General features: G+C 34.0%; 3 protein-coding genes across 5 annotated transcripts; 2 read left to right on the top strand and 1 right to left on the bottom strand.

Moving 5' to 3' along the window:
* Positions 1 to 5,901: 5,901 nt before the first annotated feature.
* nsfl1c (NSFL1 (p97) cofactor (p47)) lies at positions 5,902 to 16,634 on the top strand. 3 transcript variants are annotated; one of them, NM_001007446.1, is given in 10 exon segments: positions 5,902 to 6,018; positions 6,187 to 6,434; positions 6,946 to 7,043; positions 7,146 to 7,220; positions 9,690 to 9,855; positions 9,979 to 10,074; positions 10,157 to 10,269; positions 10,901 to 11,038; positions 12,094 to 12,261; positions 15,720 to 16,360. In NM_001007446.1, coding segments are annotated over 9 exon segments (1,119 nt in total). In that variant the 5' UTR covers positions 5,902 to 6,018; positions 6,187 to 6,332; the 3' UTR covers positions 15,883 to 16,360.
* A 270-nt stretch (positions 16,635 to 16,904) lies between these two features.
* emp3b (epithelial membrane protein 3b (MAM blood group)) lies at positions 16,905 to 32,421 on the bottom strand. The gene is given in 5 exon segments (NM_001025508.1): positions 16,905 to 17,455; positions 27,063 to 27,203; positions 27,321 to 27,423; positions 27,543 to 27,635; positions 32,216 to 32,421. Coding segments are annotated over 4 exon segments (498 nt in total). The 5' UTR covers positions 27,621 to 27,635; positions 32,216 to 32,421; the 3' UTR covers positions 16,905 to 17,279.
* A 1,099-nt stretch (positions 32,422 to 33,520) lies between these two features.
* Positions 33,521 to 52,430, top strand: trpc4apb (transient receptor potential cation channel, subfamily C, member 4 associated protein b). The gene is given in 20 exon segments (NM_001310093.3): positions 33,521 to 33,658; positions 37,277 to 37,405; positions 39,451 to 39,567; positions 40,627 to 40,684; positions 40,817 to 40,872; positions 40,977 to 41,105; positions 42,308 to 42,509; positions 42,606 to 42,791; positions 44,327 to 44,469; positions 45,152 to 45,280; positions 45,363 to 45,421; positions 45,500 to 45,601; positions 45,714 to 45,797; positions 46,640 to 46,730; positions 48,043 to 48,183; positions 48,282 to 48,393; positions 48,480 to 48,552; positions 48,555 to 48,594; positions 50,643 to 50,849; positions 50,940 to 52,430. Coding segments are annotated over 20 exon segments (2,382 nt in total). The 5' UTR covers positions 33,521 to 33,535; the 3' UTR covers positions 51,141 to 52,430.
* Positions 52,431 to 54,077: the final 1,647 nt, after the last annotated feature.

The following is a 54,077-nucleotide window of genomic DNA, read 5'->3' as shown; positions in this document are numbered from 1 at the left end:
TATGTATATTTCATTGTGTTAAAGCTACAAAATATATTAAACATTAATGTATGAATGTTTTGTCCATAATAATATTTGTTTGTTTGTTTGTGTTTGTTTGTTTGTTTATCCATAAATCATCAGTCTTATTGCCTATATAAATGTCTTTCCCACCTCCTCCCCTCTCCCACATTCCCCATCCACATCCACTGCTCCTGCTTGTATATGTTAACATTTATTTACATTGCATTGAATATATATTTGGTGACACGGTGGCTCAGTGGTTATCACTGTCACCTCACGGCAAGAAGGTCACTGGTTCGAGTACCGGCTGGCTCTGTTGGCATTTCTGTGTGGAGATTGCCTGTTCTCCTCATGTTCGTGTGGTTTTGCTCTGGGTGCTCTGGTTTCCCTCACAGTCCAAATGCATGTGGTACAGGTGAATTGAATAAACTAAAACTGGCCTTAGTGTATATGTGTGAATGAGTGTGTATGGATGTTTCCCAGTACTGAGTTGCAGCCGGAAGGCCATCTGCTGTGTAAAACCTTTGCTGGATAAGTTGGCGGTTCATTCCATTGTGGCGAGCCCTGATGAATAAAGTGACTGAGCTGAAAGAAAATGAATGAATGAATCTATATTTTACATGCGCTCAGCTATCTGAGCTTCAGTCTACTAAAATCACACCCAGTTAGGAAACTGCTGTTATTTTGATATGTCCTTCCTCGCTGTGGCCCTGAGATACTGTCCTCCTGCAGCTGAGGGTCGCAGGCCTCTACTCTTTGCATTGTGTGTTGTGAATTATATCCCTGCCCTTTAACACAACAGCGGCGGCGGAGACACATGTGTGAGTTTCCCCATGATAAGGCTGCTTCTTCCTCTTTCTCTGGTTGAACGCACACACTTTATCACCGTCCTCAACGGTTAAAGGTGTAGCTGCCATTTACTACATTTGTGTTCAGGCTCCTGAGAATTGAAAATCAGGTTTATCTGGTACATCTATAATTTGAGCGTTCTTTGATTCCTCATTGTATGATGAACAGTGACATCACATGTATTATATTTTCTCACATTTGATCAATCAATATATCAAAATAGATATTATATTGAAAATATACAGAATATTGTAAATGTACTGAAATATTGCATTTTATGCCTTCATTCATTTTCTTTTGGCTTAGTCCCTTTTATTGATCTGGGGTCGCCACAGCGGAATGAACCGCCAACTTATCTAGCAAATGTTTTACGCAGCGAATGCCCTTTCAGCCGCAACCCATAACTGGGAAAAATATTGCTTTTCAAATACTGAAAAACATGTTAAGTGTGTGCTAACCTTTCATTTGTAATTCACTTTGGAGGAAAACGTCTTCTGAATTTATAATATTGATAGCAATTTCATTCAATCATTCATTTTCCTTTGCCCTATTCCTTTTATTCATCAAGGGTTGCCACACTGTAATGAACCGCCAACTTATCCAGCGTATGTTTTACACAGCGTATGTTCTTCCAGCTGCAACCCATTACAGGGAAACATCCATAGACTCTTATTCACACACATACACTATACGGCCAAATTAGTTCAGACTATAGCGCATGTTTTTGGACTGTGGGGAAAGCCGGAGCACCTGGAGAAAACCCATGACAACATGGGAAGATAATGCAAACTCCACACAGAAATGCCAACTGACCCAACAGGGGCTCGAAGTAGTGAACTTCTTGCTGTGAGGCGGTAGTGCTAACCACTGAGCTACCGTGTTGCCCATGATAGCAACTTCCATTTGTTAATGCATAATAGAAATATACTAATAATGCTAATTCATGATAGAAATGTGCCAAACATGTTAGAAACATGCTAGCATTGTGTATTTATGCTTTTCATTGTGCATTGTGAATTTATACTTCTGCACTGTAATAAATATGTTGCTTACCTACATTTTTAAGTTGAACCAATTTATAACCAGGTCATTTTCACTTGCATTAAATAAACTGATTTAAAACATCAACTTAAAATTTGTCAACCTTAAAAAATGAGTTGAAACCTGATTAACTTACTAAATTAAGTTATGTAAAACATAAGTTGTCATGACTTTTTAATCTCACTTTTTACAGTTTGCTAAAAATGTTAGAAACATGCATTTGTTTTGTTTTATATTTTACATACTTTTTTTAAATTTTAGGTGAAGTTTAAGTCATTTTTGTTTAAATATTTTTCTAATATTTTAGCAGCTTAAATACAGTTGAAGTTAGAATTATTAGCCGCCCCTGTTTATTCCCCCCCATTTTCTGTTTTACGGAGATAAGTTTTTTTCATCACATTTCTAATCATAATAGTTTTAATAACTCATTTCTAATTACTGATTTATTTTATCTTTGCCATGATGACAGTAAATAATATTTTATTAGATATTTTTCAAGACACTTTTATACAGCTTAAAGTGACATTTAAAGGTTTAACTAGGTTAATTATGTTAACTAGGCAGGTTAGAGTAATTAGGCAATTTATTGTATAACGATGGTTTGTTCTGTAGACATATATATATATATATATATATAGCTTAAAAGGGGCAAAATATTTTGACCTTAAAATGTTTTTAAAAAATTAAAAACTGATTTTATTCTAGACAAAATAAAACACAAAAGACTTTCTTCAGAAGAAATAATATTATCAGACATACTGTGAAAATTTCCTTGCTCTGTTAAACATCATTTTAGAAACATTTAAAAAAAGAAAAAAATCCAAGAGGGGCTAATACTCCTGACTTCAATAAAGTTAAAGAAAAATAAAATTAATATTTCTGTTGCAACTACAATGAGAATACATTCTTGCTGCCTTCAATCTTTTAGTTAAATCAACTGTTTTCAATCTTCAATCTTCAACTTCTTTTTAACTTACATCAATCAAACTGACTAAAACATTAAACTAAACGTTGTATAACATAAAAATAGTTAAAATAGGTATTAACATAAGTTAAATTTACAAAAACATTTGTTGTCATAACCTTTTATTAAATAGTAATCAGTGTGTAGCTGAAATAAAGGAACTTCATGTTTCTTTAAATATATTTATTTTTAGTTGCCATTTATAAACTGTAAAAAATCTGACAATAAATCAAGAAAACAAATTATTTTTACTTGCTTTAAGTTATTTTAATATGTTAATCAGGTTTCAAATAAATTGTATATTATTAAGTTATACAAAGTTTAATCAAATATTTATAGTCAGTTTAACTGACGTAAGAAACGTTAATTTCAGATGACTAGAAATGTTAATTTGATTGAACTAAAAAAATTGAAGGCAGCAGTTTTGCTACTTGAAGTGTACTTGCTTTTAGTTTCTTCATTTTTCCTGCACTGTAAAAAAAATCCTGGATGCCTTAATTAATTTGCCTTGATTAATTTTTAAGCTGAATCAAATTAATCTTATGAATTCATTGAACTTACATTATGTTAAACTGACTTTAAACAGCTAGAATAACTTATAAAATTAAGTCAGAACATTTTCTTCATTCATTTTCTTGTCGGCTTAGTCCCTTTATTAATCCGAGGTCGCCACAGCGGAATGAACCGCCAACTTATCCAGCAAGTTTTAACACAGCGGATGCCTTCCAGCTGCAACCCATCTCTGGGAAACATCCACACCCACATTTACACACACATGTTTTTGGACTGTGGGGGAAACTGGAGCACCTGGTGGAAACCCATGCAACGGCAGGAAGGCAGGAAGAACATGCAAACTCCACACAGAAACACCAACTGAGCCAAGGTTCGAACCAGCGACCCAGCGACCTTCTTGCTGTGAGGCAACAGCACTACCTGCTGCGCCACTGCCTTGCCTAAGTCAGAACATGATTAACTTTAATGAGTAACTTAATGAACTAAAAACATGCTGTCAGGACTAAGTGATTATATATATTTTTACAGTGTGGTGTTCATGAAAGACAGTTTTAATAAATATATAAAATATATGAGCATTAATTCCACATATATAAAAATGTTATGTAATATATTGCATAATGCCTTTCTTTATATTGATGTTTCTGTGGCACAGGATACATACAACATCCAGTCTCAAGATCCAAGCAGCTTCAGAAAGAGGAGGCACATTTCTGAAGAGCAATAATGCATATAAAAATAGAAAATGTGTTCAATTGCCTTTAGGCCCTGCAAGATGATTAAAAACCAGCTCCTACATTTGAGGGCATATTGCTGTCTTGCAGCAGCTGCGGTGAGTTGATAGCAAAGGAAAGCTTGGGGCTGAATGATGACAGCGATGCTCTGGTGTTTAGTCAGAACCTGATTATCTGTGAAGATCAAACCAGCTTTAAAACAAACTACAAAGCAACTGCAGAAACAATATGTGCTGAATTACATCCTCCCAAAACTCATTTAGCACATACTTCGCCTCTGTTTAGGGACCTTTGAATCAGCAGTGGCTAATACATGAATATAGAGGGAAATATCCAATCCAGGTCACACAATAAATAAGTCATTGTCTGCTGGTGTGTAAAAGCTTCCCTGTGTGAAATCATTGCATGTATAAATCAACCTAGTTTTTTACTTTGGAAAATAAATCTTCGGGAAAATGTAATCAATTATTTTTAGTAAGTATCAGTTACTGCACAGAAAAAAAAGTTAAATTTTTAACATTTTGAAAAAAAATACTCTTATACAAATATAATATTTTAATAATATTATATTACTTTTAGCATTTATTTTATTAAGTATGGAGTATTGGTTAAAGCTTGTTTAAATTATTTATTTATTTATTTATTGTAATTTATTGTTACTTCTGTAATTGTACCTAACATCTCATTCTGAAGCATTTATGTTAGGTATAATTACAGACATGATGTGTAAATTAATTTTTAATTAATTAATTAATTAAAATTCAACCATATGCTTTAAACAATACTTCATACTTCATTATAATAATTATATATATATATATATATATATATATATATATATATATATATATATATATATATATATATATATATATATATATATATATATATATATATATATATATGTGTGTGTGTGTGTGTGTGTGTGTGTGTGTGTGTGTGTGTGTGTGTGTGTGTGTGTGTGTGTGTGTGTATAATGTACTAACAACTTTTTCAATACCATATGACGGGTACATGATGTGAACCTGAAAATGTACGACATATTAATGTTGACCAGCAAAAAGGTCTGTGTTGCCATCTGCTGGTTAATAAATATATTACAAAGGTTTTCTGTCATAGTAAATACTACAATAACATACTGAATTTTAATATTAATTATGTTCCCTATATTTGCTAATAATTACTAATATCTGCAATAATACAATCAAAAAGAATGCTAACTTATAAGCTACTTAATAAATATACACTGCTAGTCAGAAGTTTGGAAAACTATTTTGTTAAAAAAGTCTCTTCTGCTCTGAAGCTTAATTTATTCATTCATTCATTTATTTTCTTAGTCGCTTTATTAATCCGGGGTCGCCACAGCAGAACGAACCGCCAACTTATCCAGCACATGTTTTACGCAGCGAAAATGCCCTTCCTGCCGCAACCCATCTCTGGGAATCAAGCTTAATTTATTTCATTATAATTATTTTATTACGAATTAAATTTGAATTTAAACAACTATTCTTTTACTATGTGAAAATACTTTAAATGTCATTTATATCTGTTCATTATAGTGCGTTTTTATCCTTCAAGTTTGTATGTTTTTGCTCTTTTGATTAATATTATAAATCTTTAAAATTAAACAATAGCTGTTTTCAACTATAAAATCAATCTGTAAAAGTTTGAATTGAGAACAGAAAATCGTCTAAAACAAATGCCCAAAATATGGCCCGCGAGCTAAAATTAGCCCATTGTAACGTTTGATGCAGCCCAGTGCATCACATTTGAGAATAGAATGAGTAGCTGTGATGGAGATGCTTGGGGTGAACATGTCTTTAACGGAGATCATCATTTCTAATTTGGCGTAAACTTTTTTGTTAGTTTGTTTGTTTGTTGTTTGTTTGTGAGCAATTCCAGGCAAAAACTAGAGTAAGTCTATTCTGATATAAATGAGATGTTTTTGTTTTTACTGAAATAAGTTCATTTTAAAATGTAAAATAAACGATGCTGTTTTAGTTAATATACACCAATGTTTTCTTCTTATTTTTAAATATTATTAAATAAATTAACTATATTTATTTACCTTTGGCCCACTAGCCTCAGTGAAGTTTGGTTTTTGACCCTTCATAAGAAAAAGTTTGGGCACCTTGGTCTAAATCTAAAATATTGCGCTCCAAAACAGCGGAACCAGCTTTCGCTTGCCCCGTGTTTTGTCGGATCCTTCCTCGGCGTGACACATCAAAATGGCGGAGCGGGAAGAAGCGGTGAGGGGATTCGTCGCTGTTACTGATGTTGATGAAGAGAGGGCCCGGTTCTTCCTCGAGTCCGCCGGCTGGGACCTGCAGGTCAGCAGCATACCGGACACTTTATCAATGAAGGATTGTGCTGTAAATCAAAAGCTCTGCGGGCGAGAATTCAGGAGACTTTAAGCCTGCACCGAGAGCCAGTCAGAGGTGTAACCGGCTAACAAAATGTGCAAGTCACTCCTGATTAAAATCATCAGGACTTTCTTAAACTGCTTTATCTAGTTGATCACAAATGCTGAAATTCACGCTTTGGGATTTGCCACTCAGTATTTCTCTAATGCTTAGATATTTAAACATTCCCGGAGTGTTTTACATAGAAATTAAGCTATAACTTAGCAGCTTTGGCCTTGTCGGTAAATACCCATGTTTACATTCGTGGTTTAATTTAGTCTCGCCCTGAAACATCCTAAAATGTGTTATTTCTTAGTCATTCATAATATTAGTCTGAAACATCTAATTAGTTAATGTATATAATGGATGTTTTTTCTGTTCTGTTTGCGTGTCAGTGTGTGAATGAAGTGACAGCTCTTTTTTTTTGGTCCGTTTTTAGCTTGCTCTTGCTAATTTCTTTGAAGATGGAGGAGAAGATGATATTGCCACTCTTCCTCAGCCAGAGTCTGGATCTGTCACTCGACCCACAGGACCCAGGTTACACAGCTATACCCATAAACTATTTGGACCTCGATGATATGCTGTAGGGTTCATGTCGTAAGAGTGAGCTGTGTTTAACGGTGTCTCATTTGATTTCAGCGAACACAGAGTGACATCCTTCAGAGATCTGATGCATGAGGATGATGATGACAGTGGTGATGAGGAAGGCCAGAGGTATCTTTTTTTTCACACTTAATGACAGCTAAAGTCATCGACCATGAACTCAACTTTCTAATGATCTTTGTCTGGGAAACAATAAGATTGACAATACTGATTTCACTAACAACTATTGATCCATGCAGTTAACAGTTACAGTATTTGTCACTGAACACTTATCTGAACATTATCTGTCTGTTTTGATCAATTAAAAAGTATTATGTGGTTTATTGTTGATACATCATATCATTTTGAACATCCATTTGAAGATGCCATGGATTGACAGTCTCTATATACCTCAGTGTAGTGTAAAAATAAGAGTTTAGTAAATGTTAACAACATACCATGCAATTCAAACACCATTGTTTCCTTGTTCTCATGTAAATATTGTGAGTTAAATCCCAGTCTAAAACAGGCCGATCAGAACAAAACACTGACTCTGGCGATCCACATGAGGTCATTAATATGTCAGACTGTTTGATTGGTTACAATGTTCCATGGTGAGATTACAACAGTGATAAATGTTTTTGTTACTTACAGATGGATAGACATAGATAGGAATAACACTCTTGTCGGACAAAACCAAGGCTTTAATCTGATTTTTTTGTTGTTGACCTGCTTGCATCATTTTTTAAAAGTGACTTGTATCTGATTGTGTACATTTACACTGCACATGGCAAAGGCGGAATGACCAGGAAAAAAAAGAGCGGGCGCTGACTGACAGCTGATAATAAAAGAGTGCCATTTTCTCCATTCCTGTATTTAATCTGTTTGCAGGGTTTATTTTTTTAAATACTTTTTGACAAGTTGTTTTACTATTGTTTATGACAAAAAAAATCTTGTTTGACCATCTTATTTTAATCTAGGCAGTTTTAAACCAGTAGGCATTTTAAGGTAATGTCCATGGCGTGATGTATGCAACAGTTTTATGTTAGTTTATATTGCGGCTGTTGTGCTCTCTCTCTCGCTAACATGCTTAAATAATTGTGCCACATGACAATATCACTTTTTAAGTCCTCGTGTATGAGATTTAAGGTTTGCAACTCTGCTGAAGTCTGTTTTAAATGAAAGTGTCAGGCTTGAAGTCATTCGCTATGGTTTTTAATGATGCGCGGCTTGCATTGACAGGTAAAAATCCAATCTAGTGTAAGCACTGCAGACATGAGGACACGGATACGATTCATATCATATACATATGAACAAGGCCTGAATCTGATTTAAGCAAATCGAAATACATGTGATTTTTTTTCCTGCTTACACAAAATTGGGCCATATCCAATCTGTGCCACATGGTAGAAGAAAAGTCGTAATTGAGTCACTTGAACTATGCAGTGTGAATGCAGCCAGTGTCTGATGCTTTTGTCAGTGTACTATAAATTGGCCTTTGTTGTTATTTTGGACTAATATTTTGGACTAATTGAATTTTGTTTTGTAAGTATTTAAATGTTTTACCCAAAAATATGGATGTTTTATTCAAAACACTGGATTATGTAACAGAATTAAAGCATATTTTAGGTTTTTCATTTTAAATTGCTGTTTTAACTTTTTGCTATCCATTTAAATGGTCCTATGGATTTTAAACACTGTGTTTTCTTAAATCGATTCTGAGCTTAATTTTTTACTTCAGATGGGGCTCTAGCGACGTTTTTAACCATATATACAAATCCTATTGAGGGAGAATGCTTTTGCATTCAGCCGAGTCATTTAAGTTGGCTTTTGTGTCACAAGATTAAACTAAACGCAGCTCACTGTGAACACTTGTAGTTTGCTTAAACGTCTGCTAAATGTTTGAATAATATGGCTTTTTACTGTGTCCTCTGCTGTTAAGAACTTATCTGTTCGACATCAGTAGTGCATTTTTGTCCTTTAATCGTGTATGTTTTTGCCTTTTTGTTTAATATTATAAAACGTTAAAATCAAACAATAACTGTTTTTAACTGTTAAATCGATTCGAAGAATCAGAAAATCACAAAAAATTGTCTAAAACAGAGATGCCCAAAGTTGGCCCATTGTAACCTTTGATTTGGCCCACCATGCCATCTGAGAAGGGAATGAGATGGATGGAGAGGGTTTGGGCGAATGTCTTAAAAAAGATCATCATTTCTAATTTTATTTTATTGCTGAGCTACAAAAAAGCAAACTGAAGTGAAATGTTTCAATTAAATGTTGTAAATAAGTCTTTTACCTCAGAATCGATGATCAAGAAAGAACAGTGATGCTTTTTGTAAATCTCAGAATTGATTTCTCTACAGCTGCTGTATGGCTAAGCTAAAATTAGAAATGTTGTTGTTTTTAAATAGACTTATTGTGTCACTTTACAAGACCCTTCTGTCACTGATTTTCTTAAAGAGGATGTTTTCCTAAAGTTACAATTGAATTTTAAAAGTCCAAAAAACGACTGCTGCTTGTTTTTTTTTCTCTCTTGTAATGTATTTTTAAACAAAGATCTCCTTTTTGTGGAGTAAAATCAGACTTCTCATCCTGCAGGTTTTTTGCCGGTGGCTCAGAACGCAGTGGCCAGCAGATTGTGGGTCCTCCCAAAAAGAAGAACTCAAATGAGCTGATTGAGGACTTGTTTAAAGGGGCTAAGGAGCATGGTGCAGTTCCTGTTGACAAAGCTGGCAAAGGACTTGGAGAATCCAGCAAGTCCAAGGTCCGTCCTCTGGATGAGCACTTCTGTAAATTAAATAATAGCATGCTTATCATGGTGTGCTCATGTCTAATGTGCTTTTGGTTTGATTTACTCATGTTTTCTCTAAATATGCTCATGTTATAGCCGTTTGGTGGTGGCGGTTATCGATTGGGTGCAGCACCAGAAGAGGAGTCGACTTATGTGGCAGGAGCCAGGAGACAGCCTGGAAGTTCACAAGATGTAAGTCTTAGGCCGAGGCTGCTTATGTCATTCACACATACATATACTCATACAGAGGCTACAATGATCTGTGCTGTGTCAGCAGGTGCATGTGGTGCTGAAGCTCTGGAAGACAGGCTTTAGTCTTGATGAAGGAGAGCTGAGGACCTACAGTGATCCTGAGAACGCTCTTTTCCTGGAGTCCATCCGCAGAGGGTGAGCAGCTCATGCACTGACATTTGGTTGTCAACAGGTTTTTTTTTATTATTACAAATGACTTGATTTGATTGTTAATTTTTTTTAAACAAATAACTAATAGCTTTCACCACACTACCCCAATTGATTGAATATGTAAACATTTCAGACATTTTATATTACAAGTTTTCTACAACATTGTTAAAACATGCAAATTAAGCATTGTTTATTCAAATCTGCACTAATTAGCAGAGATTTCTAGCACATACGTCTGAACATTGGATTACAGCTAATTTAATATTCTTGTTTCTTTTTTGACAAAAAAGGCTTTTACAAAGGGCATTTTAGGAATCTCTTTTTATCACTTCATAATTTGGACTATACTGCCAACAGCCTGAAAATATCTAAACTATTCAATTTGTCTAACTAAAATGTATATAATATAGTAATATTTAAAGCATAGCCCTCTGTAAAAACTTTCAGATTACAGATATGAATGTTTCTTAATGTTAGTTTTATAAGCATCTTTAATGAATTCTATTTAATTCTTCTTTAATTTAGCTTCATTCGTTTAGCTTGTGACCTATTAACCAATTTGTCTAAGTAGAATAGAAACAACACCACTTAAGCTCTTTCTTGTTGTCGATCTTAGGGAGATTCCTCTGGAATTGAGGCAGCGCTTCAGAGGTGGGCAGGTAAACCTAGACATGGAGGACCATCGAGATGAAGACTTCTCCAAACCCAGACTTGCTTTCAAAGCCTTTACTGGAGAGGGACAGAAACTCGGCAGGTTAGAAAAGTTTTTCAAAATGATACTTTTTTGGCTTACAAATCGAATCATCTGGCCTTATTTTTTGACATTGCTTGTAGCAGGGAATTGATCAGTAATTCACTGCTGTTGAAATACAGAATCTAAATAACATAAATGAACTACATTAACTTGTTGACTTCTCATTGTTGACTAATTGTGTGGATGAATTATCTACTATCCTCACTACCAGTTTGCATATGATATACAGTATACATTTTCCCAGGTGCAGTATGTGTTTTTCACCACAGGGGGGCATCAGATTAATGCCTGTTTACTTCAGACACTTATGTGGTTTGCTGCAGTGAGTTTATTGTTGGTAAATGAGGCTGGGTTAATGTTTATGGTTAGGGATAGAATCAAGTAAAACTTTTGTGCTTTTTTATAGGGCTACATAATTTGTTGTAAAAGTTTTATTATAAATCAATGTAGTAATGATATTAATAAAAATAATCATAATTTTATTATTTGTGCCAAAAATAATCACTGCTACAATATAACATTGTAAGATTATATAAAAAAATAATGTTGATATTCATCAGCAATTTAAAAGTACAACTATAAAGTTAAAATGCTTTTATTTTAAAATTATTTAAGGGTTATCCTTTATATTTTAATCATATTTTATAATTATACATAGTTAGTTATTTATCAAATATTACCTTTGATTAATTTTTTCTAAATATATTTGTGTTTTTTGATTGTTTTTAAAGAAATTGTAAATTAAATAAGGTTGTTGTTGTTTTATTTAAATACTGTTGGTCTTGTCATGTATATGGCCTTTGTCAGGATCAAATAAAAAACACTAATATTTTTGCATATCTTGATTTCTAGATTTTCTAGAATGAAACCATCCAGCTTTTATTTTAGCAGAAAACTGTAGTGGCATATGAAGATATGAAAATGAGGCCATAATAGGATTTTCATTTAGTTTTTGATTAATTGTGCATTCAAACTAAGTAGTTAATTATTATCAGATAATCTGTTGGAAATGTTGGCCATGGCCATGATCCTTATTGTCCTCCATGCTCTCTCAGTGCCACTCCAGAGCTGGTGTCTCTCCAGAGAAGCCCACAGGACCAGGCTGCCAGTGAAGCAGAGGCCAGTGCTTCCATCAGCGTGGACACCTCTCAACCCATCACCAGCATCCAGATCAGACTGGCTGACGGAGGACGGCTGGTGCAGAAGTTCAACCACACCCACAGGTACGAGTGCCATGAAAATGCTTTCAGCATAGCCCTGTGTGTGATCTTTTTTTAATCTGCAATAATATTGTAATTGTTGTTAGCTGACATTGTCACTTGCTTTGCAAAAATGACAAACAGACAAAAAAACATTTACTGTTGTGTGACCAACAAAAGCATTTTATAAATATATATTTAGTTTTCTTAGAATTTTTTTCGTATTGTAATACTTTATTAAAATTTATTTAGTTGTGCAATATTACACAAGTTGTTTTCTTGACTCTTAGCATGAGCAAAAACTCATGTGATATTAGTTTTACACTTTTAGTAAAAAAAACAGCTCAACAAACTAGAATTCTACATCATGTGATTTTCAATTTTAGACATTGAGTGAGCCGATGACTGAGTAATCTGTTCATAAAGAACAATTCTAGAATGGAAAAGCCATCATTTACTGACCGTCCACATGTTCTGATTTGAGTTTCTTCTGTTGAACACAAAAGAAGATATTCTGCAGAATGTTGGGGGTAAAAATAAGCCATTAACTTCTATAGTGTAGCAATCAATTTTTTTTGTCAACTTGTTTCAGAATCTGTTGCTTGTGTTCAGTAGTAGTATTCACATAAATGGTGAGTAATTGTTGGTTTTTGGGTGAACTAACCACTTAATTTTAAAATGAATAAGCCTTTTGACTCGTTTGACTGAACAATTCAGTAAATGTGTAATGAAAACTTTTTTTATTAGCTGAGATGTTTTTTTGGCTGAAAAAAAACAAGGCTGAAAATGAGCCATAATGAAAAAGTGTACCTCTCTATTTGCATGATCTGCACATATTTATGGGATCAAATTCCTGCCTAAAGTATTGCAGTCGTGGATACAAAATTATTGCGCGTAAATTTGGTAACGGACAATAACTCGTTTTAAGGTTTACCACGGTTTTGAGAAGTCAAGGTTTTAAAATCGTTAACATTTTCTGTTATACCGTTGCTGAAGTATTTGTAATGTTTTTTTATGTTTTTTTTTTAAGACTGTTTTATTGAAGGTTTTTTTTTTAGGGAAACAGTATCTCCAGGAGAAAAGGACCCTCCACATCAAAATCTAGTGATCAGCCCATGATTTAGGAAACATATGAACAAATCTCATATAAACCAACATCCAGCATGCTATAGACCTGAACAGTGCAGTGGCTTTACTTTATATCAGAAGACAAGAAAGATATCCAAGATACCTTTTCAGGTTGTAAAGAAATCTGTGGTTTTGTAACTAATGAAGACAGCAGAAGTCAATCAACTAGTGGTTGCTCAGTGTGACAGGCGGTGATGTGTTTGTTTCCAGGGCCCGGTTTTTCAAAAGGTTTAATCCGGATAAAATTGATCTGGATTTAGTAATCCTGTTTTTGCAATCCGTGATCACGTGATCCAGCTTACTTTTTGTGCCAGTTTTTCAAAGCAACATTGGATTGGGTCAATCTGATCCGGATAGGAACTTTTCAGGATCACTATATCTGGATTACCAGTGCTCAATCACAATGTAGATGGACAGATAGGCCTATGTAAAGAGCAACAAGTAGAACAAATGAAATTAAAACCTTTCGAATAAATAGTAGATCTCGTAAAATACTGCATGAACCAAAAATAATTTTATTTAATACATTTTTTAAGTTTTCATTACATTTTATGCATGAAATCAACACTAAATCCACCCTTCTGATGGGATCAGTTTAATCCAGTTTTTTTTGGATCAAAGTGATCCAAATCCTACAAAAAAGGTCTGAAAAACTCAAAGTAAAGGTTTGATCCGGATCAAAAACAAGACTAGATTACTTGATCTAATCCGATTAGGTAATCCGTTTTTTCTTTTGAAAAACCCATTTTCAAGATGTGATCCAATTTCTTATCCAAAATCCTAGTGGATTACTTTTGAAAAACCGGGCCCAGGAGTTTCAGGTATTAAATATAGTGTAACTTCATACACCTGATCGTGATTCCGGGGAATTCATATCAATATAAACATTTATACTGTTATATCAGACACCTGTCCATGATCACAGTGATTTCATATAAATACTATACTGTAATATCAGATACCCTGTATTTGCATGGGTTATATATAGTATAGGATTAACTTTATTTGTCCCCGAGGAAAATTTGTCTTGGGCAAAAAGGTGCTAAGCAGAAAATAACTGTTGCTCTAAGCCAGGGATCACCAATCTCGGTTCTGGAGGGCCGGGTTAGCTCCAACTTGCCTCAACACACCTGCTTGAGTGTTTTAAGTATACGTAGTAAGAGGTTGATTTGCTTGTTCAGGTGTGTTTGATTTGGTTAAAGCTAAAATCTGCAGGACACCCGCCCTCCATGAACAAGTATGGTGACCACTGCTCTAAGCAGACAATAAAATAAGTAAAACAAACAAACAAAAGAATTAAGAACATTCATTGTTTACAAAATAAGACAATATATAAATATGAAATGTATAAAGCACAGTACACAGTCAGATGCTAATGTACTACAGATGAACTGTTCTTGGTAGAGTTCAACAGTTTTATGGAGGTAGGAACAAACAAAAGCTTCGGTCTATTGCTTTTCCACATTGACATTTTTAATCTTTCTCCTGCTGGTAACAGCTGATATTCACTGAAAAGAAGATGTTTGGAATCAGCACTAATATTTATTGCTCTTCTCCTGAGCGCCTGTTCATATAGAGTCTATATATGGGCTTGTATGGTTTTATTTCTATGATTTTCACGGCTGTTTTTTTTTTTTTTTTTTTCAAACCAGACTGTGATTCCATAGCGAATATAAACTATAAAAGTAGTTTTCTTGGACAAACTTTATGGTGGCTTAAGAAAACCTAGCCTAAAGGTTTGCAGATTTGCAGATAGGTAGACTGAGTTAAATAGTTACGTATAGAAATTAGTCTCAGATGAAGTTGTTGTTTCTATAGTATTACCGTATGTTGGCTTTCTCAAGCCCCCATAACAATATATAACTTCAGACACTGTCCGTGATCACAGGGGTTTCAGATAAATGTTATATACTGTAACTTCTGATACCTGTATGTCGGCTCAAAACATGCCAACAGGACATTTCCAGGTATACTTGTTTGTGCTGCTTGCAATAGCTCGTAAAATGATGCCCCTTGACATGGTCAAATACATTTTTCTGTCAATAAAATGTGGTTATTTTATTGCTTTTAAAAATACAAACAACTTAAGTTATTGAGTTACTTGTAAAATGTCTTGCACATTATATTTAAAATATAACTAATTATTACAAGCTCATCCTGAATTTTTGGGTTTGAGTGAATTTTGATTTGAGTGCATCATTATTATCTCATGGCCTAATACTGGCCTAAATCTAATCTGCACTCAACAACAAAAATGACAAACAAAAATCAAGATGTAATTCGTCAGTTTCACACTACCCAATGGCATGAAATTCATCCTCAAGACTGATTGGTTCCATCTTTCTCCATCTCAGGGTGTCTGATGTGCGTCAGTTTGTGGCTAGCGCTCGACCTGCGTTGGCCGCCACAGAGTTTGTTCTCATGACCACCTTCCCCAACAAGGAGCTGACGGACGAGAGCCTGACACTGAAGGAAGCAAATCTGCTGAACGCCGTCATCGTGCAGCGGCTAAAGTGACAGCGCCATCCGTCCACCGGCCTGCACTCTGGAGTTGGAGAAATCTGGACTGAAAGGACTTCTAATTACATTATATTGTTTTCTTTAGTGATCTGTTATTCCTCTGTGACAGTTTTGGGGATGGTGGATGTTTCAGGCTAAGAGAAGCGGAAGATGAAGGGGAAGCAATCGCACTGTGATATAGTTAAAGGGAAAAGAACCGAAGCGAAGATCTAACAAGTTTATGCTTTTAGAGTAACTGCTGAATATATATATATATATTCAGACTTGAATAAAGAGCTTTCAGAAGAGTTTTGACATCCGTTTACCTCGGTTGCTCCTGCTTTACCTCCTCCTGCTCAGTTTTATTCCTCATTCTGTGATTCATCTCTTCTCACACAAAAAGAAAAGCTTAAAGGAAGAAATGTTTGTGGTTAAAGGAAGTAGCCTTATATTCATTCCCCATACGGTGACCTCAAAGATCAACCTCAGCTGTCTATGATCAATCGTTTTTTTACAAAAGAGTTTTCTTTTATGAGTTCTGAGGCTATATTTTCATTTATTTTATTGTTATATTAACTTTGCTTGGTTATAAAATAAAATTAAATGATGAGATGGTTGGCTAAGAGCTGACTTCAGTTTCAAACGCAGCTGCTGGTGAACATAACAGCGGCTTTCCTGTATTCTATGCAGCAACTGATTATATTTCTGGACATACTGCGTGATTGTGAGCTGTGGTGAACATGATATTAAACCCCTTGTCTGGCATTGAAGAGCGCTTTCTTGTTGAGTGTTGGCATAACCAGGTGCTGATATCCTCTCAGGGGCTTTTCCCGCCCCTTTTACATTTCAGGAATCGGTTTGTTTTTGAAAGCTTTGTTTGTCGTAAGTTCATGCTCGACGGCGTGAGGGAAGCTATTAGTCGACAAACTGGAGTCATGAGTTTGTCATGCTCTCCCAAAGCCTGTGGAGTCGACCGTCGTGCAGTGTGTTTGCGAGGAATATTTTCTGATTTGCCGCCGTAATGACACTGAAAGCAGACATTAATGACTTGATCGAATTTATTTAGAAAAATACATCTTGAAGTTTAAGCGTATGGATACCACCATACAAGTATCCCTTCAGACTGTAATGAGATTTAGGTCGTATGGCCCCTTTTATTATTGAATTGGATATAACTCGGCTAATCAGATATAAGCCTATTAGTCATGCTTGCCCTTTAAGAGTTAACGAAGTAGTGCTGATCGTTTACGCTGCGTGCGTCGTGGCTATATTTTCAGCCGTGCGTATTTATATGTGGCTGAATACAGTCTAAATAAGCGAATGTCTCTGCCACGTTGAAGAGTATAATCGCTCAGTCGTGTATGTCAACAGCAAACATTCTTCGCGTGGCTTCTCCTTTTTTTCCTTCAGGACGTTCATTCCCTTTTGCGCAGATGGATGTACATGATGCCGCTGCACAGGAGCAAAGGCACACAGACCCAGGCCAGGAAAAAGCAGAAGCCGAAGTGTCCCGAACTCAACTCCTGCATCCCCTGAAGAATTTCTTTGTTGTGCAGAGTGTAAATGAGAACTGCGGTGAAATCGTTGAGGCCTGAGGGGGAGACAGAAATGGTCAGAAGGACACCATTTAAAAACACTGCAGATGTTTAACTTCTAAACAATACAACCAGTGTGTGTGTTCAATGTCTAGTGTGTTTTGGGACATAAATAATCCATCGGTTTACATGGCTTCAATAGAAGGAAGAAAAATCTTAAGCAGTTCAACATTAAGCATGGTTTTAGTAAAGTAAAAGTGCACAAAGGAACTTTTTTTTGCAATAAACTGCAATTTGTTTAGCCACAATTCCTCTACAAGATGCCATGCTTGAACTGATTAGTGTAGCAAAACATGGTTAATGTAGTTAAACCATTGATAATTTTCAAAATTGACTACTAATTGTGACTTTTCGGACTATAACAATGAAATGTTGATGCATAACAGGGTTTATTACCCTGTACAACAAGCTAATAACCTGCTTTTATTTTATTTTTCCAAAATATATTAAGTTTAGTTTGAACTACAGAACTAAATTCTTTAAAAAAATCAAAATAAAAAGTGAAAAGATAATTGGTTAAAATTTGAAAATAAAAATGCAAATAAATTACATAAAATATTCAAAAAACACTACATAATAGAAAAATAATAAAAACAATGTTCAGTGCATTTTGTATTAGCGTTTTACAGCTTTCCAGTGTTAACTGGTAAAATGTGTTAATTGTTGCTAAAATGCAAGACGTGAACAATACAAGAAGACACCAACAAGGGTTTCAAAGCTCAAACATCAAAAAATGTTGCATGTTCCACCTGGTTCAAAAAGTGTTGAAAGGGGGTCTGTATTTTATACAAATGTTGTAATTTTCCTTTAACAGAGTATGTGAGCTTCTCCAGCTAGTCATTTCTTTAATCCACTTCCACAGGATGGCCTTGAGTTTTTATTTTTTACAATTTAAAGCAATTATAGAAATTAATGATGAGTTAATGTGTGTGCTAATCAACTACAACATGAATCTCGTGTGAATAACAGCTATACTTTAATTACTTGTTAGAACATGATTGTTTGTTAATGTGTTAATTACCACATTATTGAATAGGACCTTCTACCAGAAATTTACATTTTCACTTGTAATAAATGTGACAGGGCCTGACCTAAGCTTGTCGTCCTCAAAAAAATAATACAAAAACAAGCATAAAATCATACAATTCAATGTTAGAACAATTTTTTTAAACAACAGCAAGTGTAAAATTTAAACGTAAAGAATAACATAAGTGTAAAAAATAAATTACATAATCAATAAATAAAATAATAACTTCAATATAACTAAGGGATTATTTAATCTACCCAACTGACCGCAATTTTCCTACTCAATTAACTTCAACTCCTTTGCAATTATAATTGTATATTGATATTTCTTACTATTAATATACTAGAGCGAGTCTATATATAAATTAAAATCAGTAATAGAAGCCTTTAAACAAAGTTTACAATTATTCAATCTACATTTATGAATATGAAATTGACCAAATACGCATGCTTGATCACTGTCAGCTTCTTCTTCATCAAATGATGTCGCTTCAGAGTCACAGCCTTAAACATGTAGACTATTGCACTCATTTAAAGTTAAATTTTATGCAAATTTGAGTGGACTAACAGAAAGATGGGGACAATTGTAAACTTATTTGCATTTTAGTATTTATTTGTAGAATTTATTTATAATTTCATGTTTTTAAGCAATCGTTGTGAACTTAAACTTGCTATTTCTCAAGTATTTTTTTTCTAAATAACAGTTTTTAGCATAACAAAATATTAAAGCTGTAAGTTTAATTATGCTGAGGACAAGGAGAATGACAGGGTTTGTACATTTGTAAAGTGTTTTTAATAAAGAACAAAAATCTGAGAACTAAATGAGTGACATGATACAGAACAACAATCAAGCCTTAGTCCATTTTAGAAATTTTCGGGATGAGGATGAAATACTTTTTATTCACTGTGTTTATGTTTTCATCTCAGGGACAGATAATGTACATTTCTGGTAGAATGTCCCATATGCTTAATTTAACCATCATGAGCTCCAGAGCTGTTAATGTATATTTATATCATGACTTTACTTAGAGGGGCACATCATCATTAACCCATTCTTAACCACTCATGAACTTCTTATGCATTTGCGTTTACACTGAATAACAAAGGAAAAGTGTTCTGTCAACACCAACATGAGCAGTTTAAACACAGGAGTTCATGAGTAGATAAGAATGAGTTAATGGTGATGTGCCCCTCCAAGTAAAGTCATGACATAATTATACAGCTCATGAGTTCATGTTAATCACATTTAACTTAAATGTAAATTCTAATTAATACATTAATTAACATCATGTACTAACAAGTAATCAAGGTCGCTGTTATTCACACATGAGACTCATGTTGTAGTTAAAGTAATTCATGATTAGCGCATGCCATAACTCTTTATTAATTCATAATAAAGTAATGTTTAGCTTAGATATTAATACATCATTATTCATGTACTGTTATTGTAAAGTGTTACCTTTTAAAGAGCTCATATTATGGGTTTTTTGAAAATGACCTTCCATGTAGTGTGTAACAGCTCACATGAAGTGAAATATCCAGCTAAGGCTTAAATCTGTAAGTTTAGTGTTTAAAACTGATGATTCATCTATAAAAGAGTCGATTATAGTGCTTCAAACAAGTCGTCTTAATAAGGAGTCATAGTTGTTTCGCGTGACGCGGCTACGAAACACAAGCCCCGCCCAATAGTTGCGGGCGCAAACACGGGAAATTTGAAACTTGTGGCCCCGCCCACTAACACAGAAATAAAGGCACACACACATACTCTACCCAAAGAAGAAACTGTGTGAAGAGGGTCCGTGTATCATCCGTTCATTTGATTATTCCTTTTATTACGGAAAACGAAACATCAGAAAAACGATGAATATTTCGTTTTTCTGTTTATTCTGTTGGCAGAAAAAACGGAAACTCATCTGTTATTCTGCTTATTAACTTAAAACGAAATATTAAAACAAACACAAAACCAAAACGAAATAATGAGTCAAAAAATGGTCTGTGTACGGTTCGTGTACATTTTGTTCATTTGTTTTCCATTTTCAAACAGAATAAAGGAAATGGAGAAAACGCCCGTTTTTACGTTTTTCTTTTGCTCACGAGAAAACGAAAAAACGAGATTTTGGCTGGATTTTCTTTTTTGGTTTAGGGTAGGAAAACGGATAAACGACTTTAAAATTCATTTTACACATGTAGGCGGTGCTGAAACGCCCACTTTCCTCTAATTGGTCAACCAAATCTGCGCTCGTGACGTCACCCTCAAAATAAAAGCCTTACACGCAGGCTTTTAATTAATATTATTTAATTATATATATAAACAAAGTTTACATATTCTATCATTTGAACCACACACAGTTAGCAGGCTTACATTCATTGCGTAAGTATAAATTAAATAAAAACGTAAATCAGCAGTATTCTTAGACATTTGTCATTAAAATAAGGTCATAGTTCACTGCCAAGCTTCTTGCTGCTGTGCACCTGATGCTGAGCAAAGAAAGCCATATCCGAGCAGCACCTAGTTTACATGATTGTTTCAGAGCTATTGTAGGCCTAAATAATAGCCTACTCTGTATAAAATAATAATTTATTATTATTATTATTATTATTATTATTATTAGGCCTATTATTATTAGTATTGTTATTATTATTATTTACTTAGTTATTCAATGGTTGTAAGAACACATTGGACCCTGCATGGGGCGATAATAAATGGTACCATTTGTTTCTATTGGATTTTCTCCTATTTTAATTTAATATGCCTTTAGCCTATTGTAAATATTTATTTGATAATTATTACTTTTTTATTGCAAGGTCAAAGTAGTCCTGTCTTATTATTATTATTTTTTGTTATTATTTTGTCGTTGTTGTTGTTATTATTATTGTAGCAGGGACATAGCCACAGGTGTGGCAGAGTGTGCTGGTGCCACCCAAAGTGGCATCTTGCACCTGAAAATAGATGCCTTCGCGCTCAAGCGGGCGCAAAAAAAACTTGCACAGGCAAAAGTAATGATGAATGTGTTGAAGGAAAAAAAAAACATTCTAATTATTTGTTAATAAAATAGTGCAACATTATTCTCAGTCAGTGTAGGCTGAAAAAATTAAGATCGCCAGCATTTCAAGGGTGGTTTTATTTTTAGTTCATTGCTGTGACGCGCTATATTTCACTAAGGCTGCATGAGACTGCGCATCTTGCTTATTTTCTCTATTTTACATACAGAACATATCATACAGTCCAGGTTCTACCGTTCTAGTGAGTGTGGGGCATTGCTTTACGGTGGTAAAGTGGATTATTTCTTGGCAAATTCATAATGATTCACTTTGTTTAGTAATAAATTTCATAGTTATAAAATAACTACATTTCAAGAATATGTTAACACTTTCAACTATTTAGGATTATTTATTGCATCAAAAGTAATTTCAAAGTAACATTAAATGTACGTATAAACTGCTTAATTTGTGTGTGTGTAAACACCTAAGATGCAAAAAGCTTATTTAGACCAGAATAGGCCTACTAAATGCAACGGTCAATGTATGTAAACTTATGACCTAAAATGTCTTAAATGACTAAATTTAAGTCTTTTTAAGTTTTTAAATAATTTAAGTTTAACATTTAAAGTTTAAACTTCAAATTAACAGAGTATGGCAAATAAATTGTTTATTAAATGGAGGTCAGGTGTCTATCTTAATTATAATTATTAAATATTATGAAACTACAGTGGTGTATTGGAGAGTACGCACCTTTTAATTAATTAATTTTAAATAAGTGGTTTATCCTAAATAAAATGCAATGGGATCGGTGTGCAATGAATAGTTTGAAAACGCCTGGTTCAGACTAGACAAGCTAGCTGTCTGTGCGCTGCGCTAATAACTTGGCATTTGCTCTTTTCGGTGCTGCCAGATGCATTTATAGTGCATAAAAAATAAAAAAGGTAATTCGGTAAAGCGCGCGATGCGCGCAGAAATAAGCGCACTATAAGCATATGTCGAATTAAGTTCTCTTTTTCTTTAATCAAGACTTTTCCATTCGAGGAATTACAGTTATTAATAGCTTAGTCCTTATAAACGATCAGTTTATAAAATACAAAATTTACGGATCAAGCCTAATGAAGAATAAGAAGAATATGCAACGCATTATGATCCTTGAATGATCAGAGCGCATTTATATAAACTATATATTTTATATAATCCATAAATATTAAAAAACATTATACATTTAAAGTAATGGAACATTATATGTTATAAAATCTAAACTATTATTTAGGCTACAGTACAGGCTGTTCAGCGCGTGCGTCAAAGAAAAGACTTGACACAATCTCTATAACAACTTGTTGTTTTATTTACAATATCTAAAGGGATATAAAACATCTAACATGCATCTCCATTCTCAACGAGTTTCTGTGTTCTGCATCCTTCACAGACCGAGGTCTCATTCCGAGGTAATCTGTAAATATTCTCATTTGGTTCTGGCACATTCTTGATTAAAAGTGAAACTGACCGGTGCAACGGATGATTTGTCATCTAGAGTGACTACAGTTATAATACAGGTTATGGAACTATTTCACTTTAATTTCATATTATTATTTTATTAAACAAACAAACCAGTTTTTGTTTTGGCTCTGCATGCAGCGTATTGGATCTTTGAAGCATTGCACTTCAAATGTTATTCCTTTTTTTTTGTTGTATTTTTAATATTTTTAATTATACAACACAAAATTGGTTCTAAACAGATACATTTTCCTATAGGCTATGATGAAGTGTATATTTTTGTTCACACAGGTCCTATACAAAACTGTGTGGATGGATGATTTGTTTCTCCGTGAAAATCACTCATTTAATAAGCAAAACAGGCCAAAATGTTGTTTAGCTTGCGTCAAACTGGATGGACAATTTACAAACATATTGAATACAAAGGCTGGTTATTTTATGCAATGAGGGACAATAGGCCTATTACAAATTAAAGAAAATTATTTGCATATTAAAACGAAAATATATAATACAACAACAGATCCTACCTTGTAAGAAATGACTTTAGATAATGTAAATAAGCATCAAGTTTTTTTTTTGAGATTGTGTGTCTAATTCAGTAGTGTAGTGCGTTCGCGTGGGTTTTCTCCGGGTGCTCCGGTTTTCCCCACAGTAAAAAGACATGCGGTACAGGTGAATTGGGTAGGCTAAATTGTCCGTACTGTATAAGTGTGTGTGTATGTGTGGATGTTTCCCAGAGATGGGTTGTGGCTGGAAGGGCATCCGCTGCATAAAAACTTGCTAAATAAGTTGGCGGTTCATTCCGCTGTGGCGACCCCAGATTAATAAAGGGACTAAGCCGACAAGAAAATGAATGAATAATGTGCAATACTAATTTAAAATACGTGTCACTAACCTTATATGTGAAATAGCAGGGCCGCTGTAGCACTTTCTCAAGAAGAGCAAATGTCAAATTATTAGCGCAACGCACATGTAGCGAGCTCATCTGTTTGTCGGAACTACTAGACACAATTTTTTTATCAACTATAATGTGTTTAATTAGTTAATTTGAAATTTATTTCATTATTCCAGCAATACTTGTTGAGTGAAAGAATGCGCTAGAAATATGCATTGCGGCTCCCTTTATTGTACAGGCTTATTGCACTTAAACTTTTTTAGGTTCGGCTCTCGAATTAGTAAGGTTATGAGTAAATGTTATTTAAAATATTTAAAGCCTGCCATCTAGCCTACAATAACAGCAAATTTAATAATAAAAAAATAATAATAAGACAGGCCTACTTTGGCGTTGCAATAAAATAGTATTAATTATCAAATAAATAATTACAATATATAATTAAAATAGGAAGAAATAAATGAAAACAAATGGTACCCTTTGTTTTTATAGCAGGGCCCAAAGTGTTCTTATTCTGGTAACAACTATTAAAAAGAAAGAAAAAAAACACACCAAACAATAAAAACACTAGTAACTGATAATAATAATAATAATAATAATAATAATAATAATAATAATAATAATAATAATAATAATAATAATTATTATTATTATTATTATTATTATTATTATTATTATTATTATTATTATAAAGCCCTTGCTCTGAAACAATCATGCAAACCAGGTGCTCCTCGGAAATGGCTATCTTTGCTCTGCATCAGGTGCACAGCAGCAAGAAGATTGGCAGTGAACTATGACCTTATTTTAATGACAAATGTCTAAGAATACTGCTGATTTATGTTTTTATTTAATTTATACATACGCAATGAATGTAAGCCTGCTAACTGTGTGTGGTTCAAATGATAGAATATGTAAACTTTGTGTATATATATAATTAAATAATATTAATTAAAAGCCTGCGTGTAAGGCTTTTATTTTGAGGGTGACGTCACGAGCGCAGATTTGGTTGACCAATTAGAGGAAAGTGGGCGTTTCAGCACCGCCTACATGTGTAAAATGAATTTTAAAGTCGTTTATCCGTTTTCCTACCCTAAACCAAAAAACGAAAATCCAGCCAAAATCTCGTTTTTTCGTTTTCTCGTGAGCAAAAGAAAAACGTAAAAACGGGCGTTTTCTCCATTTCCTTTATTCTGTTTGAAAATGGAAAACAAATGAACAAAATGTACGCGGACCGTACACATACCATTTTTTGACTCATTATTTCGTTTTGGTTTTGTGTTTGTTTTAATATTTAGTTTTAAGTTAATAAGCAGAATAACAGATGAGTTTCCGTTTTTTCTGCCAACAGAATAAACAGAAAAACGAAATATTCATCGTTTTTCTGATGTTTCGTTTTCCGTAATAAAAGGAATAATCAAATGAACGGATGATACACGGACCGAAGAGTCAGTGGTTGAGGTTTATTTTTGCAAAAATACATCAGCATTATAGCCCAGCCTTGTGCAGTGCTTCTAGAAACTACATGCTTACAAAGAAGACTTCATCGGCTGTTTGTTAAAAGAAGGATCAGAAAAGATTACTGTCAGAACATGGATCAGTGCATCATGGATCAGTTTCTTCCTCCATTTCACAAGTTTAAGTACGTGCGATTAAAACTGTTGCCTCGTTTACTCTAGCTTGCAAATTATGTATTTAATTGTTTTGTTACTTGTAACCGTGTACTGTATCAGGTTAACTCTTTATATTTTCATATCGCGTGTAAAGCCACGTTGAAAACATGATGCATGCTGTTTTGTTTACGGATTTAACGTTAAATGTGTTTGTGAGCTGGCGATCCACTGCCGTTTGTCGTTGCTATGGTTATCGTAAGCTGATATAACTGAGGACGTGGGTGATGAGAGAGGTGTCGCGGACACCGCCCTCTCTATTCTGCCCCCCTAGGCATTGATATAACTGAGGACGCGGGTGGTAAGGGAGGTGTCACGGACATAACTGAGGATATGGGTGGTGAGGGAGGTGTCGCACATGCCGCCCTCTGTATTCTGCCACTCTAAGCAACTGCCTACGTTGCCTCTATGGACGCGCCGGCCCTGAGCGTGTATGCACTGTGACTACTTCTATATTGCTGATTAGCTGCTGGGCATTTCACTCTGTCTCGCACTGAAGGCTGTCAATGTCGACCAATTGCAGCAGGCTTATTAGTTTTGCGCTAAGGAGGAGTTTTGGAACCAATGAATCGCTGAACAATTCATATGGGAGTCGCTGGGATAATTAGGTAAAAATAAATGCAGATTATAAGACCATGAAAGTGTTTTTTGACCTTGCATGCATATTAGACTATTGTTGGAGACCCTTAAACCAAAATTTGACCCTATTTCATGTAAAATAGGGGCTTTTAAATAGAAAAAGCTTCTTTAGATCATTAAAAATTTCTTAATAGAAAAAATGGTTATTTGAAGAACTGTTCACTGAATAGTTCTTTAAGGAACCATAATGATTCTTCTATGGTAGCACACAACATACTGTATATACCAGTAACTTTCCACACAACATAGGCCAGCTAGGATGCCACAAGCTCACGATTTCTTTACCATCTATTTACCAATTTACAATGTGGTAAATACAAACCAACCAAGAATGTTGTATACAGTTGTCAATATTTGAAGTGGATCAGAAAGATTTTCAGAATTGTCCCAAGACAAGATTGGATCTTTGATAAAGAGTTTGGGTCCATTTCAAGACGTAGACTTGTTTGTGATGTAGGACTGTATGATTACCATCAAATCACACTTTTTTGCTGTGTTCTGATTAACAGAATGTGCTACTGTGTAATGAAAATTCAGTGGCAAAAGTTAAATTTACCCCAAAGTAAAATGAGTTGCGGTTCTTTTAAGAGTTAAAACGCTGTTAGAAAAAAATTCTGGTTTTGAACAAAAGCTGGTTCTTGCTGGTCATTTACTGGTCAAAACCAGAAAAAAACAGCAATGGTTTATGAGCTACTATAACTAATCATATGCTGATTTTCTCAATAGTGAAGACGGGCTAGACGCTACACAATACGTTGAGAACGAATGTGTGAAAGCCCGAAAACGATTTCCAGAAGTTTTCCTTCGACTTCATAGTGCTGAATTGTGAGTTTTGCTTATCTTGGCTTAGCATTAGCCGAAACCTTGATTAATGAATGAAAATTAAATGGAAGCATTTACCGGCAAAAGCCTGGCAGACGCCGGTGAGGTAAAAGAGTCCTCCTTTGGACATAGTGAAGAGCTGTCCCAGGAAAATCAGGAATGAAATGGAGGAGAACACAACCGACAGCACCATCAGAACCTGGACTGCTTGAAGCCACTCTTGTGGAAACAAAACATCAAGACTTTTGTGCTCAACTCTGACCATGACAGATGATGCTTTTAATGTTTTAAACTTGTATTTTAAAAAAAATTTTTATTGTATTTTTTTTTTTTTACCCGTCTCTTCTGAAGTGGCACAGAACCAACTCTCAGTTTCGTTGTCAAACTGGCAGTTGTACCACAGGTCTGAGCTCTCCTTGTTGTCCCAAACCCACCAGGACTAAATCACATAGAAGATTAAATGTGCAGCAGTGAGTTTAGATCTTTACACACCATTCTCTATTGAATTATCACACTTTTAGGAGGGACTGTTTGATGAAAAGGGTTTGCCATACTCACCTTCTCCATGGTGGCGATAAAGAGAACCGCCAGAGTGCTAAGGTGCAGCAGGGTGACAAAAATCAGAAGAGACGCCATGCTGAAGAACTGAACCTGTCAACAATTCACACTTACTCATCTTGTCTCTGCATTTTTTTGTTGTGATTCAAGACACTTTAATAATGTTTAAAACTTAACATATAAGCAGTGTTGGGTAAAGTTACTTCTAATATATTACAATTTTAACCCAGCAGGCACAAGATGTCAACATGATGTCAGATTGACATTGTACTCCAATGTCGTGGGTTTGTTGCATTTTTTTGGAAATAAAAATCAGGTTGATGTCAGAACTTAAAGTCTGGCAGACATCAGTGTCCAATGTCTAACCTAAAATCAACCAAATATCAACGTTCAATGATGCTACAGGTATGCTATCAGACGTTTGATTTTGGTTGCTATACCTGATAAATGTCAGTATTTGATGTCAATATGACGTTGGTTTAAGATGTTGGCTCGACGTTGGATTTTAGATCACTTTCCAACACAATCAACCAAATATCAACGTCATTTGACATCAAAATAACATTGCCCTTGGACGCTGGCGAGACATTGAATTTTGGTCTCCTGACGTCACAATTTAAATCTAACCCAATATTAATGTTTTATTATATCTGTTTTTTTATGATGTTGCCTGCTGGAAAGTCACTGTCAAAACAAGTAACTAAGTGTGTTACTTTTAAAGCAAAGTAATGTGAAAGCATGTTATGTGATAACATTTTTGTGTTATTTTTATTTTTTAGACAAAAAAAAGAAAACAAAAATTTATATATATATCAGGATCAGAAATTTAAAAATCTTTTTTAAAGTTGATTTATAAGTATTCATCAGGTATTTTATAATGTGCAGATTGTATTCATGTTGATTTTATGTAATTAAAAAATGCATTTGCCCATTTTTTACAAACGTTAAGACTGAATGTACCTGGAAATGTTAAATGGTGTAACTGCAAAAAATTGTGAAATATTAAATAATTTACTCCTCCTAGATGATATGCAGGTGTACACATCAAAATAAATACTTTATTTTAAAATACCACAATAACATTTATTTTATTTGTGCAATTTCTAAATGTAAAATTTAGAGATAAAAAAGTTTTTGCAATATTTGGCCGAAAACATGCTAAAACACATATGATTTCTATATAATCTGTGACAAATGATGTAAGAATTGTTAAAAACTATTTTATTGCACTAAACTAGGTGATTTAATTTTTATTTCACATTATTTCCATGTATATAATTATATTTTTATGTAAAATAATGGTCACACCAATTGACACAAACCAGTTACACCACCTGACAGTGTTGCTTCAACAGCCAAAGATGACTGTTTGTTGAAGAAATTGACAATTAAAATCAATTAAAATTAAGAATGATAGTCAACAATTTCAGCTGAAGTGATTTTAATTTTTTTAAATGCTGGCCAAAATGTCTGACAACAAAAAATCATCGTGATGAACAGTGTACTCATGTCTAATATGTAATGACAGTTAAGGAACAATATCTGAGGGGGGGTGGGACTGTCATTGACAAATGTGTTCAGAACCATGATACCAAGATGCTGAACTTTAATACATAAAGTAATAATATCCTTTACATTAAATGTGTGGCCCTCATCAATAGAATGATAAAAAACTAAAGAAACATGTTTAGCTTTTAACACCTTTTCCATCACCCTGTTTCTTTTCAGTTGTTTAAAGTAAAATATAAATAAGCCAAACACTGTATGTAAAACACTAGTGCGTAAAAACTGCTGCTCTCTCGTTGTTGCCTTGGTGCTGGGATTAAAGGCCAATTTTGCAAACATACACGACTGACCGACAACAAAACATGGAAAATTTCATGAGTGTCCTCCTAACTTATCCACAGCCTATTTATTTTATACAGTTGAAATCAGAATTATTAACCCCTTGAATTATTAGCTCCCCTGTTATTTTTTCTTATCAGGAGTTCTTCTCTGTGATCCAATTTCCTGTCTAACTGTCTTGTGCACAATAATAACAAAATGGCTCAATAAATGGTGGTTACACCATCTTGACATTTCAGAAATTTGAGGTGACAGACAAAATTCCCCAAATGAATTATAATCTTTGAAACAATTGTGCTATATTTACCTTTGTTTACTATTAAATATGTCTAATGTAAAATTATGCCAAACTAGCTGATACAATGTTTCATTGAGGCGTTCACATTTTTAAAATAAGATAAACTATTTGGTACCATTTTTTTTTGGTTACACCACACTGACATTCTTGCAATATTTCCCTAAAAAATATCTTAAAATGGATTAAAACCAAAAAAATTTGACTTGGTCCTCAAAATAGAGAATGTATGCAAGTAATTTACTTATTTATTTTAAAACTGTAACCTTCTTGAATTGATTTAAACGACATGGACACAAAAAGCGTCACGTCATTGACCCATATATATATATATATATATATATATATATATATATATATATATATATATATATATATATTATTACTTATTAACATAATGCTGCATATGAGTTATATTTGTTTCCTATAAATAACCACTATAATTTTTTTAGATTGTAAAAAATGGTACATAATTTACATTTATTTTATTTATAATTTTTCCTGTTCTTCCTTTTATTATTAATTAAAATAACTTTATTTTGAGGAGTTTTTTCATTTGTATTGTGATACTTATTGCTTAAAACTAATATTGTACAAATTATTATACATTTTTTATATTTATATATTAAACACATTTTCACTTAAATGTTTAAAATGTATATTAACATTTCTACATTGTATAATATTTGTATTATATATTATACTTTTATATATTTATTATTATATATTATAAAATGATATAAAATCATGTACACTAACATTATATTTACCATTAATAAAATAAATTATAATGAAAACAAATTTATTATATAAAGTACTTTTATATAATAAATAATAAAATCCTATTGTTGTTTGATGCGTTATGCTAACTCAAGGGTTCAAGATACAACTGCATGATTGTACATTTCCCCTCAGGCTTTTTCGTAGGCACAAGAGCTTTAACAAAAAAAGCTTTTGCCAAAAAGGGCAGGAAGTAAAAATAAAAGTAAACCAGCTATGGCAGAAGTCGAGAGCTCAGAAATGAAGGCACTCTTTCAGACTCTTCTCAGTCTTGAGACACACTGCATACTTGTTGTGTGTTTTTTTCACAGGTCAAAGCTTGCCTTGGGAAAAGTCATATTCTCATAAGCAGTCTTCAATCATTCACACAAACAAAACTGTTATTTCATAGACGTCTGACTATGGGCAAATTATTAGAGGATGTTCATGCATCAATGAAGTTCTTTTGTTAAAAAAACAACAATTCATTGTCACAGTAAAGTGGATTATAGAGTACATGATATGAGGCTGTATTTTATTACAGTTTTATAAAGTTAAGAAACTGCTTATAAAGTTAACAAAATTCTTTAGATTGAATACATTAAGAATCATTCTGTATTCCCTTATCCTTTATTCTGTAAGAAATACTTCCACACTAGCTATAGCTTTAAGAAGATGTTCAAAACTCAAAAACTGCATTTTTAGATTCTGGATTATCCCAATGTCTTTGAAGTTTAGCATTTTTCTGTGTTGAAACCTTATTTTATTGCATGTTTGATTTATCTGTTGTTGTTGTTGTGCTTTGGGTTTTAGAAAAGTACAAAATAAAAAAGTAAATAAAATTATAAACAAAATGTATTATTATTATTATTATTATTATTTAGCCTTTTTTATTACAAAAGTTTTATAAAATGTTACTTGTGATAATGCAAACAAGGCCTCATTTTAATTAGACATAATCTCATTTTAATACATTACTAACACAAAAATCTGAACATTGGTTAAAGTCAGGGTTAAATTATATGCATATTTATGTTTATTTTACCACATATTAGTCATCTTTCTTTATCACTTTATTCAGAAAATACTGAACTGGAAATAAAGACAAAAAAAATGATATAATAATAATTCCTTACATTTATATAGTACTTTCTGAACACTCAAAGCGCTTTTACATATTGGAGGAAATCTCCTCATCCACCATAAAAATTTGAAAATTTATTGTAAAATAACATTATATATAACATATACATAACATATATATATTTATATACTCATAGAAAATTATGTATGAACATCTCCTTCTGTAAATGTCTTCACAATATAGATATGGGTAAAACTAAAGTTTGATGTATTTACAGTAAGTGCTGCTTAATTGAGATTTATGGCAGGAAAAAAAATTCCAAAATGTTAATTTTTTTAATTACAATGAATTCTGAATTAATTAATACAACACAGCTTTAAACATTATTTTGCTGCATTTTGAATGAAATCAATTTTCAGTCACCTCAACTCACTCCAGTCAAACTGACTAATAATCTTGAATTAAACTTTGTGTAACTTACAAAAATTGTCCAAACCGGTTTAATCGTTTAACATAGGTTAAACATAAAACATTTGTGGTCATATAAACAGCTATAAAAGCTGAACTCTTAAAAATGAATCTCTATTAAGAAAAGCCTAAAAGCCCCTTAAATTCCCAAAGATGGCAGCTCTCACTGCATTTCACCTTTTTATTTTACACAAAAACAGATCAAATAAAGGCAAAACTCACCAAGTGTGACCTAAATCCAGCAGATGCCAAGAGTGTATTGACTCTTTGAATGTGTTTTCAGGTTTGCAGCTTCCCTCCTCCCTTTTCAGCTCCAGTAAATTGAAGTATTTTGTGGACTTGATTCAGAACCACCCATTTCCTCGACTCAGGGCTGGTTTTTGTCGTCCTCCACTGTGTGTGTTCAGGAAAGGCATGAGCGCAGACACACGTCTCTCTTTCCTCGCCGTGCTTTATCATCGGAGAGGGTGTGTGTTGAGTCTGTATCGTCTCTTTGATCTCCTCTGATGATGCGATTGTATGTTTGGCCTCCATTCATCATCGCCCAAGAGATGAAGTCATGGTCATTTAACAGGCCCCAAAATGGGGGAAACTACAGGAACCTCCATGATTATTTGTCTGGTGTGTGCAGTAAATGCTGGTGGATCAGGAAAAAAACTATTATTTCTATATATTATCTATATATCTATGCTGTTTGCATAACAAGAGCATGCGCGTACTGTAAATTACAGTACAATATTTTCATCACTGACAATGGAAATATTTGTAATTGCATTTTTAAAAATTCTTTATTTTAAATTAAGTTACTTAATTATAGAAGTTATTTTATACAATATATACAAGTAGTATGTAGGCCTACATATAAATATTATCAACATAAATCATAAACATATTATACATATATCATTTTTAATATGGCAGCATGAAGGCTCAGTGGTAAGCACTGTCGCCTCACAGCAAGAAGGTCGCTGGTTCAAGCCTCAGCTGAACCAGTTGGCATTTCTGTGTGGAGTTTGGATGTTCTCCCCGTGTTGGTGTGGGTTTCCTCCGTGTGCTCCTTACATGTGCTATAGGTGAACTGGGTAAACAAAATTGGCCCTACTGTTTTTGTGTGGAAATAAGTGTTTATGGGTATTTCCCAATGCTGGGTACTGGGAAACACTAAGTATATGGATGCTCTTAGTATTCCCAATGCTTAGAGCATCCGCTGTGTAAAACATATGCTGATTAAAACTTATGCTGGAATAGTTGACGGTTCATTCCGCTGTGGCGACCTCTGATATAGAGACTAAGCTGAACAGAATAATATAATCGATCATACAAAAATAATAGTGTAGGACCTTCCAAAAGAGAAACAAATAAACAATTCTAAAATGTTTGAACATCATATTTGGTTTCCCAATAAAGCCTGTTATTTGTAGAGCTCCAGATATTCCGCAGGTTGTAGTTTTCTTCCAGTCCAGCAGGAAGCAGCAGCAGCTCCATCTCTCCCCCGCTGGTTTCGTGGAAACTTCTCAACGTCACGACGTCAGAGGAACAGCAATGGCGACAAGAGGCCCTGGGTTTTCTCGCACCCAAACAAGACGAGGAAAACCATGCAAAAACATCTTTCATAAAATTCGACAAGGCCAAGTCACCGGCGAGGGGTTAACTAGAGGATCACAGGTGAGATTATAAATGACATAAATGTCTAAATCGGCTCCAAAGCGTTTCTTTGACACTGTTTACATTTGAGGGCCCGAACAGCACTCCATTTAAAACACCTCTTAATCTGAAATACAGAACATTTCATCGAGTTCAAAGCGAATTATGATGTGTAACGGTAACGTTAGATGACTAATATGGTGTGGTTAGATTTAACTTTTTAATATGTGAAATTATCTTCCTGCTACTCAAAATATGTTGTTGACTGATTCTGGAGACAATTTAGGTAAACTTGGTTTAACTGTTACGCACATTCGTTCAGTGATAACTGTGACATGCTCCCTATATTGTATACCATGGTACTTTGAATAATGGATCTGAAATCACATACAAGTAACGTTATGTCTTCAAAGCAGCATTAACACTAACGTTATTTATTTGACTGTAAACAGTGTTTTACTTTGATATTCCCTGGCTGCTAAAATGATTTCACTATTAAAAATTTGTAAAGAATACTTTTCTGAAATTAAATTACTGAGAAAGTCTGAATGTGCGAATATAAAATAAATTTTACCTTAGTCTTTAGTCATGAAACAAAACGGGTCCAGTAACTGTAACTGCTATTACGGTAGCTTTAGAAGTATTTTACATTTAAATGTTATCAGTATTAATATAGACATTATATTTAACACAGCTATTCCAATGAATCATGTTCATCATCATATGAACTTGCACTCACAGGCCACTTCATTAGGTACACCTTACTAGTAACAGGTTGGACCCACTTTTGCCTTCAGAACTGCCTTAATGCTTCCTGGCATAGACTCAACAAGGTACTGGAAATATTCTTCAGAGATTTTAGTTCATATTGACATGATGGCATCACGCAGTTGCTGCAGAGTTTTCGGCTGCACATTTATGAGACGAATCTTCCCTTCCACCACATCTCAAAAGGGCTCTATTGGATTGAGATCTGGTGACTGTGGAAGCCATTTGAGTACAGTGAACTCATTGCCATGTTCAAGAAACCAGTCTGAGTTGCGCTTTGACATGCGCCCACAGAACGTCCGCTCACTGGATATTTTCGCTTTTTTGGACCATTCTCTGCAAACCCTAGAGATGGTTATGTGTGAAAATCCCAGTATATAAGCAGTTTCTGAAATACTCACACTAGCCTGTCTGGCACTTACAACCACGCCACGTTCAGAGTCACTTAAATCACCCTTCTTCCCCCATTGTGATGCTAGATTTAAACTGCAGCAGATCGTCTTGACTATGTCTATCTACATGCCTAAATGCATTGAGTTGCTGCCATGTGATTGGCTGATTAGAAATTTGTATTAACGAGCAGCTGGGCAGGTGTACCTAATAAAGTGGCCGGTGAGTGTATATCTCTTATTGTCGTTTTAATACATCTAAATCAGTGCATCTACACACAATAAAGGGTCCAGTCATTCAAATGCATAAAATTGATAATGTTATTTTTTAAATTCAATTCAATTTATCTCTATTTTTATAACGCTTTTACAATGTATATTGTGTCAAAGCAGCTTAACATAGAAGATTAGAGTAAATTGAAACAGTGTCAGTCCAGTTTTTAGAGTTGAAGTTTAGTTTAGTTCAGTGGGGTTTAATTTTAACTGCTTATAGTTCAAAAATGGAAGAGCAAATCCATCGATGGGCAGCTCCACAAGTTACGAACCATGCAAGCCAGTGGCGAGGAACAAACTTCACCAATTGATGAAAGTGAAAGAAAAAAACCTAGAGAGAATCCAGGCTCAGTTGGGCACAACCATTTCTCTTATGGCCAAACTTCTTGTGCAGAGCTGCAGTCTAAGCAACGGAGGCTGGAGAAAGCTGGACGTCCATCACGGAGAAGCTGCAGGTTTCTGGCTGATGTACAGCCTGGCCCTTCAGGATCAATGCAAGGATTCGTCTGTCACTGGGGTCTTACAGGAATCAGTCTCACGCTCTCCACTCCTCCATAACCACCACAGCAGCTGCTCAGGATACAGCCTGGTCCAATATTATGGAAACCAGAATAATAAAAACAGACTAACTAACAATTCTTTAGAGGATTTGGATTTGAAAAGCATTTGTGTTTTATGTGTATGCTAATGCAAAGAGATGTGTCTTTAATCTGGTTTTAAACTGACAGAGTGTGTCTGCTTCCCGAACTGTGCTAGGAAGGCTGTTCCAGAGTTTAAGTGACAGATATGAGAAAGATCTACCACCTACAGTTGAATTTAATATTCTGGGAATAATCAATTGTCCAGAATTAATTGAGCATCCTCCTGGATGTTAGGGGGTTGTAATACACCAGAAGCTCCCTCATATACGGGGGAGCTAAGCTGTTCAGGGCTTTGTAGGTAGTAAATTTTTTTAAATTATACAATATTTAATAGGGAGCCAAGCAGTGATGAAATAGAAAGAACAATGGTTTAACAAAAGTAATATTTAATGATGTCTCATATCAAGCTAAATCTGTTTTTCAAAGATAGCTGTATGTTTTAAAAGCTTTCAAATGTGTATCTTCTTTTTATGCCAGCATTTTCAGGCATTTATTAAGTGGTAATAAGTCAATCAAAATGAGGGGCAGATGTAACCCAGCCCAACTCTGCATAGTACATTATTGTCAGATATTTTCATGTATGTTTTATATATTTTTATAATATTTTAAATATATAATGGTAAAATGTGCCGTCACATTAGCTAAAATGCTACTATTTAAACTCCTTGTTTTGTGCGCCAAATGGTGGTTTTGAAACAACAATAGCAGACTTGATAACTGTTTGTTGTGGTTGTTTAATATAGTAACAATTGATGGATTCAGTTATTTTGACAGTACTGTTAATTGTACTATGAATTCAGGTCAAAAACACTGATCAGATTGCTGTTTGTATTTGTTCTGGGACTGCGTGGTGGCTCAGTGATTAGCACAGTTGCGTCACAGCAAGAAAGTCATTGTTTCGAGTCCCGGCTGGGCCAGTTGGCATTTCTGTGTGGAGTTTGCATGTTCTCACCGTGTTTGTGTGGATTTTTTCCAAGTGCTCCGGTTTCCCCTACAGTCCAAAGACATGAGCTAGCTATAGGTGAATTGTGTAAACAAAACTGGGCGTTGTGAATGTGAGAGAGTATGGGTGTTTCCCAGTACTGGAAGGGGCATCCGCTGATTAAAACATATGCTGTAATAGTTGGTGGTTCATTCCGCTGTTGCAACCTCTGATAAATGAGGGACTAAGCTAAAGGAAAATTTAATGAATGAATGTATTTGTTCAGTAAATGTTGCTGTTCAAATGTGAAATTGTAATCATCTGCTAATGCTAGCATGAGAATGTATTATGAAATGTTAAAAACATCTGTTAATGTCTGATTGTGTTGTTTGGTAATAAGTAATGGCTAAGAAAAAATTATATAATTTTATATAATATTATGAAAAGAAAAGATGGGAGTTTATATCAAAGCATAACTTAGTAGATTAGTACATGCGAGATGCATAAAAGTGTGTTTTTCGTTTCACTTTTGAAGAATAACTGAGGTTTGACCTTAGTTTATGAAGTAGTTTGTATTTTTAATGCTACGATAGTCCATGACAATACCAGAATTGCTAATGCAATGTATTTAATGTGTTCAATGCAGGTTCCTGTGGCTTTGTTGGAGGAGAGAGACAAAAGAGCTCAATGGCAGGGGATTCCAGTGTTACTAAGAAGGCTTCATAAGAGCAGCCATCCTAACAGCGATCTCTCCAAGATTCACAGCATAGTCATGGTATTCAGGACTTTCTTGTTGACACACAATGCATTGTTTTGTTTAACAAGTGATCACGGTCTTCATTCCTCACTTGGATTTGGCAGATTCTGGATATTTTAATTGTGATAATTGGTCAATTTGGTCATTCGAACTACTTTGCGAATCGTATTAAAATATCTGAATGAATTGATCTGAGTCTGTTTGTTGTGAATGGCAGTTCTATTGATTCTCAAATTATGATCATCAATGCAGCGATTGGCTGGGGGCAAAACGACCACTAAATTCATAGTAATGAAATAGTTTTGTTAAATCAGCTACACAATAACTTTCCACATTTATTGGCTATTTGTACATGTATTACAATTTCACGTGTCAAGAGTATTGACCTTATTCTTCAATGCGGAAGTGAGCTTGTTTTTGCGATTGTTTTAGAACTTCCGATTCATTAGCCTGTGTGAGAAATGACTAGGAATAATAAACGGCACAAAGCGGTCAAACTACTTGCTCTACAAACAAGTGTTTGCATGGCTATACAGACAAAGTAGAATGAGAACATATCAGTTTGCAACATCAAGCAGCAAAACATTCTTTTTGACGTCTAAAAATGAATGCTCATACACAAAGAATAAGGTGAATAGTATTCAGCCATTTTTTTAGTACTTTAACTTGTGTGAACTTTCTTTGTGGCAATATTTAAGTTTCCTAATCCTGTGGCATAAGACTTATCTGGCTTTTTTATTAAAATTTTAATCGAAAAAGCATTTTGAAATTTGAGAAGTGGTCTGCATCTACTGTGCAGCATCAAATCACACCCACATATTAGCTGTTAATGTTGTATGTGCCTGACTCTCTTAAAATACACACACACATACACACAAACACACAATTCTCTCACTGAGAATATTGGCCATGTCTATTATACACTCAGAAACTGTACTAAAGCTGGGGTGGTATCTTTTCAAAGTATGCATTTGTATCTAAAAGGCCGAAATTCGTATCCTTAGAGTAAATTAGTTGTAGCTATCATCAGTGTTGCGCAAAGTTATGTTAAGTAATCCATTACAAAATTGAGTGACTCCCCAATAAAGTAACTAGCTGCGTTACTTAGTAACTTTTTATGGTAAGTAATGTGATACTTTAATTTTGAGTTTCTTTTTATTACCTGGCTAAGGCTTGATTTCTTTCAGTTTTTTCTTTGTTTCTTTCTTTAATAGAGGAGCTCTGCAATTAACAGCACACTGTATATCCTACACCTACATTTACCTTTAAATATACACATCATAACCAAATATTTTAGGATAATGTTATCTGAGAACTTCCTGACCTCAGGGCAATACATGTCGTATATTTTACAGATTATTGAAAGTTTAAAGCAATGTGTTTGCTACTTTTGTATTAATTGTCAAAATCACTGTCTATTGAAACAATAATTCCCTTGTCCTTTTTTTCGATGCATTCAATATAATGAACACATTTTCTCATTGACTGAGGGACTCATTGTTTCTACATTAATTTTAATTCCGCAATTTATTTTTTAAAAGCTAATTAATTAAATTAAAAATTAACTCGTGTTTTTTTTTTTAAAGTAGCTCAAATATTAATACCGTTTTTTTTTAAAGCATGGTAATGCATTACTTTACTCGGTACTTACTTACAATGTTTCCTTTAAAAAGGTACCACCCCGTGACAGGTATCATACTTTTATTTCGGAGTGTATATTACATAACAGTTTTAAAGAATTTAAAAATATTCCGAATTTTTTTTTTTTTTTTTTTTACAATATTGTTATTGTTCAATTTAATACAGTACACTTTTAGGAAAACATCAGTAGTTGGTACATAATTTCAGTTTTACTTTTGCTTGAAGCGCAATCTAATCCTGTTTATATAAAAGCAGGTTTGAGCATGTAGACATGTTGCCATGACCACAACTACTGAATGAGTTTGAAGAACGAAACTGTCATGGATTGTGTCAAATTGTCCAATCAAATCCAGCTAACTGAGTAATCCACATAGGAAAACCAGACCCCAGATGGTAATTGAGTTGGTCTTGTGCTTGTCCAGGAGCTGTCGTCATTACTGTCCATGGAGGCCATTTCATTTGTCACAGAGGAGCGGAAGATGCCACAGGAGTCCATTTCGCCTAATACATATACATTTGACTTGTTTGGAGGAGTTGATGTGAGTAGTGATCATGCCTTCCCAGGATGTTTTATGTTTACATAACAATGACATATTAGATTTTAAAGCTGTAGTATTGTTAGGTTTAAAAAATGAGCACTGCAAAAATAGAGCTAAAGTTTCTAAATCGATATGAAGTTAAAGTTAGGATTATTAGTCCCCCTTTGATTTTTGTTTCTTTTTTTAACTATTTCCCAAATTATGTATAAGAGAGGAAGGAAATTTTCACAGCATGTCTGATATTATTTTCTCTTTTGGAGAAAGTCTTGTTTGTTTTATTTCAGCTAGAATTAAAGCTGTTTTTAATTTTTTAATAGCCATTTTGAGGTCAAAATTTTTAGCCCCTTTAAGCTATATATTTTTTTTGATAGTCTACAGAACAAACCATCATTATACAATAACTTGCTAAATTACCCTAACTTGTCTAGTTAACCTAATTAACCTAGTTAAACCTTTAAATGTCACTTTAAGCTGTATAAAAGTGTCTTGAAAAATATCTAGTCAAATAATATTAACTGTCATAAAGGCAAAGATAAAATTTATTAAAACTATTATGATTAGTAATGTGTTAATGTGTTAAACAATCTTCTCTCTGTTAAACAGAAATTGGGGAAAAAAATAAACGGGGCTAATAATTCAAGGGACTAATAATTCTGACTTCAGCTGTATGTATGTATGTATGTATGTATGTATGCATGTATGTATGGTATGTATGTATGTATGTATGTATGTATGTATGTATGTATGTATGTATGTATGTATACAGCATGCATGCATGTTGCTGTAAAAAAATTGTCATTTTGATACCCTAAAAACTTTTTTTTTAACTTTTTTGACAGTTATATTATATATTTGCTATATATATATATATATATATATATATATATATATATATATATATATATATATATATATATATATATATATATATATATATTGTATTATATTATATTTTTATATTATATTTTTATATTATGTTTCATTTTAATATAATATAATATAAGATAATATTACAGAACATAGATTTATATGGATTTTTTTATTGTCTTTTGTCTACAGTTGTTTATAGAGATTTTAATGCGGCCGACACTCACAATACAGCAAAACACACCCACAAGTAAGTGAATTCAATATTAAATCTATACCCCATTAATTTAACCATCTCGTGTTATTGCTTGCTTTTTTCATTGTAACACAAGTGTGGTTGATATGTTCAAATTGCATTAACAGTTTTCTTCCTTCTTTTCAGTGAGTGATGATCTCATTAAGGATTGTTTAAGTGTACTGTACAACTGCTGTATATGTGTAAGTATAATTAAATTTGCATGACTCTGGAAGATCAGAATTAATAGTTATATTAATACAAATTGGTTTGCTCATGAATAATGGCCTCTGCTTTGGTATGCCAGACAGAGGGCGTTACAAAAAGCCTTGCAGCGAGGGAGGATTTCGTTATGTACCTGTTCACTCTCATGTCCAACAAAAAAGTTTTCCTACAAACTGCCACTCTTATAGAGGACATTCTGAGCGTACGAAAGGTAATGGCAAATGCACTCACACTATACTTGTAAATTTTGGTTCAGTTTATTTATTTATTTTACAAGTAATCAGTAAAGCATTTTGGATATTATAATAGATTTATATAGTAAATAAATATATAAATTTAAACTTCATATTGTTCAAAGAATTCTAAATAAATTTACATTTAGTCATTTAGCAGATGCTCTTATCCAAAGCGACTTACAAATGAGGACAAGGAAGCAATTTACACAACTATAAGAGCAACAATGAATAAGTGCTATAGACAAGTTTCAGGTGTGTAAAGTCTAAGAAGGAAATCGTTAGTGATGCAAGTTTTTTTTTTTTTTTTTTATTTTTTTCTCAAGTACAGTTGGTGGTATAGCCAGAGAGGCAATTGTAGATTAGGAAGTGAAGTATGGACTAAATAGTTGAATAAATGTATCATGGTTTCCCCCTTTTAAGGTTTATTTATCAGATTTTTGTGACGGTTAACAAACAAAAGTAAAAGCGAAATTACAGTACTAATAGAAAAAAAATATATATAACAGTACAAAATTGATAAAAAAAATTAATTAAACCACTCTATAACCCTCATATTGTGCAACACACAGTATATGATGTGCATAAACAATATACTGTATGATGCGCATTAATTTTACAAATTAAGCATATAAACAGGTCACTACCGAAAGCTGAGGTTGGGAGCATGGTGTATTAGGTTAAATAAATAATAAAATGATGAAATAATAAAAAAAGAAAAGAGAGGGAAAAGGGAAAATATATTAGACTGAATAGGCTGGGGGTGACATGTTCTTCAAACTTGTGGTTTTATGTCAAGAAAGAGTTGTATGCTTGTGCTATAGCAGCACTAATAATGATTTGTGATGTTTCACGTGACACTAAAGGCATCAGAGGAATAAATTACTTAAAATCCTTAATCTAAAATTACTTAACATTTTTAAATATATTATATATTAAATATAATGTAATGTATTATATAAAGTATTTGATATATTATATATAAAGTGTTTTTCATGAATTTTACAAATATTATTTGTTACATTCCAGTAATAAATAAATTATTAAATAATGTTATTTTATTTAATTGACATTTATAATTAAACTATTTCATTTACGTAGTAAATATTTAATTAATTAGTATTTAAATAAAGTAAATATATCAAATTTGAAAAAGTATCATCGACAATTTTCACCTCAGGAAATTATCCAGCTGGAAGAAATTCCCAATTTGGACAGTCTGGTTCAGAGCTTCAACCAGCAACAGCTTGCCAACTTTTGTCGGATCCTGTCAGTCACCATATCAGAGCCGGACGTGGGTGTTGATGACAAGCACACTCTTCTAGCCCGCAGTACCCAGCAAAAAAACAGCACATGTCCATCACACGCTGAGAACAACCAGGGTGAGAAAAACATGATTGAAGCAAAAGCAGTTTTAAAATACCAACATATGATTTATAGTTTGACATGATCTCACACCTCTGCTGATCTTTCTTCAGTGGCTCTATTGAACATCCCAGGTTTCATTGAGCGCCTTTGTAAACTCGCCACAAGGAAAGTTACGGAAGCGGCGGATGCCTCTGCCAGGCTGGAGCTGGAGGACTGGCACAGCTGGCTTGACAATGCACTGGTGCTGGACACTCTCATGCAGCTGGCAATAGAGGAGGCAGAGCAGAGCAGTACAGGTCAGATCTTTTTCTTCTGTTTTGTATTTTCCATCCTTTCCTACATTTTGGGAAGCATATACCTGGAGAAGAGCAAACTTGGAGCAAATTGATGGTTTTCAATCACATGACCTGTGTGGAGACTTGGTGGGCAAAAATACAATGAGGCATAATGCCAGCCACTGGGTTCTCCATAGAAATGCAGCAAAAACCATTCATATTTCTATCTGTTTGAAGCTATGAATATTTAGATCACATATCAACAGAACGAGATAGGATTACAAACTGTAAATTGTGAAACTTTTGCGAACAATATACTGCACCTGCACCCTTATGTCCCTATCTTAGCTACAATTCAGCTGTTTAAATCTGTCTTGTGGATGTTTCTCAGCTATTTAGTCATTGGTGATGGTGTTATAGCTCGGAAGTGTCTGCTTTTAGATTTTGGTGTCGTTTTTTTTTTTGGTTACATTTATTTTTGCTTGTAGGGAAAATCTGTTTATTCATTTCTGTTCTTTATCCTTTGACTTTGCATTGTAATTGATACTTTAATTGCACTTAACCTGCAAATTAAAATAGGAACCATGTAACAAACACAAATGTACTGATAGTTATATGTACTATAATGGTATGGGTCAGTACCATTCAACACAAATCCATAAATGTATCCTTTTTGGTTGTTCTTTCTCTGAAGGAATTCTGTTGAAGCACAGCACTTGTCTCATGTCGGTTCGTAATGCTATATCATACTGCACAACAATAATCAGTTTTTTAGAAAAAAAATGAAGAAATAACCCCTTGACTTGGTGGTCAACGGGATTTTTTTTATCTGCACAGACTCAAAATCAGGTTTACAAGTACTTGAGTCTTTGAAGACCGAACACCCTACAATCGTCAACATAATAGACCAAGTAGAGACATTAAAGTAACATTTTAATATTGTATTTTGTTTAATACTCTGCATTACAGTTTTTGCTATTAATAAGCCGATTCAGTTGGACATGCCAGAATGTAAAATACTAGTATCTGATAATAAGCTTGTATTTTCTTTGTGCTTCTTTAACAAATGGAGAATGAATTAGTGTGAATGAGCACATAATAAACTATAAGCAAAGCACTAAATAATTGGACTGTTATTACTTTGAAAGTAGATATGACCATGTTTTATGTACATGACACCCAATCGTCATACAATGATCACTTTTTTTTTTGTATTGCCTTTGATTCATGTAATAATATGATTTTAATAGAATGTTCATTTTTAAAGATGACAGGCGATGCTTTAATTCAGAAAACATTTTAATAGACATTTTTTAAAGGTTTCTTCTGTATTATTTTTATTTTTTTAAATATATTTTTTTTTGTATTCTATTTTTGAATGAACTGTATTTGTGGGTATTTTATGTGCTGACCATTTTCAAGACAAAACTGGTGAATTGTAAATGAATTATTGTCTGTTGAACTAGTCTTATTGTCTTATTGAACTAGTTGGTGTTGCTGACCTTGCATTAAATGCTAATATATCCTCATCTCTTTCACTCCTTGGTGTCTTTTAGAGTCATCTGATGAGAGCTCTCTGTCCTCCAGTCCACTCAGACACAGACTGCCTCAGTCTATGAAGATAGTGCACGAGATCATGTATAAAGTGGAGGTTCTCTATGTGCTGTGTGTGCTGCTTATGGGCCGACAGCGAAATCAGGTAATGCCATGAGACTGAAGGGACTGTAAAGATGAACAAATCTGACATGTCAGGATAATGTACTAAGAAGTGGCTCAGGTTAATTTGTAGTTTTACACTGTTATATACATTTTTTGCTCAAATTTTACAATACAATTTTTTTGAAAGTGGCCTCTTCTGGCCCCAAAGGTTGCAATTATTTGATTAAAATATGGTAAGAGGGCGATATTATAATTAGTAATTGTAATAAATATATTTATTGTATATAAATAACATGTATTCTATAAAAAAAAATATATATATATATATTTATATATATATATATATATATATATATGTATGTATATAAATATATTCTACTTTATTTTTATAGCCGTTCTTCTGACTTAAAACTGCAAACTATCTTCAGTAAATTTCCTTCTTTTTAATCAAATCTTCGACTCTGAGTCTTCTCTTTATCTGACACACCAGACTTTTATTTTGACTGTTAATCTTCATCCCAACAATATATTTTTAAATAAAATCTATTTTTGTGACTCAAAGCTGATTTTCAGCATCAATACTTCATGTTGAAATGTTATTTGATACTTCAGAATTCATTAGAATGTACTGATTTTATTAATTTTATTAAAACAAAAACAAGTTTTGAACAGTGATGTATTTTATTAGACATTTTATTGATATTTTTACTCTTCTGACACAGGTTCACAGAATGTTGGCAGAGTTCAAGTTAATTCCAGGACTCAATAACCTATTTGATAAGTTAATCTGGAGGAAGCAGCCATTTGGTCATATTCTGCATCGGCAGAACCAGAGCTGTGACTGCAGTCCAGTAAGAAGTATTCCTTCATTTTTTCTATATGAATGACTCTTAATTCTGGATGACCATATACCTCTTCTGTCCTCTACATCAGGAGATCTCCTTCAAGATTCAGTTCCTCAGGCTCCTGCAGAGCTTCAGTGATCATCACGAGTGAGATGCAAACATCACTGACTTCAATAAAGTTACTTAGCCTCCATTAGACTGACTTTAAGCCTTTTTTGATTACAGGAATAAATATCTTCTACTAAGTGGACAGGAGCTGAATGAACTGAGTGACATCTATCTGAATGCTAACATCTTTGAAATGGAAGCACTGAACAACACAGACAGGCATGGGGACTGCTTTATTTATATCATAATATTTTGGTGCTTCTTTATTGATAATTGTTTTAACTTTTTGTGAACTGGGTTATATTGACTGTGCTTATGTTTTAATTTACAGGAATCTTGTGTGTGATGGTAAAAAAGGTCTTCTTACACGGTTAATCTCAGTCATGAAGAAGGAGCCAATTGACTCTTCATTCAGGTGAGATCTTCAGTTATATGTTTGTTTTCTTTGACTTAAAGCCATGTTATACTTCAAGCAGAATCCAGGAACAAATGGATGTGATGAAATTTTGCACAAAATCAGACTAAAATCAAGTTTGAATGGAGTTCAGGAGTTTAAACACCGAAATTTACCAATTTCCCCATCTTTGAACTGCCATTGGTTGGTGATGATTATGCTATAAGTAGGTCTGGCTTTGAGGCTACGCATTCTTTGACCATTTATTACAGTGCGTTTCAGTCTGTCAGGTTCAGACATCCATTTAAAATATAAACTATGCTTTAATGTAGAAATTGAAGTGTGAGGCTAATTGAAAGCAGCACAAAAAATAAATTTGCTGTTAATATATTGGGGCCTGGCTGCATGGTGGCGCAGTGGGTTGCACAATTGCCTCACAGCAAGAAGATCGCTGGTTCAAGCCTTGGCTGGGTCAGTTGGCATTTCTGCGTGGAGTTTGCATGTTCTCCCCTTGTTCACGTGGGTGCTCAGGTTTCTCGCACAAGTCCGAAAACATGTGGTATAGGTGAATTGGGTAGGCTAAATTGTCCGTAGTGTATGTGTGTGAATGAGTGTGTATGGATGTTTCCCAGTGATGGGTTGCAAAGGAAGGGCATCTGCTGCTGGAAGGGCATCTGCTGCGTAAAACATATGCCGGATAAGTTGGCAGTTCATTCCCCTGTGGTGACCCCTGATTAATAAAGGGACTAAGCCGAAAAGAGAATGAATGAATGAATTAATGAATATTGGGGTCTTTAAAGGCCTCTTTGTTTCCAGCATCTTGTGTTTGGTCAAATGATATTTCCCTCTGCAACTGGCTTCAGGTTTTGGCAGGCAAGAGCAGTGGAGAGCTTTTTGAGAGGAACGCCATCATATGCTGATCAAGTGTTTCTTCTCAGAAGAGGCTTATTAGAGGTAAATGCTAAAAGTGTGTGATGCAGTTTTATTGCTTGAACATACAGTACGAAATGTTGCTGTTCAATAAGATTTTTTGTTTTGTATTTGTAATTAACACTTTTATTCAGAACAGATCAATTGAACCTTTCTAAAGAGACTGTAAAGGCACTTATAATTTTACCTAAAACATTTTCACAACATAACTTTTCACACATTTTTTGAAAAATATTAGGGAGCACAGCTGTTTTCAACATTAATAATAGGAAATATTGTTAACACTTTAATGTAAGTATGAATACTCACTATTAACTATTAGCTGCCTATTATTTGGCCATAAAAGTACATATTGCATACATTCTGCATGATATATTTTACATGTCTAATCTTACCCAATAAATAAATTACTACCTTATTAACTATCAGCAAACAGATTATGAGTTTATTGAGGCAATTGTTAAAGTTAATTGTTTAATTGTGAGAATTTTACCTTAAAATAAAGTGTGACCAAAATATTTCTTAAAATTCTGATGTTGAAAATGTAGGAATACTTTACATTATAAAGTATATTCAAATTGTAAATACCTAATTTAAAACTATAATATCGTTTCACAGTTTAACTGTATTTTTTATCAAATAAATGCAGCAATGAGGCTTCCTACCAACCCAGCCTTTCGAATGGCAGTGTAGCTTTATAAGAATATTGGAAACACTTTTCACTAGGGATGTCATGATCAGATTTTCTTCCCTCGAGTCCGAGTCATTTGATTTTGAGTATCTAACGATACTAAAACCCGATCCAATAAAAAAAAAGAATAAAGAAGAGCAAAGAAACCAATCCAGAATCTTCTTTATATTTTGTTCAATTCACCGAATTTTTTTACATTCAACAACTCTAAGAAACAGATCACTTCTGTGAGGTAGCTTGAACAATCAAGTAATAAATACCATAAATTCTTCACTTTTGGATTTTAGTGCAACAGGAAATGTAAAAAAATCTAATATTAAAACAAACAGCACCTCAACTTAAAATGCTCGGATCTGGACCGTCCTACTTTTCACTATTAATTAGTGGCTTATTACCTGCCTGTTATTAAGGTAATGGCTGTTTATTAGTTCTCATAAAGTACATATTCTGCATGATCTTACTTTACATGCCTAAACATTCCCAATACGTAAACCCAACTACTGCCTTATTAACTGTTTATAAGGAGCAGATTAACACTTTATTAAGACACAAATCATAATTAATTGCTTTGTATTAGCAAGAATTGTACCTTAAAACAAAAGAGTGAGCGGAATATTAAATCATTTCCTCATTTTCTTCTTTCAGCACATTCTCTATTGCATCATTGACAGTGGCTGCAAGTCCCATGACGTTCTTCAGAGTTACTTTGACTTACTTGGTGAGCTCATGAAGTTCAACATCGATGCCTTCAAAAGATTTAACAAATACGTCACCACTGAGGAGAAGGTGGGCTTACAGTCGGACTCAGTGATTTATTTATTTTTAGTTTTTGCTGAAGTGATCCAGTACATGTCAAATCTGTTTTTATCCCTTGGACACTACAGTTTCAGATGTTCCTGACTCAGATCAACAGCTCTCTGGTGGACTCCAACATGCTGGTGCGATGTATCGTCTTGTCTTTGGACCGCTTCGAGAATGAGACTAATGACGTGAAAGGTTAGACTGGAGTGATTGAATGATAAATGGATTCAAGGAATGAAAAATTAGATAATTCTTAAAAACACTGTTTCTTTGTCCTGCAGTGGTTGAAGTGTTTTCAGAGTGCCGCCTCTTGTCCTACATGGCTTAGGTGGAAAACAGGTTGCTCTTCCTTTTTTACAACTGATCAGCATCATCAATGTACAAACCCTCACTCAGGTGAGTTGGTTTTTTATGTTAGGGCTCACAAACATGTGGCTAAGAATTAGTACCACTAGTGCAAATGCTCATTTGCTTTTTTTTTTTAAATAAGTTTTATTTGGTCATTGAATAGACTTACAATAGTCACCAATTCCAGGATAAATTTTCTGATATGCATAAACTTACTAAAAAACAAACAAGAAAAATCCAAACAAAAAACAAACACCCTAACTTCAGCCTGTAAGTATACTATACGGTGATAATCAAAACACTTTTTAGTTTCAATACATTGCTTTATGGAAAAGTATCCCCTATGAAGTGACGGAAGAAAGGGCCTCAAATCTTGTGAAATTTGTCCAGTGTTCCCTTTTAAAAGATATTTGGTTTGTACCAAGTGCAGAGTAGATATCAATTCTTCAAGCCATTGTTTAGCAGTTGGAGGATACACATTTTGTCCAGTACAATAATAACATTTTTTAGCTTTTATCAAACAATATGTTAGAAATTTCTGTCATACACTGCTCAATGAATATGTATAATCAGATCCTAATATAATAAGTACTGTGTCAGGATCTACGTGTGGATCAAAAACATTGGTTTTGCACCTTTGACACTGTAAGCAAGACGGAGCATTTTTTTTTTTTTTACTATAAAAACAAATATTTTCTCTTAATTGATCTTCACTCATGTAGAAAAAAATTAGTTTTACTATAAATAATATATATATATATATATATATATATATATATATATATATATATATATATATATATATATAATTTTTTATTTATTTATTTATTTTTAAAATATTTATTTTCAAAAACTATAGAGTACACAAGATATGTCACTTATATACTTTTGAATGGGGAAAAGTGTAACTGTCAATATGGCGAATGAAGCCCTGCCTTCTAGTATTGGAGCCAATCAGCGATTGCTATAGAAGGACAATTCTCCTGGGGAGGGGCTTGGACCAGATGTGAGCTTCTGCAGATTTTGTGTGATATGAACATTTAGAAATGAAACTAAATTGGCAGTTGTTGTTTAATTTTATTGGTTATTCGTAATATGAAATGTAATTAGAAGTTTGATAAGAACTTTTGGAAACTTTGATGTTTCCCCATTCAAACAGAATGCCCGACCATACTGCCTCGAAAGGTGGTTTAATGATGGTTGCCAAGTGTAATGACTTGCCTTAAAGGGACTTTGTTAGTGATTTAATTTTGTAGTTAAGATTCAGCTCAATATTTTGTATCCCAGCTTCTTACGGCTAATGTGCAGTGAGTTTTAGTTCAAAACGAAACTAAAAAGAGATCAACTAGCTTCAACTTTTATTCAAATTTGTTTATAAATATTCAGAAATTAAACACTCATTTCATAAGTGAGTCATCATGCCGTTAGTTATCTCCTGTTGCCTTTGTGACGTTTTTTCATAGGGTGTATCAGCTGCAAACAACTCTGACAGACAGCAGTCAAGCAATTGCTCTGGATGAAGGAAACTATATATTACATTTATATATTTCATATCGCAGCCTCTTGCAATTAGCTAAGCGCAACGTTTCACATCACGATTTCGATTCCTTTTTGATTAATCTCACAGCCGTACTGTCAGTCTAAGCCTTAGGGGTTTTAAGTTGCAGAGTATATTGTATAAGTATCTGCGGATTAAGATTTTAATTTTACATGTGTACTTTATACATTGGCTATTTCTAAATGTAAACGATCCAATATATGTCATACATAACTGACACTAACTATGCTTTTTATTTATTTTTATATATTTTCCAATTATTGTTTGTGTGCGTGTATTTGTCATTTCATTTTGTTTGTGTGGAGGGGTTTTGAATAATATTTGTTTCTGTTTTTCTGTAAAGCTATCTTGTTATTTCTGTAAATATATAAAGAATAGATAAGAAAAAAAGACCAAAACAACATTTAGTGTATATTATATTTTTCATAACCGGTATGAACATAGAGATTGTATTTCTGAGTTCTTAGAAAATGTGTGTTTTTTTATGCGCATCACTGACCCTATAAAACCAACTGCTATGATTTTTGACCAATCCCAGGAGAATGTGAGCTGTCTGAACACCAGTCTTGTGATTCTGATGCTGGCGAGGAGACGGGGCAAGCTGCCTCTGTACCTAAGCGCTCTGCGGGAGAAGGAGTATTCGGAGAAATACCCCGGCTGCCTGCTCAACAACTTCCACAACCTGCTGCGCTTCTGGCAGCACCACTACCTCAACAAAGACAAGGACAGCACCTGCCTGGAGAATGTGAGCTCTCGCCTCCATTAACCAAACACACAATCGTGTCATGCTTATGAGCTAATAAAAGCATTACCTTTTGTATCCCTTTCCACCCAGAGTTCTTGTATTCCCTTTACATACTGGAAGGAGACCGTCTCAGTGCTGCTGGGGTCTGGTAGAAGCTCTCGCTGTGCCATTGCCACCTATATCGATGAACCCTACAGAGACCTGGACAGAGACTTCATGGAGCTTTCACTAGAGACTGAGAGGACTCTCTTTACATCACAAACACATCCTGCCTGCGGTTATAACAGCTAGTCCATTCAGATTCATTGCGGATTTGGTGTGTGTGAAGTTATATTTCGAGAGTTTTGATCTGCTTGTGTGTTTGTGTGTACAGGTTTATGTGGTTTACAGGGATACAAAGTTGTATAATGACATGGGTATGACCTATTTGTACTCCTATTAAATAATGTCGCTGTAATGATAGCACCTTACTGGGACATACTTAATGTCCCTGTAATTTGAAAGTGCTTAAAATCCTACTTTACGGGGTCTGTTCCATTCAAAATTGTTCATGTTTCCTGTGAGGGTTGGGTTTTGCGGTAGAGCCATACAATAAGGGTTTTTTACTGTATAAAAGGCATTACGCCTATGGGGAGTCCCTGGAAACCATGTATACAAGTGTGTGTGTTGGCTCAAAGTATTACACGTGAATTGAATGTGCTTGGGAATAAGTAATGCCACTTTTTAGTTGTGTGTGCAATGGCACTAGAGTCCGGGTGTTTTCAGCTGGCGAATAGAGTTTTTACAGCTGCCTTGTTTTTCTAGCGCTGGGTTTTCGCCTCCTCTGGGTTGAGTTTTCAGTGAACTGTCATTAGTGGTCACTTGATGAGCAGGATCCTGGAAATTGTCAGGAAGAGCCTCACTGCCCATTGTCCCTCACTGCAAAAAAAAAGTAAAATCAGGGACATCCTAATGTCTGATTGTTTGGTTGGCTTAGTTTACATACTGCCTGTATATTTATGTATATGTAGTTCTCACTTCAATTGTACTTTCAGCCTGAAATCACAGTGACTACACAAAGTAACAAAAGAAAATAAATAATTTGTTTTATCACAAGTGTGTTTCTGTGTATGCGGCTTCTACAGTCGACTGATTGCTTGATTTGTTTTCATCACAATGAGGTAAGTGGGTGAGGTAAGTGGTTTTGATCAAATCCATCTTAGTACACTTAGAGGGATAGTTTATTTAAAAAAAATTCTGTCATCATTTATACAACCTTTACTTGGTTCGAACCTTTTTTTTTATTTTATTTATTCTGTTAAATAAAAGAAAATATTTTGAAGCACGCTGACAACCTGTAACCTTAGTATTTGGTTTTGCTACTGGGCATGTCAGTGATTTTCAGCTTTCTTCAAAGTATTTTTGTGTGTGTGTGTTTAAAAAAGGTTTAGAACCACTTGATCAGTAAAAAGTACATTTCATTTTTGGGGGAATTACCCCTTTTCCAGGTGAAGCTTGTGCTAGTTCAGTTAACTTAACAAACCTTCAAGTTTTACTGTTTGTATAGAACAGGAGTGCTGTGCATATGTAAAGGTGTTGCATAAAAATGAAGGAAATACTTTTTTTTTTAAATAAAACAAAACTTGAATATAGTAATAGATAAACATTTTAGATAAATAAGCAAATAGTTTATGAGTAAAAATAATGCAATTGGAAAAATATACATGTATATAACCAACTTGTGAAAAATTAGACTGAATAAAAATTGGACTTATTAGACCAGTTTATAATACAGGGTCTTTACAGGAATACAATTAAATGCTTCTTATTTTTAACACAGACACGAGAGAGATCAAATTTGACACTTATAAAGACGTAGGTGAAAACCGGGTTTATTCAACTCTGTTTTTACAGCAAACTACAGTTATAGTATCCAACTGACTTTGATGAAGGACCACAGGGTGTTTGTGAATGGCAGTAGCCCCTTTCACACATACAGACCTTTCCGGAAAATTACCGGCAATTTTCCGGAAAGGTCTGTATGTGTGAAAGGGGCTAATGACAGCATGGTGATTGTTGTGAATCCGGATTACATTCATGTTACACACATCCATATTGTATTGAATATGCTTTTTTTGAAGCAGTGATGTGATTACTCGGCAATTTATAATGCTAATAGGGTATGTATGGTTATGCTAAGTGCCATATCTCTGCTCTTACTAAAATGGCCAATCAAGTTGAAGTAACTTAAGCAGAGTTTACAAATTAAGTTAACGTTACTGAGTTTTACGTTGAAAGTAAGCCAGAATTAACGAATTTAAATGAACATTTAAATAACGAAACATTTAGCAACTCAATGTTTTGTGTTATAAATGATAAACCACTAATATCCGAAACTGCTTTTTCCTCTAAATGTTTCTGTTTTTTTTTTTAAATGTGTGGAAACATTTTGCTCTTTCAACAGTTTTTAGAAAAAGCAACTTTCCAGGGTTTGGTGTGCTTTCCCAGCATAATATGGAGCTACCCTGCTGAAAAATCCAGCTAAAACCAGCTTGACCAGCCTGGTTTAAGCTGGACATAGCTGGTTTTGGCTGGACTCCCAGCTTGGCTAGGCTGGTCAAGCTGGTTTTAGCTGGTCATGCCAGCCTGACCAGCTAAGACCAGGCTGGAAATGGCTGGAAACCAGTCTGGAAGTGGCCAAAACCCCTCTAAAACCAGGCTGGTTGACCAGCTAAAACCAGCCAACCAGCCTAGACTGGTTTAAGCTGGATTTTTCAGCAGGGTAATACTATGCCAAAACAGTCTGAATTTGAATTATTGACAATTGTAATTTAATAAATCTGAATTTTTATATGCTGTTAATTTTTTTATTTGAATTTCTTCATTTGAATTTGAATATTGAACATCTGAAATGTATGATCACCCCTGACCTACTTCTTGCTGGATCTGAATTTCTGGTTTTGAATTTTAGAATATTGATGTTCTGAATTTCTTCACCTTGAAAATGTTTGTATTTTTTACAAACCCAATATCTGCAGTAATTGAGAACACAAAAAAATATGAAGTTTGCAAATACATCTAAAAATAAACTTCAGCCTTGGAAAATTCAGTTGTCTTAAATTTCAGATGTTCAATATTCAAATAATGCAATTCAGATAAAGAAATTCAAATTGAAAACAATTTTTAATGGCATAAAAATTCAGATTTATTACATTTAAATAGTCAAAATTCAAATTAACAATTCAAATT

The sequence above is a fragment of the Danio rerio genome, chromosome 23 (genome assembly GCF_052040795.2).
Source record: "Danio rerio strain M-AB ecotype USA chromosome 23, GRCz13ab, whole genome shotgun sequence".
In the NCBI taxonomy this organism is placed as follows: Eukaryota; Metazoa; Chordata; class Actinopteri; order Cypriniformes; family Danionidae; genus Danio; species Danio rerio.
Note: the sequence above shows the minus strand (reverse complement) of the source record. Positions and strands in the feature narration are given on the sequence as shown.

What these genes read in the sequence shown, in the direction of transcription:
- nsfl1c (XM_087305622.1), top strand. Translation starts at nt 6,333, where the DNA reads ATGGCGGAGCGGGAAGAAGCGGTGAGGGGATTCGTCGCTGTTACTGAT. An exon ending in CCGCCGGCTGGGACCTGCAG is followed by an intron (nt 6,435 to 6,945) that starts GTCAGCAGCATA and finishes GTCCGTTTTTAG; the next exon opens with CTTGCTCTTGCTAATTTCTT. An exon ending in AGCCTGGAAGTTCACAAGAT is followed by an intron (nt 10,075 to 10,159) that starts GTAAGTCTTAGG and finishes CTGTGTCAGCAG; the next exon opens with GTGCATGTGGTGCTGAAGCT.